Source organism: Lagenorhynchus albirostris, chromosome 11 (genome assembly GCF_949774975.1).
Source record: "Lagenorhynchus albirostris chromosome 11, mLagAlb1.1, whole genome shotgun sequence".
Lineage (NCBI taxonomy): Eukaryota > Metazoa > Chordata > Mammalia > Artiodactyla > Delphinidae > Lagenorhynchus > Lagenorhynchus albirostris.
Genome location: NC_083105.1, coordinates 50863666 through 50935754, shown reverse-complemented (window position 1 = coordinate 50935754; position 72089 = coordinate 50863666). Strand labels below are relative to the sequence as shown.

The 72089-nt window shown below is 40.1% G+C and overlaps 1 protein-coding gene across 1 annotated transcript; it reads left to right on the top strand.

Moving 5' to 3' along the window:
* Positions 1–50807: 50807 nt before the first annotated feature.
* Positions 50808–68174, top strand: HMGA2 (high mobility group AT-hook 2). Its single transcript, XM_060167034.1, has 4 exons — positions 50808–50918; positions 53523–53609; positions 63896–63946; positions 68112–68174. Exons 1-4 carry the CDS (start codon positions 50808–50810, stop codon positions 68172–68174), a joined length of 312 nt encoding a protein of 103 aa, XP_060023017.1.
* Positions 68175–72089: the final 3915 nt, after the last annotated feature.

The following is a 72089-nucleotide window of genomic DNA, read 5'->3' as shown; positions in this document are numbered from 1 at the left end:
GCCTAAGTTCCACCCAGGCCTAAACTCCACACCCATAGCCAAAGCTTTTTTTCTTTTTTTTCCTCTTTTAGATTGGTGTTCTGTTTTACCTTGTTGATTCATTTCTATTGATTCTTCTATATTTTCATTTCTCCTAATAAATCGTTTATTTTTCCAGTTTTATTTTATTCTTTATACTTCGTTATTGTTCTCTCCTTTTGGCTTGTTCCCCTCTACCACCCCTCCCACCCCCGCCCTTGTTTTTTCTTTTTTCTTCTCTTTTCTGTTATGGTTTTATTTTACCTTGCTGCAGTTGTTTCCATTATAGTTTTATTTTTCCTAATATATTTTTGACCTTTCTAATTTTATTTTTTTTTTATTCTTTGATATTATACTGCTCCTTTTTTTCTTTCTTTCTTTCTTTATTTTATTTTTTTTTCTTTTACTGCACCATGAAGCTTGCGGGATCTTGGTTCCCAGGCTGGAGGTCGGGCCCAAACTCCTGTGGTGGGAGCTCCAAGTCCAAACTGCTGGACTAACAGAGAACCTCAGACCCTAGGGAATATCAATTGGAGTGAGGCCTCCCAGAGGTCCTCATCTCAGCACCAAGACCCAGCTCTATCCAACTGCCTGCAAACTACAGTGCTGGACGTCTCAGGCCAAACAACCAGTAAGACAGGAATACAGCACTACCAATCAAAAAAAAAAAAAAAAAAGAAACAACAAAAAAATGTGTTACAGACAAAGGAGCAAGGTAAAAACCTACAAGACCAAATAAATGAAGATAAAATAGGCAACCCTCCTGAAAAAGAATTCAGAGTAATGATAGTAAAGATGATACAAAATCTTAGAAACAGAATGGAGGAAATACAAGAAACATTTAACAAGGATCTAGAAGAACTAAAGAGCAAACAAACAGTGATGAACAACACAATTACCAAAACTAAAAATACTCTAGAAGGAGTCAATAGCAGAATAACTGAGGCAGAAGAACAGATAAGTGACCTGGAACATAGAATGGTGGAAATAACTGCCAGGGAGCAGAAAAGAAAAGAGAATGAAAAGAATTGAGGACAGTCTCAGAGACCTCTGGGACAAAATTAAATACACCAACATTCGAATTATAGGGGTCCCAGAAGAAGAAGAGAAAAAGAAAGGGTCTGAGAAAATATATGAAGAGATTAGAGTCTAAAACTTCCCTAACATGGAAAAGGAAATACTCAATCAAGTCCAGGAAGCACAGAGAGTACCATACAGGATAAACCCAGAAACAAACACACAGAGACACATATTAATCAAACTATCAAAAATTAAATACAAGGGAAAAAATATTAAAAGCAGCAAGGGAAAAGCAAGAAATAACATACAAGGGATTCTACATAAGGTTAACAGCTGATTTTTCAGCAGAAACTCTGCAAGGCAGAAGGGAGTGGCAGGACATATTTAAAGTGATGAAAGGGAAAAACATACAACCAAGATTACTCTACCTAGAGAGGATCTCATTCAGATTTGATGGAGAAATTAAAACCTTTACAGATAAGCAAAAGTTAAGAGAATTCAGCACCACCAAACCAGCTTTACAACAAATGCTAAAGGAATTTCTCTAGGCACGAAACACAAGAGAAGAAAAAGAGCTACAAAAACAAAACAATTAAGAAAATGGTAATAGGAACATACATATCAATAATTACCTTAAATGTAAATGGATTAAATGCTCCAACCAAAAGACACAGACTGGATGAATGGATACAAAAACAAGACCCATACATATGCTGTCTACAAGAGACCCACTTCAGACCAAAGGACACGTACAGACTGAAAGTGAGGGGATGGAAAAAGATATTCCATGCAAATGGAAATCAAAAGAAAGCTGGAGTAGCAATTCTCATATCAGACAAAATAGACTTTAAATTAAACACTACTACAAGAAACAAAGAAGGACACTACATAATGATCAAGGGATCAATCCAAGAAGAAGATATAACAATTGTAAATATTTATGCACCCAACATAGGAGCACCTTAATACGTAAGGCAAGTGCTAAAAGCCATAAAATGGGAAATCTATAGTAACACAATAATAGTGGGTGACTTTTAACACCCCACTTTCACCAATAGATGGACTGACCAAAATGAAACTAAATAAGGAAACACAGCTTTAAATGACACATTAAGCAAGATGGACTTAATTGATATTTATAGGATATTCCATCCAAAAACAACAGAATACACTTTCTTCTCAAGTGCTCATGGAACATTCTCCAAGATAGACCATATCTTGGGTCACAAATCAAGCCTTGTTATATTTAAGAAAATTGAAATCGTATCAAGTATCTTTTTGGACCACAACGCTATGAGACTACATATCAATTACAGGAAAATAACTGTAAAACATGCAAACACATGGAGGCTAAACAATACGCTACTAAATAACCAAGTGATCACTGAGGAAATCAAAAAATACCTAGAAACAAATGACAATGAAAACACGACAACCCAAAACCTATCGGATGCAGCAAAAGCAGTTCTAAGAGGCAAGTTTATAGCAATACAATCCTACCTCAAGAAACAAGAAACATCTCAAATAAACAAACTAAACTTGCACCTAAAGCAATTAGAGAAAGAAGAACAAGAACAAAAAAAAAAGACCCAAAGTTAGCAGAAGGAAAGAAATCATAAAGTTCAGATCACAAATAAATGAAAAAGAAATGTAGGAAACAATAGCAAAGATCAATAAAACTAAAAGCTGGTTCTCTGAGAAGATAAACAAAATTGATAAACCATTATCCAGACTCATCAAGAAAAAAAGGAAGAAGACTCAAATCAACAGAATTAGAAATGATAAAGGAGAACTAACAACTGACACAGCAGAAATACAAAGGATCATGGGAGATTACTACAAGCAACTCTATGCCAATGAAATGGACAACCTGGAAGAAATGGACAAATTTGTAGAAAAGCACAACCTCCCAAAACTGAACCAAGAAGAAATAGGAAATATAAACAGACCAATCACAAGCTTTGAAATTGAAACTGTGATTTAAAATGTTCCAACAAACCAAAGCCCAGGACCAGATGATGGCTTCACAGGTGAATTCTATCAAACATTTAGAGAAGAGCTAACACCTATCCTTCTCAAACTCTCCCAAAATCTATCAGAAGGAGGAACACTCCCAAACTCATTCTACGAGGCCACCATCACCCTGATACAAAAACCAGACAAAGATGTCACAAAAAAATAAAACTACAGGCCAATATCTCTGATGAACATAGATGTAAAAATCCTCAACAAAATGCCTGCAAAGAGAATCCAACAGCACATTAAAAGGATCATACATCATGATAAAGTGGGGTTTATCCCAGGAATGCAAGTATTCAATATATGCAAATCAATCAATGTCATACACCATGCTAACAAACTGAAGGATGAAAACCATATGATAATCTCAAAAGATGTAGAAAAAGCTTTTGAAAAAATTCAAAACCCATTTATGATAAAACTCTCCAGAAAGTAGGCATAGAGGGAAACTACCTCAACATAATAAAGGCCATATATGACAAACGCACAGACAACATCATTCTCAATGGTAAAAAGCTGAAACCATTTCCTCTAAGATCAGAAACAAGACAAGGTTGCCCACTCTCACCGCTATTATTCAACATAGTTTTGGAAGTATTAGCCACAGCAATCAGAGAAGAAAAAAAATAAAAGGAATCCAAATCGGAAAAGAAGAAGTAGAACTGTCACTGTTTGCAGGTGAATACTATACATAGAGAATCCTAAAGATGTTACCAGAAAACTACTAGAGCTAATCAATGAATTTGGTAGAGTAGCAGGATACAAAATTAATGCACATAAATCTCTTGCATTCCTATACACTAACGATGATAAATCTGAACAAGAAATTAAGGGAACACTCCCATTTACCACTGCAACAAAAAGAATAAAATATCTAGGAATAAACCTACCCAAGGAGACAAAAGATCTGTATGCAGAAAACTATAAGACACTGATGAAAGAAATTAAAGATGATAGAAACAGATGGAGAGATATACCATGTTGTTTGATTGGAAGAATCAACATTGTGAAAATGACTATACTACCCAAAGCAATCTACAGATTCAATGCAATCCCTTTCAAACTACCAATGGCATTTTTCACAGAAGCAGAACAAAAAATTTCACAATTTGTATGGAAATGCAAAAGACTGCTAATAGCTAAAGCAATCTTGAGAACAAAAAAAGGAGCTGGAGGAATCAGGCTCCCTGAATTCAGACTATAAAGCTACAGTAATCAAGACAGTATGGTACTGGCACCGAAACAGAAATATAGATCAATGTAACACGATAGAAAGCCCAGAGATAAACACACACACATACGGTCACCTTATCTTTGATAAAGGAGGCAAAAGTACACAATGAGAAAAGACAGCCTCTTCAACAAGTGGTGCTGGGAAAATGGACAGCTACATGTAAGAGAATGAAATTAGAACACTCCCTAACACCATACACAAAAATAAACTCAAAATGGATTAAAGACCGAAATGTAAGGCCAGACACTATCAAACTCTTAGAGGAAAACATAGGAAGAACATTCTTTGACATAAATCACAGCAAGATCCTTTTCGACCCACCTCCTAGAGAAGTAGAAATAAAAACAAAAATAAACAAATGGGACTTAATGAAACTTAAAAGCTGTTGCACAGTAAAGGAAACCATAAACAAGAAGAAAAGACAACCCTCAGAATGGGAGAAAATATTTGCAAATGAAGCAACTGACAAAGGATTCATCTCCAAAATTTACAAGCAGCTCATGCAGCTCAATATCAAAAAAACAAACAACCCAATCCAAAGATGGGCAAAAGACCTAAAGAGACATTTCTCCAAAGAAGATTTATAGATTGCCAACAAGCACATGAAAGGATGCTCAACATCACTAATCATTAGAGAAATGCAAATCAAAACTACAATGAGATATCACCTCACGCTAGTCAGAATGGCCAGCATCAAAAAATCTGCAAACAATAAATGCTGGAGAGGGTGTGGAGAAAAGGGAACTCTCCTGCACTGTTGGTGGGAATGTAAATTGATATAGCCACTATGGAGAACCGTATGGAGGTTCCTTAAAAAACTACAAATAGAACTACCACATGACCCAGCAATCCCACTACTGGGCATATACCCAGAGAAAACCATAATTCAAAAAGTGTCATGTACCACAATGTTCATTGCAACTCTATTTACAATAGCCAGGACATGGAAGCAACCTAAGTTTTCATGGACAGATAAGTGGATAAAGAAGATGTGGCACATATATACAATGGAATGTTATTCAGCCATAAAAAGGAATGAAACTGAGTTATTTGTTGTGAGGTGGATGGACCTAGAGTCTGTCATACAGAGTCAAGTAAGTCAGAGAGAGAAAAACAGATACCGTATGCTAACACATATATATGGAATTAAAAAAAAAAAAGGTTCTGAAGAACCTAGGGGCAGGACAGGAATAAAGACGCAGACGTAGAGAATGGACTTGAGGACATGGGGAGGGGGAAGGGTAAGCTGGGATGAAGTGAGAGAGTGGCATGGACATATATACACTACCAAATGTAAAATAGATAGCTAGTTGGAAGCAGCCACATAGCACAGGGAGATCAGCTCAGTACTTTGTGACCACCTAGAGGGGTGGGATAGGGAGGGTGGGAAGGAGATGCAAGAGGGAGAAGATATGGGAACATATGTATATGTATAGCTGATTCACTTTTTTATAAAGCAGAAACTAACACACCATTGTAAAGCAATTATACTCCAATAAAGATGTTAAAAAAGAAAGTATTGGTTTCTTTGTACACTTGAAACTAATAAATTATTATAAATCAACTATACTTCAATTTAAAAAAAAAGAAATACTAGTTGTCATTTCCTATCTCTAATCTAATGTACGGGAAGTTTCTCTCAGAGAGTTTTATGGTAGTCCTTGGGTCTATCTAGCTTTTGGATAAGTCTATCCTCTCCTCTCTATAGAAATCATGCATCCTAAGTTAAAAAAGAAAAGCTACTCCTCATTTTCCCCTTCCAGATCCTTTACTGAATCCAAGCATGATCCAAAGGCCAAAACTCTCTCAAAGTCAACAGTCAACATGGCTGCCATAAAGTACCATGAAAATCTTTAGGGACTGTGATTGTTCTTCCAAGCTGCATCTGCTGACCTTGACAGAACCGGGTGGGAAGTGGTGGACCATACATCAACTCACTGTGTTCTCAAAGAGCAAGAGGTAGCCTATGCCACAACTGCTCTTTGGAAAACTTATTTCCAGACAGGCAATACCTTTTTACACTCTCCATAAACTATTATGATTACTTGTCTGTGCATGGACAACTTATAGATGCCTCTTTGACTTATTCTTTAAATGCCCAGCAGCTAGCCTAGGGTGGGGGGCAGTGGACTTTAAGTAATGTTTACTAAATTCATGAATGAATGATCCAGGACCAAATATCTGATTCAAAGGGCTCCTATCTAAAATGCATCAGGGAAAACACAGTGTCATTACTGTGATTATTTTCTGCAAGTCCATTTTATTTAAAATAATAATTCCCTCCCAGTATAACATAGGGAGAACTCTTTTTGTACAACAGTTCTGTGTGTCATAGACCTTTGTTTTTTTACCAGACTCCAAAGATATCTGATCACTTCTATTACAGTGAATGCCCTAATCACAAGGATGTCTCAGTTGAATTCGTGTCCTTAAAATAGTATTTTCCCTTTGGTTTGCATTATAACCTCAGGGAGATTTTAGTCTTATTCTAATGAAGTGGCTTTAGTTATAATATGTTTGTCATTCTCCCAAGAAGATACATTCAGACTCTTTTTGTAATGCAAATTCTCAACCCCTAATTTATATGTTGTCAAGTTTGGGTGTTAGTATCCTGTACTTGACTTCCTTAAAGCAGGGCACACCTGAATTAGCTTTGGGGATAAAAAGAATACAAAGAAAATTGTAAGCAAAACATCTGATATAGTTTTACTTGCAAAGTTCAGATTTTCTGAATGGGATCAAGATGGCATGGCTTGAAATGTGGCTGAAGGGAATAAGAGAAATATGGTAAATATCTACATATCTGAAAGTGGTAGTGGTGAAGATCTTATACCGTATTTCCTGGTATATTTCTCCTTAGATATGTCCACATATGTACACACGCATTGGAGAAAGCAAATGGAGAATTTCCCTGTCTCTTCCCTAGAATCATTACTGTCCCATACATTCTTCTGTTATGTGATAATGGCTACTCTTGCCAGCATTCCCTTTTTAAAGTAGATTTTGCTTAGACTTTACCAAACAAAAAAAAGGATTGAATTTAAAAAGCAATGAAAGTCTGCTTGCTACTGGGGGAGGGACTGTCCTCAAAGCTCACCCCTCTGGTCCTGCAAAGGCCTCTCACTCCGCAGTCCAGTTTTGCTGTCTTTTCACCCACATAGCAGACCTTTATCCAGCAACTTCTAGGGGCTGGGGGCACTGTGGTCAGTCTGAGTGGGATTGGGGATGGGCAATGCTGTCCCTGCCCTCACTGAGCTTATAGTCCAAGGAATGTTTGATTAAATTAACCAGTCATATCAGATAATACAGCCGATGATGGATCCAGGTCAGACACTCACCTGAATTAAAAGTGATACTTATAATTTGTCCTATATTTTATCCATATCTGTCTTTCTAGAGTTTTCTTCCTTGGAGCCACACCGAATAAGGCTTATCTCTCTTCTGCAAGAAGTTGAAGGTTTTTAAAAACAGCCACCTTCTCCCTCTGAGTGATCTCTCCTCCAGGCTAAGGAGACCCAGCTCCTTCAATGCCCTGACATGATTATGAATTCCCCAAGCCTTTGTACTAGTTAGGCTTTGCTACAAGTGACTGACAACCTAACCAATAATGGTTTAGACAAGATGTGAGTATGTTTTTATGTCTAAAATTTCAGGGAGGTGATATATGACTAGTATGACCCTGCACAACACCACAGACCCAGGCTCCTTCCAGCTTGTTCTTTTTTTGTACATAGCTTCCATCTCAAGATCTGAGTGATAGCACCCAACCTCTAAGCAGCAGGATACAGAAGGGGGCAGAAAGGCCCAAGTGCGCCTGTGTGCTATCCATTAGGAAAGGTGTTCAGAAATCGCCAATCCTGCTTATATCTCATTGATCCAAACTCAGTTGCATGCCTGCACATCTAAGGAAGAGAGATTGGGAAATGGAATATTTTCTAGAGAGCCATATGCCCTGCTAAACCTTGGAGGTACTGCTGCTTTAGAAAACGAGTTAATGGATACTGGGGACAACCAACTGTATTTAGCATACCATCCCGTTTTTCCCTTTTGTCACTCACGAAGTGCTGTGGCCAAAGCTAGCAGAGTCATCCATTTCTGCCTTCATTATCCAAGCATATCCTTTGATTTCCTCACTTCTGGATCAGACCAGCATCATATCCCCTCAGGGGCCTTAAGGAAAATAATTTTTGCCTCTTTTGGGGGGCTTGTGGTAGAAGGAAATTTAGGCACCAATTTTTATTGCTGTTGTTCTGTTGTTGTCTTGCTTTGTGTAGTCTTACCCAGGCACAGAATATTTATTAATGCAGTCTCAGATCATCTGGACCATTTTCATAATCACATTGTACTGCTGACCAGTATCAGGAATTGAGTTTCTCTGCTAGTAGCAGATATCCAACTAGCAGGATAACTAGTTAAGGGTTTATTCTTTCATATAAAGGGAGTCCAGAGGTAGTACACTTCAGACCTGGTATAGAGGTCCATAACAGCATCAGGGACCCAGTGCTACCTTGTTGTTTTTCTCTGACAGGCTTACTCGTGTCCATCATCAGTGATGATGGACACGAGCCACACAATGTGGCTGCTAGAGCCCCAGCCACTACATCTATTCTAGGCAGGAAGAAAGGGTAGGGCAAGAAGCAAAAGAGATATCCCTCCTACATGAGTCAGTACCCTTTAAATAGTTATATTAAAAATTATTTACAAAGAATCCCATTTATATTTCATTGTCCAAAACTTTTTTGGAGGGAAGCTGGAAAATATAGTCTTAGCTAGGCACTTTGTTGCTGCAAATAAAATTCAGGTTTTATTATTAAGGAAGGGAAAATAGAAATAGTTAGGCAACACACACACAGTCCCTGCCTACTGCACATTATTGCTACGTCATGTGTCTGTCCTCTGTCTCGTACCTACAGTTAAATACTTGTACCCAAGCAGAGGACCCTAAACCTTATCTTATTAGAAAGTGCTCGTTTCAGCCTATGAAAATCTTTTTAGATCCAATATACTCATTATTCTTCAGAGCTAAATCATCTATAAATGAAAGTTAAGTGAGCCAGCTGCTGAAATGCTCTTTCTGACTTTATACCAGTTGGTGAAATGATGAAGAGATGGTAATAATCTATCTCCAAATATTTTTCTCTGATGCCTCAGCTTCAAAGATTTTCATCTCTTATTCCATAACTCTGAGATCTTTTTGAACGATTTTGCTTTTTCTTTTTGCAGAGACTTTTTATTGCTAGGAAGATGCAATTTTTACTTCAAAGAAAACTTTTTTAGTTTATAGTTTATCTTCCCCTTTTTTTCATTTTACCAAGTGTAAATGGCAATGCTATTAAAGTGTTACTGGCATCCACCTCAATACTGCTATGTTCTTAACACCCCCCGCCCCCCGCCTTTTCAGAAAACCTTTAAACTAAAGCAAGAATTTTTTTTTGCAGCATAAACTTTGCCTGGTCAATTATCAAGTCTCTGCTCCTTTCTGAGAGCTTTGGAATAATCTCTCTCAATGAGTATCTTTTTTTTTTCAATTCGAAATTTTAGTTCAGTATATAATCCTCTGGGTAGGGAGTTGTTTCATTTTTTTCTTTTTAATTGAGGGTTAATAATGTCATTGATCTTGTTCCATATTTTGAGGTTTTTTTTAAGATATAGAAATAATGACATTGCAACAATAACCACAAAAACGAATGGATTATTTTGAACCTTAAAAATAGCCCTAAATAGTGGGAGAAACACTGCAATCACTAATTCCAGACCCTCTCTCTGGAGTCCTTATTTACAAAATATTCTTTCAGCTCCTTTTCTCTCACAATAGGAATTGATGGCCCTTTGCAACATTTTAAAATCTGTGTACTCTCTGTTGAGGGTAAAGGGGCCCAGCCTTCTCCCTGAGGGGAGGGGAAATTCTTTGCATTCCTTCCTGATGAATCACACACACACACACACACACACACACACACACACACACACACACAAGGCATAGTTTCTCAGTGGCTCTATGGTGGGATACCCTATTACAGGCTGAGATCTCCAGTCTTGAACTCTGCCACTTATTCACTGTGTGCACTTGGGCCTTAGTTTCCTTGCCTCTTCAATGGGGATGGTGATACCTACTGTGCAGGGTTTTTAGGGTTAATAAGATAACATAGGAAGCATCTAAAGTACAGGAGATCCTCATTAAAGATGAGCTAAGTAGGATGAGCTACATCTTTTTATTCTTTCCATGTCCCATTGTCAATGCACCATGTCGAATATCATAGTTTACAACACACCGCTTTGTAACTATTATAACGCAAGAAATATTGAGCTGACCTGGTGTACCTGCATGCAGTGGTGCATGCATTGGCAAGCAGGGGCGGGAGCAGGACAAAGCGTTCACTGAATGAGTTTCTTGTGTCAAACACTGTCCAGGTGTTAGCACTTTTATTTCTCACAACCGTCTATGAATAGTATTGCCCTCATCTTGAGGAACAAGAGGCTCCAGGGAGTTAAGTCACAAAGCTAGTTAGGACAGAGTTGACAGTAAATGTCCTCTTTGTGTGTCAGAGGCTTATGCCCTATGGTAGGCAGAATTCTGAGATGGCCCCCAAGATTCCTACTCCTCTGATGTCCACATTCTGTATAATCCCATCCTCTTGAGTGTGGGTGGGACTGTGAATATGAGGGTAGAGTCAGTCCTGTGATTACATTATGGTGTTTAAGACTACTCCATCTTGGCAGAAATCAGGGAGATTCTCCTGCTGGCTTTGAAGAAATAGGCTGTCATGTTATGGCTAAGACCTGAGGGCAATCTCTAGGGCACTCTCAGCTGGCTACCCCTGGCCAACACCTACCAAGAAAAGGGACCTCAGTCCTACAACCTCAAGTTACTGAGTTTTGCCAACAATCTGAAGCTGGGAAGAGGATTCAGATGACAGCCACAGCATGGTCAACATCTTGACTTCAACCTTGTGAGACACTAAGCAGAGAATCCGGACTTGCCATGTCAGGACTTCTGACCAACAGAAACTGAGTTAACCAATGGGTGTTGTTTTAAGCCTCTAAGTTTGTGGGCATTTATTACACAGCAACAGGAAACCAATACATACTCTTTCTACTAGGCTCTGCTGGACCCACAGTAAGGAAATGGGAGTTTCGGATTCTATCTTCACCTTCACTGGCTAGCAGCCCAGAGAGCTAGGTCAATTTATTTATTTATTTTATTAAATAAATTTATCTTATTTATTTATTTTTGGCTACATTGCATCTTTGTTGCTGCACTCAGGCTTTCTCTAGTTGCAGAGAGCGGGGGCTACTCTTCGCTGCGGTGCACGGCCTTCTCATTGCGGTAGCTTCTCTCGTTGTGAAGCACGGGCTCTAGGCGTGCGGGCTTCAGTAGTTGTGGCTCACGGGCTCTAGAGTGCAGGCTCGGTAGTTGTGGCACACGGGCTTAGTCGCTCTGCAGCATGTGGGATCTTCCCGGACTAGGACTCGAACCCGTGTCCCCTGCATTGGATTCTAAAGCACTGCACCACCAGGGAAGCCCGTCAATTGATTTTTAAAGAGGAGCCAGTAATACTTGTCTTGCCTCCTTGATATGTCTTGCCTTCAGTCCTCTGAAATGGTGGACTTTAATGTTCTTGGTGGGATATAAAGGGCTACCCAAAGTGATATTTGAAATGTTTAACAACCAGTCCAGTGCAGAGGGCAACCAATCAGAGAGGATGCTGGCCAGAAGCAAAAGGCTCACACTGGTGCATGCTGGGAAACATACCTCATAGGGCAGGTGGAAAAGGTATTTCCAGGTTCAGATATTGATGTGTGGGAGGGAGGTTGAGCACATAAAGGAGACACCTCCATTCAGCAATTCTCCTGTTCTGTATGTCTCATAGTTTTGCTTTCACATTATTTTCTGTAAAGTCTCTCATATTTTCAACAACCATCATGTCAACATATTCCTCCTAGAATAGACTCCACTATTAGAGAATGAGCATCCCTTACCCTCGCCCCACTCCTGAGAAACGATGGGGTCGTTAGCTCTTCCCTGAGTCTGCTTGAGCAGACGGAAAGATTATTTAATGTTCAAATATATACTATTGAACAAGAAATGAGAGGCTGCTTCTTTTACAGTGTCATTCATTTATTCAATTTGACTGGGTAGATGAAAATTCTGACCTCCAAGTTCCACCTTTTCCCTGTAGATACTTTGCTTTTTTCCTGCAGGTATTTTTGTCTTATTTCCTACGCTCAAGCTTCCCAAGTATCTCAGTTGCTTTAGTGGCTTAATTGTGCAGTGGCATATTTAAAAGTCATTATTTTCATCATCTATTAAATACAGCCCAGAACAGTTTAAAAAATTGGGTGAGGCATTTTTGCAAAAGCATTTATGATGTGGGCTGCCAAGGAATGTGCAGCTGCAGGAGCTTCTTTCTCTAATCTCAGCCTTTTACTTGAAAAAGTATTAAGGGTGGATACCTGCGAAGAGGAACCAATTTGATCTCCCAAGAGCTAAAAGCACTGGAGAGAGACACACACTTTGTTTGAACACGCTGAATCTATTGATCCTGGGAAGTGTTAACACTTACAAAGTAACCGTTTTATATTGAAATGAGCTGCCTTAACTTGGACTGCACCTGCTATCTTACTAGTTCTTAACAGCTTTAGAGTATATCCCGAGCAGTGGGGTATTGGCAAATGTTTAACAACAAGATGGGGAGTGGGGGAAGGCGCACCTGATTTGCTACATTTGCCAATTTCCTTGGTGCGAACACTCCCACCATAGCTGATTTCAACCTGCCAAAGTGAGACTGCTAAACGCAGCACTGGGAAGAAACGTGCAGTGGCACCTCATCGTATAATAGATTTATCAAACAGATGCAATAGACAAAAAAAAAAAAAAAAAAATCTCAAGAGCAGAGATAATAGTAAAATGAAGCGAAGTTATTAGGAAATGATGATCTTTAAGTATTTGTTACTTTTAAAAAATATATAGTTTATTTAATTGTAAGTTTATATCATTCACATTTTAATAATGGCCATGGTTAATAACCAGCTCCAGCATACCACTGAGCCAGAGTGAAGAGGATTGACTATGTAACTGGATGATAAAATTGGCATCATTCTGCTTCAGTGTTGGTAGAAGCACCAAACTCCAAGAAAAAAGGATCCAAGGATCCCCTGTTAACATACGAGGTGCTAGACCACCCCTGTGGGATTTGCAAAGGGGCTGACCCCAAGTTGGCTCTGCCAGCATCACACCTTCTAGGTGGGTGGAAGAAGTGGGAGAGAATTTCTTTGGAAAAGTTGTGTGTGTCAGAACAAACAACAGGGACTTCCTGGGGATGTCTCAGAGAACTTATAAACGCCCTTGGAGTTTGGAAACATAAGGACTGATGTCTGACACCCACTAAGAATGGTAAGTGTAAAAGCTGTGGTGGTGGACACACCACTGTGTCTGGTTGCAGAGTAAGGAGGGCTGCAATGGGACAAACTTCACTTCAGGTGATGGTGGGAAAAAGTGAGTGTTTCCTGGAGCTCAGACTGGACCATGTAAAAGGGAGTCAGCCTCAAGTTGCCTTAGAAGGGGTCCTCCCCAAATAGCTAAGTGGCTACCTGGAGGGATGATGTGGCCCTAACAGAGGAGTAGGTGCCCAAATGTCCTCCAAGGGGCAGTGTTAATCAGACTGCTGACTATGGCATGGTGGTGGCAGTCAGAGGTCCCAGTCAAGGATCACTGTGGAGCCAGCAACAACCAGGCCTGAGAGGAAAGAATCAGTTTTGAGCACCTGCCTTGCCTGGGCCACCAATGCCATGTCTCAGCTCTTCCTTTCATCTTCTCTAGCCTTTGATCCAACCCTACCAGGGTCAGAAACAGCAGCTAGAGGGAAGATGAGAGGAGAAAGAAAGCAAGGAAGGGGGATAAAAACAGCGATGTCCATGTCCAAATAAATCTACACAAAAAGCTTTAACTTGGATAAAGATGATTTTTACAGTGCACTGGACTATAGTCATCTAATTATAGACGGGATTGTTTTAAATGCCAAAATGAAGGCACTATTCATTTATTATCCAAGAGCAATAGAAAAAGCTAGACAATATTTTACCTGGTGGAGGGAGGGAAGAAATCCAGAAATTAAATATCAAGAGTGGTGGAAGAACAAAGCTAGAGGTTTAGTGTCCCCTTACAACCTAGTAATGTGACATCAGTCTGTCAACCAATTACAATGTATCTTTTTGAAGATTTTATTTACTATGTTAAGATCTTAGATACTATAACCAACTGCTGTTTAAAAGGATGATAAGTTAAGTCACATTTGTCAGTATGGAGCCTTTTTTGAGAACAAACGACAATAAAAACTTAGAGTCACTTTTGGAATTAAATATTGAAGTACTCCACAAAGATGAGTGCCAAACTTGTCATCCTCAATTCTAATTGTAAATCTTAGTCCCAAGCGGATAATAGGAAAAGATAAACTGAATTACAAAAGTTAGAGTGAATGTAATTTTCCATAGACTGTCTAAACACTACAGAACAAAGAGTTAAAAAGTGAAAATAAAAATACATAATTATTTTCAATTACAGAACACTAAGTAACTAATTCCTTCTGAATTCCCTAAATTACAGTTTGTTTGGAACTATACAGAATTACAGAATACACAGCCATAAAATTCTTGCTGAAAGGAATTCAACATTTACTTACTCAGTTTCATGAATGTAAATGTCATTTTAGGGTAAAAGAGTTATTTTGGGGGTATGGGCTGGGGGCAAATGTTAAAACTCCCAGGTTCCATGAAACAGTCTTATGTCTGTTCCACTCACTAGTAGAAATTATATTTGCAACAATGACTAAGCCCAGAAAATTCTGTGAGGTTACTGGTCACAGAGGCCACACATGGTCTTCCCAGGAGAGGTATGTTACCAGGTGAAAGCCTTCACTCAGACCATGTGGTCTAAAGAAGGAAGCAGGTTGGTAGTAACAACTGTGTAGTGACAGAAGCCAAAAGTGGAAGGAGAAAAAGTGATATAACAACACTGTGAGGTCCCTTTCAATTTGCAAATTGATGGGCATGCAAACTGAAATGCCCACATGGGCTAGGAACATTAAAAGAAAGACAAGCAGGCAGTTATGAGAAAAGACAACAGTACAAATGCTGCAAAAGAATTGCAACTGACACTCTGCTTCAGTGGCAGGGGCAGTAGGAAGTAGGGAGGAGTGTGGGGAACTGAAGACCGTGTGGCAGGGGACACTTGGTGACGGAGCCACAGGACAAAGTGGATCCAGAAGCCGAGAATCCAAGATTTGTAATGCCCTGATTTTTTCAATGTTACCAACTGATTTTAAGAGTTGAGGGACTTTCCTGGTGTCTCTGTGGTTAAGAATCCGTCTGCCAATGCAGGGGACATGGGTTCGAACCCCGGTCCAGGAAGATCCCACATGCTGCGGAGCAACTAAGCCCGTGCGCCACAACTACTGAGTCTGCCCTCTGGAGCCCACGAGCCACAACTACTGAGCCCGTGCGCCTAGAGCCTGAGCTCTGCAGCAAGAGAAGCCACCACAATGAGAAGCCCACGCACCACAACGAAGAGTAGACCCCGCTTGCCGCAACTAGAGAAAGACCGCGCACAGTAACGAAGACCCAACGCAGCCAAATAAATAAATTAATCAAAAAAAAAAAGTTGAAGATACCATGTTGACCGAATAAAAAAATGGCTGCTCTATGATCCGTGGTATGTGATCAAAATATTTTTTAGATAACAATAATGCTAATCATAACAATTTGGTATTGTTCAGATTCTGTTATAGTGCTTACTAGTGCCTAGAACTGTGCTTCACATGTTTTAATCTTTTTCATTCAAATTAACATATAGCACCACACTAACAACAAAAGTGTCGAATGTAAATTTCATGGCTTTGTTTTGTGTGTGTTTCAAGAGCAAAAATAGTTGACACATAAATAATTCTGAACATCCGTCCTCAGTCCCTGTTCATTATATCCTCAACCATTTGAGGAGGCACCTGGAATGGAGAATAGGTCAAACAGGGCCTTGTCTACCCTGATAAGATGAATATGGAGAACTGGTGAACACTTATGGAAATACTGTGGAAATCAGACCTATTTATTAGCTGTCAGAACCCTGTGCCTTTCATCACCTTCTGCCAAACACTGCATTAGTTGTAGGAAGTACATAGAGATATAAGAAAGATACAATCTGTAATTTCTGAGAATCTTTTTCAATGCAGTATTGCCGTCTTGGTGTTTGAAGCAAAAACTCTAAGGAACCAAGTTCACTCTTACAGAAAAGATCTATGGAGACTATTTCACTGAAATATCAAAAATCTTTATCCAGTGGGAATTAAAATGTCCCACTAAGTCACCTTTTCCCTAAATTTTGCCCATTTAAAACTCTTTTTCCATAAAAACAAAAAGTGATTATTCTTTGAAAAAGATATAGCAAATGCTGAATATTATAATATGGCCTCATTTTTCTGGGTTCTCTGAGATATTATTTAAAACAGGCACATAAAGTTACCGGAGGCAAGTTAGGTTGAGAAAAGAAAAAGTTGAAGAGGTGAAGAGGAGAAAGGGGAGGACAGAGACTGAATGTATGTATTTTACTATTTTCTGTAAAGTCAGCCTTAGATTTCCTATTTTAGGAACTGAGGTCCTTATGGGTCAAAAAATTAATAAACACACACCCAGAGACATACAATGAAAATAGTTTTCTTTTTTTAAATAAAGGGCTTTTGTTTCCCAGCAAACAACTCTATAACTCTTTAATTGAATGCGTTTTCTAAGAGTACCCATAGAGATAGCATACAGAGGCAAAATTCCATTTTAAAAGTTTTTGTGGATTTTTCAAATCAGTTAGTCATAATGGAATTGGGTTTAATGGCTATAATGGAATCATCACTAGAAATAATTGTTTTCAATTTAGAGACCTTGGAGATGAATTAGACTTGATGTCCAGTTGCTGAAGTGAGCTAGCTGGGAAGTATATTGATCTCAGTAGGAAATATACAAAGAATTCAAACATTCTTGCCCTCCCTAATTTCTGTCATTTCCCTGGGATACAATATTGCTTTTGATTTAATATTTTGGCTGGGGGGAGGGGCAGTTTCAGAGACTTCTACTTGGCCTTTCTCTGGACTCTTTGATAGCTCTGACCACAGGGGCCAATGCAGAAATCAGCCAGCTACCAAGTATATATCTATTCCAGTTACATTTGGGGACCAGGAAATGACCACTGGATGGGTCCATGGTCCCAGTGGGCTCACCGGTGGCCAGGACTCCATTTCTTACCTGGCCTCCATGTGACCACATGCTAAAAGGGAGCTAAGGGCAATGCTTTGGTCCCTGGGTATCAGTGTCCCTTCTCCGTAGTAACTGGCCACAGATTTCTTTAGGGAAGGACGGGGGAGTCATTAGTGTGTTCACTTGCTGTGGTGGTGTAGGGTTTTTCTTCCTGGGGACCGAGCCTCTTCTTTAGCCACTGGGTTCCAGATTTGAAAACTGGCTCAGGTTCAGACACATTTTATTGGGATGACTGCCCTTAGCTTCCTGATTATCTATCCTGGATTTCTTTTGACTTTATGGATTGAGTTGTACCCTCCTTGGCTGCCCATCTATTTTTCCATCAGAGATACTGTATTCTAACAGTATCCATAATACACTCAGCACAGACCCCTCTGTCTGCCTCTATGACTTTGCCTCTCATTACAATAATTGTGTCTACTTGGGGGGCCTATCACACCCATGGCTACCAGAGATGGCCTCTCCTACCATCAGTTCTGGCCTACAGGGGGCAGCCACCACTGAAGTTCTTAGGGGTGCTGGTGCCCCTCTCACCATCATATCCCTCTTGCTTGGCAAATGATGCTCTTCCCTTGTTCCTGTAGAACAAAGGCCTCTGGTGGTTTCCTGGTGTTACATAGCACACCCGCTGCAGCACGCCCATTTCCCCGAGCTTTTAAACTCCTTCTCCCCCATCACAGCAATTCTGGTACGGCTATCTCACTTAATGTGCTTCAGTGCATTTTCCAGGAGGCATCCAGGAGCCATCTCGCGGGGGCCTTGCCAGGGTGTTAATCTCTATCCTGGGTAAACACTCCCTTTATTCAACCTTCCATTCCACTACCCTTCAACAAGCACTCACAACATCCAGGCACGTGCACCTCTATCGGCCCCAGCCCGTTCACCTGCTCTTTGGGGGTCTAGTCCCCTTCCTCCCTCATCAGGTCCAATACGCCCTTGGCAGGGTTATGTTGTGACTGAATTCTACCTACTGACCTCGTAGCAAGCCAGGGGAAGGGCTACCCTTAAATAAGAAGAGTGGGCCCCTTGTGCAGGCTCAGTGGGTTCGGGGGAATCTGGGAATTCATGATTCTCAAGCAAATCAATCCAGATGTCCTGTCCATGTGCCAAGGTCACTCCCCTCCTTCCCCCTCTATCCAGGGCCCTGACCTTGGCATAACAGATCTGCCTTGTTTGGGAGCTTAACCTCCTTTTGAGCTCTGCTACTGTCATGATTAAGTACTCTGGTCCTCAGCTTTCTCTGCCCTCCCTCCAAAAGATGAGAGCCACTTTATGCTGCCAAGGAAGCTGCCTCTGGCTTTCATTCTCAGCTTTTAAATGTCAGTCACTCTTGGTGTTTTGTCCTAATTGTTTTTTTCGAGAGTGTCAGTTGAGTTTGGGTATAGCCAACCAATTCCACCACCCTCATTGTTACCCTTTCTCACACATTTCTCAAACTCCTACCACACCACACCAATTAGTCACCAGTTTACCATCCTAGTTCACCACTGGCAAAGGTGTTAACAATTGCAGTGCTGCCTCGTACCAGAGGTTCCCTGGGTACCACCTACCCCGGTGATGGAATTCGAATTGCCAGCCAAGCACTCCAAAATTCCATCCCAGCCTCTGCTCTCCCGACAGTTCCTGGTACGAACTGGCAATGGTTGGGTTCTCCAGGAAGCAAACTCTGAGACGGAGATTAGAATTCGAGCGTTTTACCATGGAGCCTCTTGGGATCACCTCGCAGAAGAGGAGAGATGAAAGCAGGACTGAGCAGGGAGAGAAGTCAAGCAACCAAGTCTGCAGCTGACTCTACAGGGCTCTCTAAAGCTAGGATGACCTTTCCATGTTGTCCTGAGTCGACAGGAGAGGCCAGCCTTTATATCCCAACACTGATCAGTCATTGCATGCAGGCATCCCGGAAAAGGGCCTTGACCTTGGGTGAGGCAGCTCTCTTCAGCCCATGCAATCCCCAAAGGGGGCTGACCGTTGAGGGCTCTCTGCTGGAAGCACTCCCAGCATCTGGGAGAGTTAAGCCCTTCATCCCTGAAAGGGGTTCTGGGTGGTACGTCAAAGTGTCCACCACACCCCATATTCGAGACTATCTTAGACAGATATTCCTGGCTCAACGGATCACTCTTTGCAAAGGTGGATATTCACATGAAACATTTGCAGATAGGAGCCAAATAACACTGTGGTTCTGAAGTTTACTTCCCAGGTAATCGCCATTCACCTTTTAGCTTCCTTTCCCAGAACCCTCTATCACCTGCGGTGCTCTCGATTCACACCAGCATTCTCTAAACCCCCAATTAGGGGCAAGACTCTGTGCCTTTAGGCACACTAGGTCCTAAGGCTGAAACTGCCTTTCTTCCTTCTCCAACTGGTTACTCTTTAAGACCTAGCTCAAATGTCACCTCCACGGTGACACTTTCCTCTAGTCCCCTAGACCAGAGCTATTGGCAATCTTCTTTTCTACAAGAAAAGAAGCGATAGTATAGTACTTAGCGGGCCGTATTCATAATGCAAAGAGCTAAACTTGAGAGCCAGACTCCCCCTCAATTTGAATCCTAGCTCTGACATTTAGTAGCTGTGTAACCTTGAGCAAGTTATTTAACCTCTCCCTGTCTCCGTTTTCTCATCTGTAAAAGAGGACTCTGCCTGATAGGGTTATTGTGGAGTTTAACGAAGTATAGGCACAAAGCACTTAGAACCGTACAAGGCACATAACTCAGGCTCTATGTCTCTGCTGTTACCTCACTGTAACTATTCTAGATTGTGGGCTCATCGGGGCCCAGGACCATTTCTTATTTGCCCTTTAGTAGACAACTCTTAGACAGCGCCTGGCACACAGAAGACAGCAATAAACACTGGTTGACTACAGGTGACTATTTATCTAAGGCCTAGAAATCTGTATCACGCACCAGGAAGATAATGAATTGTCATCACTAAAAGCTGACAATATCATACATCACAAACTCAAAGAAATACATTTACCTTGTGATGGCAGTGTTAAACCAGTGTCTCCCAAAGGGTCTTTAATGAAACACCAGTCCTGCAAAATAATCCACAAAAATGAATTCAGTGGGCAAATAAGCTTGGGAAATGGTACACACACAATAGGATTCACATCAGAATAATAAAGGCTCTGAGAAGTTCTGTAGGGATGTGGAGTGTTAATAGACAGGCACAAGTTCTTTGATATTTCTCCCTTTAAGAATTAGAGTTTATCTCCCCTCCTGTTGCATAAAGGTTGAACTTAGTGACCAAATTCTAATGAATAGATTATGGCAGAAGTGACAATGTGTTGCTCCCTGTCATGAGGTGAGATCATAAAAGGTTGTGGAGTCTTCTCCTTGTTTTCTCGCTTGGATCACTCACTCTGGGAGAAGCCAGTTGCTGTGTGTCAAAGAAAAGCCCAGGCAGCAAAGAAGGAATGCCTCCCTCCAACAGCTTCATGAGTGAGCCTTATTGGAAGTGAACCCTTCAGTCCCAGTCAAGCCTTCAGATGACTGCAGCCCTGGGCTGCATCTTGACTGCAACCTATGAGATACTCTGACCCAGAACCACCCAGTGAAGTTGCTAAATTTGGGGGAAGTTTGTTATGTAGCAATAGATAATTAAAGCACAATGAAGCATGTTTAACTGTATATAATCCAGTGTTTGACCCTGGACCCTCTTCCATGCAGTACTCATCAACACTGCAGCCCACACACTTGTTAGAATGTTAAAAATCACTTTACAATTACATACTATCAAGTTTCTCTGAAGCTTGTTTTAAATCTTTTAGAAATAAACTTTTTTGTCTTTTTAAATTGTTCTACAATTGATACTTAAAAAAAAAAAACCCACTGTCATACTATTCTCTCTAGGTTTTTCAAAGATCAGAGTTAACATCTTTGCTTTGCTAAAATGCCACCTTCTCCTTGTAAGAATAGTTTACTTTACTTGCATTAACCATAAATTCATGTGTGGCTTTAAAAATACATTGCAAATTTTATTACTGAAGCACATTTTAATGTGCCTTATTTAAATTATTTTCAATCAGATTCAAATCAAGTATTAAATATTTTATCTAAAATAAAAGAATTTGAGCACTTCCTAGAAGTGATTCTTTCTCAAAAGAAAAAAATCTTTCCAGTTTAATGATATTACTATATCAGCTTTTTAGATGCTCACTTAAAAAGAAATTAATACCTCTAAATAAATAATAACATCAATGGTGCAGGCTTTGTTTTAGTATGTTCAGATCTACGCCTCATAAATATTCAAAGGACCCTGAGGTTAATCAGTATTGTCCTTGGGTGGTTTATCAGTTTTAGGTTGTCTATAATAGGCTTGCTTTCAAGTTCAGTGCAGTCAGTGCGGCAACTGCTTAATTATAGCTTTTTAGACATTTCAATTTCCTCTACTTACTTTGCGTGAAGAGAAGCTCTTTGAAGCTCAAAGACTTAGCCACCTCCCTCCTTTATAAAGCAGTTTTGAGAGAGCACAGATTTTCACCAGTTAAGGGAAAGCAGACATTTTCTGCCATTGCATTATGAGAAGAGATGGATAGAGAGGCTGAGTGGGGAGACTGGGCATCTTTCTCTGTTCCTGAACTACATCTCCTCAATTTGTCTTCATCATTGGCTTTGAAGTGAATATCTAGACCACCAGACGTATCAATGTTCAAATGTAAGAACCAAACACATCCCAAAGCCAAACGTAAAGAATTTTTAGTTTTACTACTTAATCTCTGATCTTGTGTTTTACATTAACTTAATCTCTGATCTTCCCAAATAGTTTGAATAATTGAGAGGACCTAAATGACAGTTAAAGGGTACAATTTCTTCATAGTTGGTTAACTTTATTGAGCTACTTTTCTTCAGTTCCACAGTGAAACTAATGACAGTATAATATAATATGTATTTCTATTATTTATGGTTGTGGGCTTTAGAATTTTATGGATTATCAGGGAAGAGGGATAAATTAGGAATTTGGGATTAACAGATACACACTACTATATATAAAATAGATGAACAACAAGGACCTACTGTATAGCACAGGGAACATATTCAATATCTTGTAATAACCTATAATGGAAATGAATCTGAAAAAGAATATATATATATGTATATATATATATATGTGACTGAATCACTTTGCTGTACACCTGAAACACTGTAATCAACCATACTTCAATTTTTAAAAAATAGATAAATAAATAAATAAGAACTGTACGGATTCTAAGACAGCACTACTAATAGACAGCAATGAGTTAAGCACAGTGTTAGACCATTTACATATATCATCTGTCTTTATCCCCAGCACAGTCCTAGGAGATGAGACATATTTTTAGCTCTGTTTTACAAGAAGGAAACTGAGGCTCAGAGAAGTAGCTTGTATCAGAGCTTATAGTTGAAAATAGATTTGTCTTGACGTCAGAATCACAAATAACTATAGGAGCTATTATAACTTTGTTACAGTAATTTTTGTCCCTTAAATTATAAAAACATCTGTTTATAGGACATCTTTTAATTCAATTGTTACCTATAACCACAGACTCCAATATAAAGACAGAAGGTGCAGCTGGCATTAAAGATTGTATCTGCTTTCCCATTATACCTTTAAGCACATCAGGTATATCAGTTCTACGATCAACTGTGATAACTAGAGAAACAACAAATGCCCCAGAGGAAGCATTTTCTAGTGATTATATCATAGATACATAATAATATCTTTATAAGCTAAGCAGGAAAACATTCTCAGAAGCATATTGTTCAGGTCAGTGATTTTAAAAGAATTCCATAGGATGAATAGCCCCTCTGTCAGAATAAAAGTTGTGGAGCAAATTCCATTATAATTCTCTTTTCTCAGTCACTTGGAACTTTCTCAAAAAGTCTCTTTCCAAGTGAAGCTGTCCCTGGTGGCTGCCTCCCAAATGTGATTTTTTTCTTTAAGTTAAAGGAAAGTTTGTTTCTCCATCCAAGAAGGAAATAGTTATTCAACCACTTTTTTCAAAGGCTTTTAAGTATAAATACCTCAAAACTCCCACTTTTAAATATTTAAGATTTCATGTAAAATTAGGTAGCACTCGATTATTCTTTTTGTTACGTCACATGAGAAATCAGGAAAACAATTCATCTAGAATTGTACAAAGTTCAGTAAATTGTTCCTATATTCAAATCTGGAGTAAAAGCAGGACTGGTTTTATAGAGCTACAGTTGGATTGAACTTCACTAAACATTTGACTGAAGTTTCATTCACAGTGGTTTATCTATATAACCAGTCATGGAGTCAAGATAAAGCATCACAGCTTCCTCTGTTCACATGCCATTAAGGCCTGTGACATAGCTGGCAAATCTATCCCTGTAGTATCAATATTTGCCTCTGTGCCTTTGGTAATATGCCTCTATTGAGAGTTTTTTTTTTTTTTTTTTAAGGTGATCTCAGCAGCTGCTTAGGAACTCAGATGTCAAGGTCTCCTCTGGGCCTTCAGATTGACCAAGTAAACATCTCTACCCCACCTCCCTAACCAGAGAACGCAGACGCTAGGTCTCTGCATGCAAATGAATTCCCAAGTATCGTTTCAGAAAACTTTGTAAGGTAAGCACACACATGCAGCTATTTCAAAAAGCATTTCACTTGCAAAATCTGTTGAACTGGACATTGTCAGGTATTATTCAGAACAAAGTTTAAAAAATCACTTTGTAGCATGTAAAATATAAGAAGTGTAAACCAGCCAGCAAATTCATAAACAATCCAAACTCAGCAATCTCCTGATCACCTGAGCTGTTTGCTTGTGCCTGCTACCAGAACTCTAAAACTAAACCGTGCTGCCATTGTTGTAGCACTTTATAAGCAATACAGATCAAATGGGATTGTAAACTGTATATTGCTTTAGATAAACTGGTTTGGCTGCAAATTACCAAAAAAAAAAAAAAAGTTGATTGAACAAGCTAGAAATATTTCTCTTGTGTTTAAAAAGTCTAAAGGCAATTGATCTTGGTTGGAATGGCATTCCCCAGTGGCAGGAACCACCTCCTTCCAGGTGGCTGCCTGGCTGTGTGAAGCTTCCATTCCAAGATCACTTCATGTTCAAAGATGGCAGCTAACGCTTCGGACATTGTATTTCCATTTCAGTCTGTGGGAAGAAAGCATGAAGAAGGGGCATGCATTGGCTCCTTTCTCCCAGCACTTGGACTAGAACTTACTCACATGGTCACACCTGGCTACAAGGGAAGTTAAGGAATGTAGCCTTTATTCTGGAAAGACATATGTCTAGCTAAGACTCAGGACTTCTCTTTTTGAGAAGAAGGAAAGAATGGTTATTTGAGGTAAAACTGTGATTAATGGATAAAATAAAATAATAAAGTTATAGTGATTACAGAAAATGAGGAGGAGTGGTAGGCTGAGATATTCGAATTGAATTAAGCAGGAACACAAAAATCTATGATTGTGGGCTACTTTCTTTTATCCGTTACTTTCACAAGGTCTTCTAAAGGTCTTGGAAGTCGAACATCTTGAAAGTTAAGATCTAGCTGAAAGATCTGCACATTCCAAAGCAAAGTGGATATTTGTCGATTAATGAGAAATTCAGATTGTGTAGTTAGCAATCTCAAGGTTGAAAAAATTCCACATTAAATCAAGAGTTGTCCTGGTTGCTACTCTATGGTATGTTTATGCTTAAATATTTATGATCTCTCAGAAAGATCTTATTCCTAAGAAAATATGTGTCATGTCATCCTAGCTATTTAGCACTTGGCTTTAGTGTACATTGTTCAAATATTTTAACAACCTAAAATTCTCACTTTCCCTACATTTTTCTATTTAAACAAGAGAAAAGGTATTTTGTTCAATTAAATATAAAAAATAGAGTACATACTATTTAAGAATGCAAGTGATTTCCTTAGAAAATACATAATGAGTAATTTGAATGGTCTTTAGATGGCTGTGGTTAAGAGTGCAGATTCTTCCATTTACTAAAGATGTGATGTCGGGTGATCTAACTTCTCTGAGTTTCAGGTTGTTTGTTTGAAATTTGGAAGAACCTATTTCAAAGGCTTTTCATGAGGATTAATGAGCTTATGTATGTATATTTGGCATACACTAAGAAGTCAATAAAATTTAAGGATGTATTACAGACCAGTATTGTCTGTTTCAATCCAACTACTTATAATTTTATGCTCACGCTCAGCTTTTCCTTTCAAAAATTTCCAAGAAGTTGTCAGATTAAGAGGTTTCAAACTAGGCTTATGTTTTAAAATTTGTTTAATATTTATGAAATATTATATAATTATATATAAAAGCACACATTACTATGCTCTAGTAACAAAGTAAACAGGTGGAGGTTAGAGATATATAATTATGGGGAGTGAGCGCTATCATTCCCAGAGCAACTAAAATATAAAAAGTCAAAATCAATATGCCTTTTTCTTTTAACGTTCATTTAATTTTTTAGAATTACATGTTTATAATTTTCTCTTTGCTGAAAAGGATGTTCTCTTCAAAGATACTTTAGTAGTTAGTGCATTGAAATATATCTATGTCTACATCGATATTTACATCCACGTATTTTAAAGATTTTGCCACTTGCATGGAAATTATGTCTTTTAATAACCCATCTGTGGTCCAAGACCTACAAAAGAGCCTTGTTCAAGATATAATGAACACAGGTACCAAGACTGCCTTAGCTTCCAGTTCCTAAGCCCAAGTTGTAACCGCATTTGCTATAATGGAGCAATATATTATCTTGGAATGAACTGTGGAAGCACTTTTCTTTGTTGCACTAACATAAAATTTTAGAGAATAAATATATCACAGCGAAGAAAAGGAAAATGTGAAACATTGCATCATTTGTTTGCATTTTATATAAACATCAATATTGCTTTTTCCAAAGAAAATATGGAAGAATATTAATTCTGAAAAAAATAAGTATTGTTAGGGAGCCAAGCACATGAGATATTTGTCTTACAGTTTTATTAAATAAAAAGCTCCACTAATAAAGAATATTGTGTTACCTTTGGTTTCTATTCTGCAATTTTTTACATAGGCAAAACCTCCTCTGCTTTCCTGGAAACATGTTTCAATTAAGCACGATGAGCATATTTCAATTAAGGTTTATATTTCGTATGTAATTTCACAGATGTTAATGCCTACAACCATAAATACACTCAAGAGTCACATGGCTGTAAAAGAGGGTTCCATTCTCTGTTTCTGATAGTGCATATATGTAACCCCAAATGTGTACATAGCTAGCACTTACAATTGACAAGTATTTCTTGTTGAAGTCATGTCAACATAATGCCAAACCACTAAATGTTCTTGTCAAATTGTTGCCAGCTTTCCAGTCCAAAAATCTAAGCACTGCCTCATCTTAAAAGTCCCTTTACATAAGAATTAACATTAAAAATCCCACTCCTGGGCATATATCCGGAGAAAACTCTTAATTCGAAAAGATACATGCACCCCAATGTTCACAGCAGCACTATTTACAATAGCCAAGACACGGAAGCAACCTAAATGTCCATCAGCAGATGAATGGATAAATGGATAAAGATGTGGTACATATATACATATATACATGTGGTACATATATACAATGGAATACTACTCAGCCATAAAAAAGAATAAAATAATGCTATTTGCAGCAACATGGATGGACCTAGAGATTATCACACTAAGTGAAGTCAGAGAAAGACAAATATCATATGATATCACTTATATGTAGAATCTAAAATATGATACAAGTGAACTTACTTACAAAACAGAAACAGACTCACAGACACAGAAAACAAACTATGGTTACCAAAGGGGATAGCATGGGGAGGGATAAACAAGGACCTACTGTATAGCACAGGGAACTATATTCACTATCTTGTAATAACCTATAATGAAAAAGAAGATATATATGTATAACTGAATGACTTTGCTGTATACCAGAAACTAACACAACATTGTAAATCAACTGTATTTCAGTTAAAAAAAAGAATTAACATTACAGCATCAATTTTAACCATTTTCTGGCTAATGGTTGTAGGTTGAAATGCTCCTAGAGATAAATGCAGAGAGAGGTAAAGTCAGCTCTTAATGATCCACTCTGTTGGAGGGATGCAGAGGCATAGGTCATCCCAAATGACAGACATTGGGAAAACCACTTCAGCAGCAGGCATTGTTGTGGTCATATTTGAATATGGGCTCTAAGAATCAAATTCCAAGTTAAGGTCCTATTAATACTACTTGCCCCAGGAACTTGAAGTAGTTGCCCAATGTCCCCAGGTTTCAGGCTGATGCTCACTCAATCATCTTCTTAAGTATTTGCTTTTCAAAGGACCTATTGGGACTTCACTGCATACAAAGTCAACAGCTGAGATGTTGACAAATATATTGGGAGGAAGATGTGGGTTTTCACTTGAAAGTAGCAAATGTGTTCCACTGGGTAATTGAATAGAAATGTCAACAACACAGGAGTCTGCAAAGACTGAGCCGTCCACAGTCATAAGAGTGTGCTGGCTGGCCTGTCCACAGAAAGGCTAATCTATTAGAGCTACTGGCTTATTTTCTTTTCACTCTGAGGCAGGGGTATAGCATGATCATAACATTAGAAGCATGAAAAAGTTATGGTCTAGCAAAAGCTTTCTGGTGATTGAATGAAACCTACCATTTGATTTTAGTTTAGGATTAAAACAATGAAGTTGACAGGTTTCTTTTTTTCCAAACTGACCATTTGACTTTTGTGTATTAAAACTGCTAAACTGGTTTCATCACTACTACTCTTGACCTTCCTCTGAATGGTGTCTCTTTAGTGAAGCCACCCACATGATTTTTCTCGTGCAGTCTTTTTTTTTTTAGTAAAACTTTTGGAAGCAACACAACAACCTTGTTTTCTTTTATTTGGTTTCCAAATGATTGTAAACATGACATCAGTGTTTAAGGAGAACACCCTTTACAAAACTCAACGGAAATCCTTGTAGACAAAAAGATTGTGGCAAAAGAAGTATGTTTTCTCTTTTGTTCAGTAACAAGCTCAAAGTTTCTTTCTCACTGGCTTAAATGTTGATTTGGTTTGCAGTCACTTTACAGATTTTAATCTTTGATATTTTTGTTTTAAGGTACCAGTGTGTAGTGGGTTGTATGTCCCCAAAAAGATATGTTCCAGTCCTAACCCCTGGAACCTGTAAATATGACTTGATCTGGAAATAGTGTCACTGCTCATGTAATTAATTTAAGGATCTCATGATGAGATCATCCTACATTCAGTGTAGGCTCTAAATACAATGACGGCTGTCTTTATAAGAGAAAGGAGAGGGAGATTTGAGACACAGATACACAGAGGGGAAGATGGAGGCAAAGACTGACATGATGAGTCTGAAAGCCAAGGATTGCTAGTAGTCACCGGAAACTAGGAGAGAGGGATAGAACAGATTCTCCCAGAGTCTCCAGAAGAAACCTTCCCTGCCAATTTCTTGATTTCATACTTCTGGTCTCCAGAGCTGTGAGATAACAAATTTCTGTTGTTTAAAGTCCCCCAGTTTGTGCTCATTTGTTATGGCCGCCCCAGGAAACTAACACACAGTGTATGCCTATACAGATCTTGGTACAGGTCTTTCTTTCCAGATGCTGTCAGAATATGTTAACAATTACAGCCACAGGAGGCAGAACAACTGATGCTTCACCACCAGCTGCTTTATCACAGAGGTGAGTACCCATACAACCATTTGTTGGCATCAGTTGGTGGAAACACGTAGCCAGATAAAAAGCCAATGGTAATGAGGTGGATGGACCTAGAGTCTGTCATACAGAGTGAAGTAAGTCAGAAAGAGAAAGACAAATACCGTATGCTAACACATATATATGGAATTTAAGAAAAAAAAATGTCATGATGAACCTAAGGGTAAGACAGGAATAAAGACACAGACCTACTGGAGAATGGACTTGAGGATATGGGGAGGGGGAAGGGTAAGCTGTGACAAGGCGAGAGAGAGGCATGGATATATATACACTACCAAACGTAAGGTAGATAGCTAGTGGGAAGCGGCCGCATAGCACAGGGAGATCAGCTCAGTGCTTTGTGACCACCTAGAGGGGTGGGATAGGGAGGGTGGGAGGGAAGGAGACGCAAGAGGGAAGAGATATGGGAACATATGTATATGTATAACTGATTCACTTTGTTATAAAGCAGAAACTAACACACCATTGTAAAGCAATTATACTCCAATAAAGATGTAAAAAAAAAAAAAGAAAAGCCAATGGTTTCCCTGAAAATATCATTGTTGAGGACTAACGGCATGATTTCTCCTATGCCTTCGAAGTACAGATTTCCTTGACCAGGTAAGGCCAACACTAACTACTACAGTTACCAACGTGACTTATGACAAACACTTGTTCTCTGTGACAATGTAAGTCAGATGACAACATCTACCATGTCCTGAAGGCAGCACGTTGTTTGCCGAGCATAATATAATTCTTCTTTCAATTGTTCTTAACTTGCACGCTATGAAATGACTTACCGCCCCTGGAAAAGAAGAATAAAGTTGAAAGGAAGGAAAGAGAGAAAGGAAGAAAGAAAGAAGGGAGAAGAGGGAGGGAGGGGGAGAAGAAGGGAAGAATGCACAGAAAAAAGAAGAAAATCCGAGGGAGAGAAGGAGGGAAAAGGAAGAGTCCTACTGATATGTGGAATGTGGAAGATACCTCATTAAGCATTAAAATCACATTGCTTTGAATATGTTGTTAAACCAAACCTCTGCTGTCTTCTTAGTTGACTGCCAAATGAATTGGCACAGTTGGCCAATGCAAGATACAGGAGCCCCAAAGACAGCATTGGGAGGGAGGCCAGCAGCCCAGCCTCTTAAGAGAAGCAGCAAGTCATCACAGACTTTAACTCAGACTCAGTCCTGGGTAGCAAGGCAGGTGGGCCCCTTCCATCAGCACATTAGGCTGAGATTTAGTGCCATCACAAAGCACTTCAACGTGCTGTTGCAATTCACGCAGTCTATATTTCTCGTTGCATAGAAGTGGTGAACCAGTGCCAGCTACCACACTGCAAGCTTCTGGCTAATCAGAAATTGTCCTTGTAGTGGTATTTACACTAACATATTTTTCTTTTATTTTTGGATGAGGTCTTTAGTAAAACAGAGGAACTTCCTCTGCCTTTTTCCTCTTCTCCCTCTACGCCGCCCGCCCCCTTCCCTCTTAATCTCATGAGTGGGGGAGGGGAACCACAGGACAGGATATCTGGCTTTAGGCCACTATGTCCTGCAATTGAACAGTCAGCAGATGAGTCGAATGATGGTATTTAAGAACAAACAAAAGGAAAATATAAATCCTTTAGGCAGCAGATATGTGTAATTTACTCTAGTTTTCTGTTTCAACTTTTGCAAGAATGCAAGATCTTAGACAATAGCAAGTCAGAAATAGACCAGCACTAAATCTCCCTCAATTAGGGTCATAACAAAAACACTATTTATAAACATATGGTGCAACTTGATAGGATGAAAAGAATCGTGGATCCAATTTGCCATCTTCATCTACAACGTCCCAGGAGTAGTGAAAACCCTCTTCCTTGTAGAGTGAGCCATCTGAAACATTTTCAGCAAAATGTTCGGAATCCCTGGGTTCCCCAGAATGACTAGATTTGCGGCTATTAACTTGGGCTTCAGTCTCCCTCTCTTCATTCTCCAACAGCCCCAATATTTATGCCTGCAAAAATGTCATTTAATGGCGCATGAGCGTTGGTGAAAACTGTAGGTATCTAAGGAAAATTAAATATCTGACATAACACCGTCAGTTATAGTGCCTCTGGTTTGTAAGCATTTGTATTCCATTCTGAGCAAATCTGCAAGATTAAAACCCCCCAAACCCAGATTTGATCCTTTGAGTCCCCATAAATAACCTTTGGCTTTTGTCAACAGTGAAATGCTTAGGTATGGCCCAGCCTACTCTCTGCCCTCACCTGCCACTGCTCCTTTCCTTACAGCCTTCTAGATGGAATAATTCAAGTCACACATAGGCACCCGGCTTTCCTACTTTCCTCTTTGACTAACTGTTCCTTGTTTGGCCTGGGCTTCTTCTCTCTCCCTGCCCCATATTTAGTCTCTTTACATTATATTTTAGAGTTACTTGTACATTGGGTCTGCTCCTAATCAACTGTAAGCTCTTTAGGGGAAGGGGCTTACTCACTTTTGTTCCCTTCTCTCCCCCTTAGCGGCACCTAGCACACTGCTTTGCACATAGCAGACACGCCACAGTTATTTTTTGACTGCATACACAAGCAAATAAATGATGAGTAGATTAAAAGTCAGAAGATGAACATTAAATAATTGAAATAATGATTTGGGAAAGCAAAAGCAGGGGAAAGTAAATTTGAATCGTAAGTAGTTAGTACTTCGTGAGAAAAATACTTGTCCTGTGAATCATTCTACATCTTTATCCTGCGTTAAAATTTAAACTGGAGTGTTCCCACTTAAAATGTCTGTGTACATTACATGTTCCAAGGGAAGTCAAATTCATAATCAAGACTGTATTGTATTCATAAAAGGATATTTTATTATATCAGTATTAATGTCATTTTATGCTGTCTCTTGGAGAAATGTACATTTTAAGGCTAAGACTATACCACAAAAGAAATTCTATCCTACGAGACTTCCCTGGTGGTCCAGTGGGTAAGACTCTGCTCTCCCAATGCAGGGGGCCCAGGTTCAATCCCTGGTCGGGGAACTAGATCCCGCACGTATGCCACAACTAAGAGTCCACATGCCATAGCTAAAGATCTGGCAGGCTGCCACAAAGATCCCATGTGCCACAACTAAGACCCGGCACAGCCAAAAATAAATAAATAAATTTAAAAAAAAATAAAGAAATTCTACCCTAAAGTTCTGATGCCAAGCCACTAAAAATTCAGTTGTCTATACTGTGAAGCAATCCAAACACCTCAATGAATTTTTTTTCCTTCTACTACATGGTTGCTCATCTGAACAAAGAGGAATGCTTACACATTATAAACACTTGATGGAAAGATTTATTGGAAAAGGGAAGTATAGAAGAAAGTGTAAAATAGTATAGAGTCCTTGGTAAATAACTGAATCAAAAGGAAGAGTGATCTGCCTTTCTACTAGATGTCTTTTCAGGGAGTATGGGAGCCCTTGCATGCTTTCCCAAATAATGTGATAAAACATGATGTTAACTTTTGATTTTTATTTGCTTATTAACAACAAAGGCTTTGGGTATCATGACTCTCAGTACCGAAAAGGAAGAGAGAGAAATTGAGTACAAGACAAAAAGAGATCCAGCTTAAAAAGGCACTGAAAGCACTTTCATCACCTCCCAGAGTTTCTCTCCCTGATTCTAAACTCTGCATCCACAAACCACTTCAAGTTTCAGGAAGGGAGAGAAGGTGAGAAAGATGAAATGATGGGGGAGAGGACAGGAAAATGGGAAGAAAGTGGGATGAGGATGAAGTGGGGATATTCAAGAGTGGTTAGAATCACACAGAAACGGGGAATGAAATAAAAGCTGCTGGGATCACCAGAGACGAACAAGATAAACGGAAGATTTGTGTATCATGTATGACAGACTATGCCTACTACTTCTGCAGCCATAATCTAGTGGATGCCACGTACAGCACAGTTCTAAGCATTTTACATATATTAAATCATTTAACCTCATGACAGACCTACAGGGTGAAAAGCACAGAAAGCCTGACCTAAACTATCGCAAACAAAACAGGGAATATATTGGGTCGTACAAATGAACGGTCCTTCAGGCAAGGCTTTATCCAGGGCTCAAAAAATGTGTCCCTCTCTCCATTTCTTTGCTCTACTGCCACTACATTGACCCCAACCCCTGGCAGGCTGCTCCTTCCTAATACCCCAAAAGCTGCCTACAGCTGTAAGTTTAGGTGCATATTTCTTGCTCAGTCCTGGGTGAGGGCAATACAGTTCGAACAAAAGTCCCATAATTTGTTGCCCTGATTCGCCAGATTTGGTCTCGTGATTATCCCGTGAACCAAACCCAGTTCTGAGGAATGTGCTGATTGTTTTAAGCCAAGTATAGATTAACCCTGAAAGCTGGGTGCGCCCAATTCCACCCAAACTAGATTGATGAGAAATTCATGGAACCATTAGAAAGGGGGCAAGAAAGGAATATTCATAAAGATAGACTCCAAAGATGGTAAAAATGGACATGAAAATAAATAAGTAGCTATTCAAAAAAGCAAAGACTCAGAATCTAAAATATTTTTATGATTCAATTTTTGTTAAAAGTATACATGGGGATTCCCTGGTGGCGCAGTGGTTGGGAGTCCGCCTGCCGATGCAAGGGACACAGGTTCGTGCCCTGGTCCGGGAAGATCCCACATGCTGCGGAACAGCTGGGCCCGTGAGCCATGGCTGCTGAGCCGGCGCGTCCGGAGCCTGTGCTCCGCAACAGGAGAGGCCACAACAGTGAGAGGCCCACGTACCGCAAAAAAAAAAGTATACATGTATTTAAAAAAAAGTATACATGTATTTTAACATATGTATATATGCATGTGCTTGTATCTATCTATACTGAATTGCAAGCAAGAGAAACCATCACAGGCTAATTTAGGCAGAAAGGGGGAATCTTTAAAAAGGGTTTTGACTGGTTCAGAGTCTCCAGGAAGTTGGTTGTCTCGGGTCAGACTGCTGAGAAGTGGACCCTGGAAGATTCGTATGCTGGTGATTTATTCAGTGATGCCAGGAGATGCCCACTGGGAGTTGGGGAAGCAGGATAGGGAAGGGGGGAAAGCCCAGCAAAGGTGCAGTCTCAAGCAAAGGTCCCCAGAGTAGCTATAGCCTGATCCCACAGAGAAACTCTGTAGTGGAAGTTACACCTCAGTATGGCCCCAACCCAAGGCCTAGGGCTGGGCTTTCCAACTGTGCACCTCTAAGTCACTGGATAAGGGCTGTTCCAGGAAGGCAAATTCCCAGGACTTCTGGCTTTCCACGCATTCTGGCAAAAGCTAATTCCAGGAGCTGCAGGACAGCCCTTGAGAAAAAGATGTAGGTGCTGCTTTTTGGAAGTGAAAGAGCCTCAAGATGCTGGGGAGGAGAAGCACACAAAACAGTAAAAAGGGATCCAGTGAGATCTGGGCAAAGCACAAACACAATGCACTCCTTTGGCAGAACCAGCTTTGAGCTACGCAGCCAGTTACAATGCTGCAGACCACACCGTGCAGCTGCCCTGGGAAATCTTGAGTGCTGCTGGTGCCCTGCCATTAACCCACTGCTGCTTCCAACTGCTGACTGCAGCCACTGCCCCCGTCCTCATCAGCATGGATTCCTTGTGGTTCCTGCTCTGTTCCTAACTTCTAAAGTCTAGGGGGCTAAGTGATGGAGGCTAGAATGTGTGTTTATACCTCTGCTGCAAGAGACACCAGAAAAGGGAATAGCTGGCATTTTTACCTTCTATATTGAGAGGCAAGATGTGCCCCACTAAGTATTAAGTGGGAGTTCCCAAAGCACAGGAAGAGGATGCTCACCTTGTGTGGCCAAAAAGAGTAAGAGGTGTTCTCTACACATAGACTCACAAAAGCATAAAACATTTAGAATTAACAAGACACTATTAACAGACATTACCTCTAGAGAATGAAATTAGAACATTTTATATCTTTCTGCAGTATTTGAGAATTTTATAAGGGGCTTGTTTTTTTTTTTTTAATTTTAAAGAAGTGGTTCGCTTCTTAAAAGATCTGTCCCTTTATTAAGAACGGCTGGGCTTCCCTGGTGGCGCAGTGGTTGAGAGCCCGCCTGCCAATGCAGGGGACAGGGGTTCGAGCCCTGGTCCGGGAGGATCCCACATGCCACGGAGCAACTAAACCCGTGCGCCACAACTACTGAGCCTGCGATCTAGAGCCCGTGAGCCGCAACTACTGAGTTACATTTACTGAAGCCCGCATGCCTGGAGCCTGTGCTCCGCAGCGGGAGAGGCCACTGCAGTGAGAGGCTCACGCAACGCAAAGAAGAGTAGCCCCCACTCGCTGTAGCTAGAGAAAGCCCACGAGCAGCAACGAAGACCCAACTCAGCCAAAAGTAAATAAATAAAATAAATAAATTTATATAAAAAAAAGAATGGCTTTTAGGAGGCCAGAATGTTTTAATTAAATTATGTACTTTCTCCTTTCAGATTTGGTGGCAACCAATCATTTTTTTTTCATTCATTTATTGAAGATTTACTGAATCTTATGCAAGGCCATGGGACATAAAGGTAAAAGACACAGCATCTGCTCTCAATGAGGGAACGAACGGCTGTGACAAGGAGTGGGAATGACATGTCTTTGAATATTTGGGCTTTATTCTGTTTTATTTTCTCAAATATCAGCCAGACATTAGCTTCAGATAATGTGTCTCAACTACGCAGCTTTAACTAGCTTTTTTTTTTAAATTTTTAAAATTTATTTTTGGCTGCATTGGGTCTTTGTTGCTGCATGCGGGCTTTCTCTAGTTGCGGTGAGCAGGGGCTACTCTTCCTTGTGGTGCACGGGCTTCTCATTGTGGTGGCTTCTCTTGTTGCAGAGCACGGGCTGTAGGCTCATGGGCTTCAGTAGTTGCGGCGCGTGGGCTCACTAGTTGCGGTTCGCGGGCTCTAGGCGCGCAGGCTTCAGTAGTTGCGGCGCGTGGGCTCAGTTGCTCTGCGGCATGTGGCATCTTCCCGGACCAGGGCTCAAACCCACGTTCCCTGCATTGGCAGGTGGATTCTTAACCACGGAGCCACCAGGGAGGTCTTTAGCTAGCTTTACTTATTTTTTTCCCTATAAAATGGAATTGGGGACTGTAAGTTGTATGTTTTCATGATGATTTCCAATCTAAATGCTGTTGGTATATTTGAAAGGTGTTGCTATGGAAGTATTTACACTCTCGAACTTCATTTTTTAAAGATTTCATAAGAATTAGGTAACATCACCTTACATTTTGTGTTGGATTGCAAAAGACTTATTGCTATCCAGATGTATTCCTTTAGCTGATGGTAATATAAGCATTCTCAAAGCTCCTATTTCTAAGCCTGGCATTTAACACAGAACCATAGGTAATAAAGATGTATAAAATCTAGCATCTGAATTATTCTGTCTTCCTGACATCTCGTTTTGATTTATGAAACGTTTATGATATGGTCAAGCCAGTGGTAGCTTGAAGGGAGGTGCTTTATGCTACCACTCACTCTCAGCTCCCCAAAGCCAGCTTAGGCAGGCAGCTTGCCATATGAATGCAGCAGCAGTACCCAGCCCCTTCCTGTAATCAGCTTACCTCCCCTAAGTCTCTCCTCTCTAGAAACTCTGAAACTCCGTTGCTTTCAAAAGTCATCCTGGTTGACAATGGTCCAGTTGGTTGACATAAAATAATACACTACTCTTATAGGTTGCTAAAACTATATGATTTGGAATTAATTTGTTATAAAAACCACATTTGAAATCCATCCTTACAGTCTGAAATATTACATGTCAATTCAGTTGACTAAAGCAATGGTTTCCAATCTGTACTCTGTGGAACCCTAGGGTTCCATGAAGGTGCCTTAAGGCAATGAAAGCCAGAGGCTGAGAGTGAGGCCGAGGGGTTAGAGCTTCAGACCTCTGCTTCCCTGCCCAAGATCAATGCATTTTCTCTCTTAATTTTCTACATATTCCGCTTCCATGTAAAGGTTTATTTGGAAAAAAGGTTTCTACTAATTTTTTTTTAAGCGACTTTAAATTTAAGATGTGCATTCTCTTCCACTCAAAAATGTAACTTTTAAAAACTACCCTGCAGGGCTTCCCTGGTGGTGCAGTTGTTGAGAGTCCGCCTGCCGATGCAAGGGTCACGGGTTCGTGCCCCGGTCTGGGAAGATCCCACATGCCGCAGAGAGGCTGGGCCTGTGAGCCATGGCCGCTGGGCCTGCGTGTCCAGAGCCTGTGCTCCGCAACGGGAGAGACCACAACAGTGAGAGGCCCGCGTACCGCAAAAAAAAAAAAAAAAAAAAACTACCCTGCAGAAAAAATCGCACACATGCTCAAAGATGTATATATCAAGAACTCTGTTACCATTGCTTTGTAATAGCCGTACATTGGGAACAATCTAACATTTTTCAATAGGGGAATAGATAATCAAGCTATGATATAACCATACTATAGAAAAACACTGTACAGCTGATAAAAATGAATGGAAAGATCTTCAAGACATGTTAAGTTTTTTAAAAGCAAGTTTCAGTACAATGTGCTTAGTATGGTCCAATTTATGTAAAAATAAGGCTGTATACTTGCCTATATATTTAAGCAAATGCTTAGAACAAAGGACTAGAAGGTTATAGTATGTCAATTTTTTCCAGTGATTATCTCTGGGAGGAGAATATGTAGCGTTGGTAGGCTGGTAAAGAAAGATTGTCACACTTTCATATTTTCCTCCAAATTTTTCTGAATTGTTTGAATGTTCTACACTTAGATTTTATTCCAGTATAGCTTGTGAACATTATTAAAGGAAATATTTTTTACAGAGCTTGAAACCAACTGGGTGAGATCATCATGGTGCTAATGAAACCACGAATATCTATCTGCCTTTTTCCTACATAGGCAAGTTAGCACCACATACAGAATATCTCCATTTGGCAAAGACTGCACCTACTAACCCCAGACCAGCTTTCACAACCACATATGCCATTGTCACAGTCAGATCAGGTGAGAGAGTGTGACTGGTTTATTACCCTCCGCTTACAGCATGTATCTTATTGACAGGTTTGTGGCTTTGTCCTTTGTTCTTTGTTTTAAACCATACCGTACCATTTATCCATTTACAGTACACAACTCTAGTATACTCACAGAGTTGTGGCACCATCACCACAATCGATTTTAGAATATCTTTATAACCCCCAAAAGACACCCCTTACCCATTAGCAATCATTCCTTATCCCCCTCCCCATCCTCTGTAAACCACAGGTCTATTTTCTGTCTCTGTAGATTACCTATTCTGGAAGTTTCATATAAATGAAATCATAAAACATGTGACCGTTAGAATCTGGCTTCTTTCAGTTAACATAATGTTGTCAAGGGTCATCCATGCTGTAGCATGTGTCAGTATGTCATTCCTTTTTATTGCTGAGTAATATTCCCTTATGTGAATATACCACATTTTGTTTATTCAGTCACCAATGATGAAGATTTGTGTTGTTCCCACTTTTTGGTTATTGTGAATAATGCTGCTCTCCACCTTCATGCATAAGTTTTTTATGGACCTATGCTTTCATTTCCCTTGGTAATACATCTAGGAGTGGAATTGCTGTGTCATATGATAATTCTACTTTTAACATTTTGAGGAACAACCAGACTTTTCCAAAGAGGGTGTACCTATTTACATTCCCACTAGCATATCCTTGCCCAAACTCGTTTTACCTGTCTTTTTGATCAGGGTCTTCCTAGTAAGGGAGAAGTAGTTCCCATATGTTCTCGTGTATTTGAGAATGACCACATGTATTCATTAGGTTTCTGCTACAATAGCATTTCATAATAAAAACAACCTCAAACTTCAGTGGTTTTAACCACAGGCATCTATTTCTCCCTCATGAGTTCACACGTTGCCTGTGGCTCTATTGGGCTTGGCTGGGCATTGGTTCTGATCCATTTCGTGAGTCCTTATCGTGGGACCAGGGAGTGCTCTTCTCATGAGGGAGCTGAGAATCTCAAACAGCAAAACAGAAATACCTCATGGCCTAAAACTGGGACATGTCACCTCTGCTCTCAAACCACCATTGAAAAAATTCATGTCACCAAACCCAGCTTCAGTGCAGCTGATAAGTAAACTTGGTTTCCAATGGCAAAGGGTATGAATGTATAATTTTATTAAGTATAGAGGTAAAATGTTGGGAACAATAATCCAATCTACCTTACCACTCAACTCTCTATCTCCAGTTCTCTCCCCTTTCTTCTTTTCTAACATGGCTTAGCCATTATGTGTTATATGTTGCTGTCACTCAAAATTTAGTATGTTTCAAATCTCAGAAACCCTTTTCATTCCCCCAAAGAACTCCTCCTCCCAACCTCTCCATCTAGGCAACAACACCCAAATTTGGAATTACTGGAAGCTCAAATAATTAAGAATTAGAGTGCCCTCGTCTCATCAGGCTTTCTTCTCTTTTATATCAAACGCTGCTAGCTTCTACCCAATATTTCATTTTCTCTTCTTTCTTAAAAAAAAAGAACTGATTTTATTCAGAGTAGCAATGTGCCTCTTTCACAGCCTCCCTCATTTTGTAGCTGAGGTTGATCCTGGGACGAAAATCTGCTGTGGATTTCTGGAAACCTTTGGTTTCGTTGTCATTTTCTCCTTATTGCTGTTGTCTAGGACATGGATGTGAGACTAGAGGCAGAGTGGCAAAATTTTAGCCATGAGGGTGACCATAGATGAAAGCCACATGCTAAGAATCGGGGTGCAGAATGGAAGAAGGAACATGGAACACTGATAGCCATCACAGAGTTCCGCCTCGCCTGGTCTGCCCACTTCTGGAATGTTTGTTATGTCATTCTCTTGTTGATCAAGCATCAGTGTCTCTACATGGACTACCAAATAATTTAGAAATTTTTAAAGTGGTAAGATTTCCAAAATTCTCTCTCAACTTCTAATCTTTCATGTCATGCTTATTCCTTGTTCTTTCGACCAACCACCCACCCAATTTCCATTTTTTGTCCTTCTCAGGCTTGCTTGTGCCCCACCTACCTGGAGGTCCATGCTGGTGGCTTATGTCATCCAAGTTCCCTTGCTTGTTGGCTTCTTGTTGAGTTTGGCCACGGGAAGCACTGACATAAGAAAGCAGAGCAGAAGGAGAAAGAGGTCAGGGTATTTCTTCCCGTCTATTCGCTGCTTTGGTGCCGCTTCTCTGGCAGGGGTCACGGGCCTCTGCGACCTCAGCTCCCACCAGATAGCCCTTCCCCCAGGGCTCCTATGTTCAGTAGGGTCTTAATGTTTTTTCCTTTGCTTGCTTTGCTTAACCCTTCAGTCCTAGGGTGGTAATGGCTCCCCAATATTGCTAGTGTCTGGGGGCCTCAACATTCCTTGTTCGTTCCTATAACTCTGCCCAATCTCTATATGTGGTCCTTCCAGTCCAGTGCCTTCCCAAGAACCATCTGCAGTGAATTGTTTCCAGCTGGCCTCTGACTAATGCAGTAAAACCTCTCTTGGTATAAGTGCTTCAGTTTGCATTTCAGCAATATTTTCCATAATCTTCCCTTTGCTTGAAATCCCTTTCCTCCCATCTCTATCTAGCTGTCCTTCCAGGCCCTCTCCAACACCACTGCTCCCATGTAGCCTCCCTTAATTCCCATACCATGGAAATCTCTTCTTTCCTTGAACTCACTCAGCACATACTTGAAAGTGATTATCTTTTTTTCTGCTTTAAATTATAGTGATTTTTGTACATGTAACTCTGGCCAGTTTGTAAATTCTTTGAAGTCTGAACCTACACCTAGGTCTGATTGTTTTTGTTTTTCTCTCTCTCCTTAATGTTCCTCCTTGAACTCTGCCTCCCTCCCCCCAAAGCACCTGAAACAAAGCTTGGTACCAAATGGGTGTTCTATCATTCATTTTTATTACTATTTATTACTACTTATTACTATTATAATAGATACTAGTTACTAATTTATTACAATGTACACTTTACAAAAAATTATGGACATGAAGGCACAGACTATAATTTCCCTTAGGTGGTAATGTGGTTGTTACATTTAAAATGCACAATAATCATTCACCTATGATACATATATGACAGGGAATTTTATTTTTATTTAAAAGTTTTCTGATGATAAATCTGGTTTGCTCCCAATACTTTTCTTGGGTATCAAAGACAAAAATCATGTATGGGCAAATATTCATTGGTAATTGAGGTTTTTTAACATTATGAGTTGGAATTGGAGTTACAGAGTTATCTTCTAATCCAGTCTTTTAAAGCTGTGTCCTGGGAAGTGCTAGAGAATCTTTCCAGGAGTGGGGTTATACTGAGAAGGCTTCAGTAGGCTTTCACTTGAAGAAGGATTCTGGTCTTCAAAAGGAGAGAAAACAATTTCTCTAATCTCACCTCCTACTCCAAATATTCCCACAATGTACTTTGTTTAGTCGCTAAGTCTCTGCGTATAAACATCTCCATAACTCGGAGTTCACTGACTGTGCATTAAGATAATACAGTGTGGATTCAAACAACCCTAAATTTGGAAAGATCTAGCTTATATTTGGCTGAAATCTGATGACCCATCCTTCTTCTGCTTGAAGCAATAAAGAATATATCTAAAGTTACTTCCTCAAAATGGCAGTACTTTACAAGGGTGATCATCTTACCACAAGTCTTTCTTTAGGCTAAAAAACCCATTTCCTTCAAATGGTCTTTGTATGACTTATTTGGAATACCTACCTGGATCACATGTTATTAGTCAAAATCGCTCTTAAAACACAATGCCTAGAACTAAATATAATTTTCCTGATGTACACTGACAAGGGCAAAACATAGTGATATTATTATCTTCTCTATTCTGAGTATTTAAAAGCCAGTTTTAGGAACTCTCGGTTTCTGAACTGGCATGTAAGGAGCTTATAAGTTGCTATTCTGTCCTAACAAGTAAAAAGCTGAACAAACTAAGAAAAAATTATTCTTAGATGCATAAGAGCAGTAAGATCACATGGCAATCACTACCTCAAAAACTGGAGACAGGTGAATATAGAGAATGACAACTTCCCAGAGCAGAAACCTCTGCAGAACCAGTACTGGGGTAAGAAAATCTGAAATGTAGTTGATGAAGTGCTGAAACAATAAGACAAGAAAAGGAAATTAAAGTATACAGATTGGGAAGGAAAAAAATAAAACTGTTTTTGTTCATAGATGATGTGATTATGCAGAAAATCCAAAACAACTGACCAAAAAACTCCAGGAACTAATAAGTGACTAGGGCAAGGTTGTAAAAACAAGGTTAATATATAAAAGTCATCTCTTTGGGGCTTCCCTGGTGGCGCAGTGGTTGAGAGTCTGCCTGCCAATGCAGGGGACACGGGTTCGAGCCCTGGTCTGGGAAGATCCCACATGCCACGGAGCAGCTAGGCCCGTGAGCCACAACTACTGAGCCTGCGCGTCTGGAGCCTGTGCTCCGCAACAAGAGAGGCCACGATAGTGAGAGGCCCGCGCACCGCAATGAAGAGTGGACCCTGCTCGCTGCAACTAGAGAAAGCCCTTGCACAGAAACGAAGACCCAACACCATCAAAAATAAAAAAATAAATAAATTTAAAAAAAAAAGTCATCTCTTTGTTATATACCAGCAGTGAACAAGTGGAATTTGAAGTTAAAGCCATTTTACCGTTCATATTAGCACCCCCCAAAATGAAATACTTTGGTATAAATCTAATGAAATATGTACAAAATCTACATAAGGAAAGCTACAAAACTCTTATGAAAGATATGAAAGAACTAAATAAATGGAGAGATATTCCATGTTCATGATTAGGAAGACTCAATATAGTCAAGATGTTAGTTCTTTGTAACTTGATCTATAGATTCAGCACAATCCCTATCAAAATCTCAGCAAGTTATTTTGTGGACTTCAACAAGCTGATCCTGAAGTTTATATGGAGAGTCAAAAGATGTAGAGTAGGGCTTCCCTGGTGGCGCAGTGGTTGAGAGTCCGCCTGCCGATGCAGGGGACACGGGTTCGTGCCCCAGTCCGGGAAGATCCCACATGCCGTGGAGCGGCTGGGCCCGTGAGCCATGGCTGCTGAGCCTGCGCGTCCAGAGCCTGTGCTCCGCAACGGGAGAGGCCACAACAGTGAGAGGCCCGCGTAACGCAAAAAAAAAAAAAAAAAAAAAAAAAAGATGTAGAGTAGCCAGCTCAGTATTGAAGGAGGACTCAAAGTCAGAGGACCGACACTATTCTACTTCAAGATTACTGTGAAGTTACAGTTATCAAGACAGTATGGTGTTCACAAAACAAAAGACAAGTAGATCAATGGAACAGAATAGGGAGCACAGAAATAGATCCACACAAATATAGTCAACTGATCTTTGACAAAGAAGCAAAGAAAATAAAATGGATCTAAAAAACAAAACAAAACAAAACAAACAAGAACAGACTTACAGAGAACAGATGGGTGGTTGCCAGAAGAGAGGAGGTGGGGGATGCAAAATAGCTGAAGGGGTTTAAGAAGTACAAACCTTCACTTATAAAATAAATAAGCCATCAGGATGTAATATACAGCATACGGAATATGGTCAGTAATATTATAATAACTTTGTATGGGGACAGATGTTTACTAGAGTTATCGTGGTGATCATTTCATAATGTATGCAAGTGTCAAATGACTGTGTAGTATGCCTGAAACTGATATAATATTGTACGTCAGCTATATTTCAATTAAAAAAAAGAAGTACAACGGAGCAAAGACCGTTCTTTCCAATAAATGGTGTTGGAACAACTGGACATCCAAATGGAGAAACCTCTCAGTTGAGTCAGTCCCCTTTAAAGAGCTTTCCCAGAAGTACTTCTGAAGACTTCTGCTTATATTTCATTGAGCACCACAATCTAGAAGGGAGGCTGGGAAATGTAGTTTCATGGTTGGGCATGTTGCCATACTCAACACTGTAAGTGTTCTTTTACAAATTAGAAGGGCAGAATGAACATTAGGTGGGAAACTAGCAATATCTGTTTCTTAGTCTGATGTGTAAGCCAAGGAATTGTTTTTAAATCACTGTTTCCACCCTATACTGGTATGGCTGATTTTTCCTCCTTTTGAGACTAATTCCCCTCATGAATACTTCATATTCATCATCTCAAATTATAGTATGGGTTGTTGAGACCTTTTTCAATCTTAAATTTGGGCATCAATAGAGTTAGCTATCCCTTCTACCTTTAGGATATCTGAAAATCTGTAAATTATGCCAGGATGCTGATAGAAAAGACTACCTTGGAAGTTGATGTCAGCACAAAGGAATACACAACATCCAAGCCATATTTCTTCATCTTTTCACAAGGATGTCATGAAGATTTTTATCAAGTGCTTACTTAATTCCAGGTATTCTATTTTAATATATATATACAGTAGAATACAGTGAAGCCATTAGAAGTGGTCTTGTAGAACATTCATTGACATGGAAAAAAATTCTTGATATATTATTTACATAAAAAATAGGTTATGAAACAGAATGTGCAACATGAACCTATAGTAGTTCATTTAAAGTCTAGAAGGATTCAAATGTTACAGGGTTATCTATGAGTTGTGGGATAACTGGCAATTTGTTTTCTTTGCTTTTCTGTCACCTCCATTTTCTAATATAATAAATATAACTGATCCAAAAAAGAAATAGATCCTTCTAGAAGCATTGTAGAAAATGGATTTTTTAAATGTAAGACTGACCGTCAGTAGACCAGAAAAAAAGACATTGGAGTTGTCCAAATGAGAAATGGAGAAAGTTCTAGCTAGGGTAGAGACAGTGGAAGTACAGAGTAGACAGATTGAAGGAACATTTAGAAGGCAGAACTGGAGGGACTTGGTGATCGTTTAATGTGCAAAGAGGAGGGTTTAAAGTGAGTCCCAGCTAACAGTGATTTCTAGCTAAGAAAATCACTCATTTAAAGTTATTAATTGGTAAATAAAAAAGAAATTAGCTTTAGGGGAAAAATCATGGGCCAGTTTCTATGGTTATATAACAAACCACCTCAAAATTTAGTGGTTTAAGAATAAAAACATTTATTTGATACTAATAAAATGCAATTGGGGCAGTGCTCAGCAGGGGTCTCTCCTCTCTGAACAGCTTCACATTAGTTTGGGGTGGCTTAGAGGCAGGGGTTGGGGGGGGCCTAGAATTATCTGAATGTGTGACCTCTCCCCATGTCTCTCCAGTATGGTGGCTTCAGGAATTTCAAGGTACTGAGAAGAGACAGAGATAGAGGTAGAGACAGAGATGGAGTGGGGGTGGAGAGAGGGAAAGAGGAAAGGATGGAAAGCAACACAGATGATGTGTTTCCATGCTGGACATTACTTCACTGTCAGCCCAAAAAGATACAGCAGGTGGGTGGCTTGGTAGGTGTAGTGCAAACACTTAGGACATACAGAGAAACTGTATGAGTAATTGTGTTTTTGAAGCAATCCATGGAATGGAGGAAGGGAAGTTTACCTGACCTGATCCCTCTTGTATCAGTTTTCTATTGCTGCACAATAGATTACCACAAACTTAATGACTTAACAGACCATTAAAATACCCACATACTAGCTCACAGTTTTGTAGGTCAGAAGGCAGGTATAGCTGGGTTATCTGCTTGGGGGCATCACAAGGATGGAATCAAGGTGTTGGCCTGGCTGAGTTCTCAGTGGAGGCTCTGGGGAAGGTTCACTTCCAAGCTCATTCTTGTTGGCAGAATTCAGCTCCTGGTGGTTTTACAAAGGAGGTCCCTGTTTCCTGGCTGGCTGTTAGCCTGAGGCTGCCTTCAGCTCTTAGAGGCTCCCCACATCCCTTGCCATGTGTCCTCTCCATCTTTGAACAGACAATGGACAGTCAAATCATTCTTGAGCTCCAAATCTCTAACTTCCTCCCCTAAAGTCAACTAGAGAACATGCTCTGCTTTAAAAGCACACATATGATGAGGTCATGCTCATCAGGATAATTTCCTTATCTTAAGGTCAACTGTACCATCTAATAGAATCTAATCTTTGGAGTAAAATCCATCAAATTATATTCCCAGGGATTATGCACAGCACGTACACCAGGAGGGCAACCATTCCTATATCTGACTTTAAAGCTGCTGGGTTGTATACCTAGACCAAGATTGTTTGGGGCTGACAGTACAATGTCAACAGATGAGACATGGAAATGAAACTATGCCACTTCTGTTCCACTTCCATGACTTTTGTCAAAAAGAATGTTCTGTGAAGCCTAGCGCTTTTAGGTATTCAATAACTGTTTGTTGAAGACACTATGTATTAGACGGAAGAGGATCAATGTTTGTAAGGGTAAATGAAAGGCTTAATGTAACAGGTAAATAGATTTTAAATGAGCACCTAGCTGTCTCCAAAGAGATTCTCTCCAGTTCTGAATGAATTACAATCCTGAGTCCTGAGAGAATAATAGGTGAGATTACTGCAAAACCAATTCAACATATGTTTGTAGAGTGAATGAGGGGACAAATTTATTTTGTTTGGTGACCCTTTGTCTATGGGACTAGAAGGCCCGTCCAAAACCACCATCCCGCCCTCCCCTACCAAAATGTTAACTTGGCCCTGTATATTTTTTCTTGGTGATTCCGTAGGGAAACTCCTAGAGATTATCATTCCTGCATTTCGTTAAATACTAAGCATCTTTTAAAAAACAAAATCACTAAAACTGTGAGTTTGAGCAGTACAAATGAGTTCATGTTAAAATACTGGAAGTATTTTTCAGAAATATGTGTTTGCCTTGTGCTATACTAAGCTTCTATATGCTGAACATATATATGTGTGTGTGTGTGTGTGTGTGTATGCTATTTCTGTTCAATAAACATTAGTTATATTTTTTCTGTGACCCTATATAGATTCACTTCCAAAGTATCTGGTTTTAATAAATCTCTGTTTAATTATCCATGATTAATTCAATCAGTTATAATTGAGAAATTCCTTTAATCATTCTTTAACTCATGAATATATTAAAGGTTAAATATGATAAAGTACAATGTGGGAACCCCAATATTTTCATCACAGATGCATTTTCTTTTAATCAAAATAATTTTGAAGTTATTTTAATATATGTAATGCTTTTCTCATCCTGTGGTACATTTGTAAAATAGTAACTTATTAAGAGTAACAGTTGGGCTTCCCTGGTGGCGCAGTGGTTGAGAGTCTGCCTGCCGGTGTAAGGGACACGGGTTCGTGCCCCGGTCCGCGAAGATCCCACATGCCGCGGAGCGGCTGGGCCTCCGTGAGCCATGGCCGCTGAGCCTGCGCGTCCGGAGCCTGTGCTCCGCAATGGGAGAGGCCACAACAGTGAGAGGCCCGTGTACCGCAAAACAAAACAAACAAAAAAAAAAGAGTAACAGTCACAGCAGTAAATTAGTAAGTACCGAAAATCTATTATGAACTGAACACTACCTACACACAACTGGTGCAGAAAAGAGGTGTTAGAAATACTACCTGCTTCCATGGAATTTACATGCAGTTTACATACAAACAGGACACAGAGAGCAAGATATTATACATTTTTTAAAGTCTATTAGAACTGGAAGAACTCAAAGATGATAGTGATCTTTCAGTTGAGAAATGAGGACAGAAAACATACAGTAACTAGAAAACAAATAAATATAGCTTCCAGGAATGAAAATATATAAAACTGATATAGACAAAACCTGCTGCAATATTTGTTTCCTATCCTTCTGGTTATAAATTCAAAAAGGGTCGAAGAGTCTGATAGCAAAGTGACAGTAGTCTGAAAACAAGTGGCTCTCACCCCCATTTTTTTCTGTGCTGTTCTTCCAGTCAAGGATTAATGCAAAAATAAAATTCTGAAAACCCTTCCTTGCCGGCCTCTGCATATTTTAGAAAAATCCGAGGATATAAGGTACTCCAATTTCTAATTGGCTGGCTGAAATCTTCGGTGATTTCTCCTACATTCACCCTCAGAATTTTATCTCTAGTCCTTGCAAAAACAAGCAAACAAAAACAAACGAGAAGCCCGTTTTGTATGTGTATGTAAAATGTGCACACCACTGTGCGAATGTGATCACATTAAAGCATGTGCAAACTTGGCAGTTAGGAAACATCCCTGCAATCGTTAGTACGTGAAATTTCAATCTCTTTGATGAAGATACCATCTTTCAGCCAAGTCCTGGCAGAAAACCTTTGGTTCCTGTGAGACCCCTCCCTCCCCAGTCAGCGCAGGGCTCCATCCGGAGGGATGGGGGCTTTCCTTCTCCATCACTGTTAGGATTACCCAGACCCAGGAGAAACCCTGGGTTTCTGCAGGGCACTCGACGCGCAGCTAAGTGTCCCAGCTCTGCAAAGGGCAACTGGAAATGGATTTAAAATGGCAACGCGGACCAATCAGCGCTGCCGCGCCTGAGGCGGACGTTTACACGCGCCTCCTCCCTCCACAGGCACAGAGGAACCTGGCGGTGCCGAACGCCTTACTTAGGACTGTAAAGTAGGCGGTTTTTATTCCACGGTGGTCTGTATTTGGGGGAAGGAAAAAAATTCTTCCTCGGGTGAAAGTTTTTATTTTGGAATTGGTCCAAAATAATTTTGGGTGTGATGTGTGAAAATCTCAACCTAATTTTTTCAGAGCTTTTTGTTATTCAAGGATGAAAAGAGGTACATTTTAAAATGTACTCCACCTTTTTAAAACGGACTGTGGTCATTATGGTGTTCACATAACTCAGAAACAGTCCAGGCTATAAAATTAGGACTTGGCAGAAAGGGAGTTCCTAGGGAGAAGGTTAAATCGAGGTAAATTGAAGGGAGAGTTGGACAGTTGGCTCAACTGTGGAGTTAGGAAGCTATGGGGTCCCCGCGTTGGGCAACCCCTCTACCCTGCGAGCGTTGGAACCCGGGTGCATAGCGCCAGCCAAAGGGAGACTTCGCGTCGCCTCCAGTTTTTCCCGGAGAAAAAAAGCTCAGGAAAGAGGCTTGGCGCGCTCCGTGTGCCTGTGTGCATATTGTTTGCACGTGTGCCTGTGTCTGTGAAAGTGCATGTGTTTCTGCGTGCATGTGTGCATGTAAGTGCGCGCGTGTTTGTTTACATGTGTGTTTATGCCTGCATGTGCTGTGGGAGTGTGCACGTGTGTCTAAGTGCACGTATGTGTGTGGATCTGCGAGCATGTCTGTGTATGAGTGTGTGTGTGTATGTGTGTGTGTGCGCGCGTGTGTGTGTGCGCGCGCGCGCGCGCGCGACGGGTCGTGCGATCTGCGAGGAAGGCATTCCAACGCAGAACAGGGCGGCGGGGGCCTGCTTCTACTCCTCTTCAGTCGATCCCCACTCCTAGGAAACGAGAACTCTGCCGCGCGTGCAGCCAGACGCTTCCTGCAGAGTGTTGGCTCCGCATCGTGGAGGTGCAGGTAAAGGCCAAGCCCGTAAACGCGGCTCCGGGGGCAGCCACATTTCCGCGCCTTCCTAGGACAGCCGGCCAGGGGCGACCTCGGGCGGCGGGTGGGGCGAGGCCGGCGGCGAGCCGGCCCGGCATCCCCGGCCTGTCCCTTTAACCCCGCCGCCGGGCGAGAGCACGTGAGCGGGGCTCCGGGTGGCACCCGGGCGCCGCCGCCGCGGAGGCAGCTGTATTTCGAACGCTGCCTCTGGCCCACGGCCAGGCGCCTTGGCTCGGCGGTCCGCCTGGCCTCCCTCCTCCTCCTACTTTTCCTAGGGCGCAGCCCCCTCCCCTTTATCCGCCCACGATTAGAGGTGGGCACTCCCCCCCATCCCGCCGCCCCCTCCCCAAGCGCGCGCACACACACACACACACACATACACGCACACGCACACACACACACATACATACACACTCTCATCCCGCTTGAATCCTGGGGCAGGAACTCAGAAAACTTCCAGCCCGGGCAGCGCGCGCTTGGTGCAGGACGCAAGAGCAATCAGCCCGTCCCCCTCCGACTCCCCGGTGCCGCTGCCGCCCGCTCCCGCCACCCGAGGAGGCGCGGTGCCACCCACCGCTCCGTCCCCTGCCCGCGCTCAGTGCCCGACCCGATCCCGGCAGAATCTCCCCATCCTCCCTCTGCTTTCCGACTGCCCAAGGCGCTATTTGTTTTCTCTCTCTTTCTCTTTCTTGCTCTGCGAGCGCGGAGCGAGGGGGAAGAGGAGGAGGAATTCTTTCCCCGCCTAACGTTTCAAGGGACACAATTCACTCCAAGTCTCTTCCCTTTCCAAGCCGCTTCCGAAGTGCTCCCGGTGACCGCAACTTCTGATCCCAAACTGAGAGGGTAGCCTCCCAACTTGAAACCCTCTTTTCCTTCTCCTTCGCTCTCCGCCTCCTCTCGCTACCTCCACCGTCACCTCCACCTCCGGCACCCACCCACCCTGCCGCCGCCACCAGCAGCGCCTCCTTCTCTCCTCCTCCTCCCCTCTTCTCTCTTGTTGGCAGCCGCTGGACGTCCGGTGTTGATGGTGGCAGCGGCGGCAGCCTAAGCAGCAGCAGCCCTCGCCGCACGCCAGCTCTCGCCCAACCCGCCTCGTTCTCCAGCCCTACCTCGCAGTCTCCCGAAAGGTGCTGGGCAGATTCCGGGCGTCAGAGGCGAAGCGGCTGCAGCGGCGGTAGGAGCGGCGGCGGCAGCGGTAGCGGCGGCGGGAGGCAGGATGAGCGCACGCGGTGAAGGCGCCGGGCAGCCGTCCACTTCAGCCCAGGGACAACCTGCCGCCCCGGCGCCTCAGAAGAGAGGACGCGGCCGACCCAGGAAGCAGCAGCAAGTCAGTACGCGGGCGGGGTGCGGGCAGCAGCCCACCTCCGCTCCCTCCGCGAGGGCCCCGCGCCCCGCGGCCACCCGAGCGCGGGAGTCCAGCCGCCGCGGCCGCCGCACGCCGCCGCGGGGGCGAGCTACGGAGTCCCGGCGCGAGTGCGCGGCAGAGCCCCGGGCGCCCGCGCCCCTCTGGGCCGGGAGGTGGGAGCCACGGCGGGCGGGCGGCCGGGTGCGGGCTGGAGGCGGGGTCGGGCGAAGCGCGTCTTCGGACTTTCGCTATTGTGCCCGGCCCGAGTGGCGCGGTGTCTCCTGGTGACGGGAAGCGGCCGGGTCCGACAAGCCGGGGCTCGCCAGGCACTTTCCGAGCCGCTTTGCAGTGGCCCGGGGGTTAAGGGTACTCTGGCGGGTCAGGGTTGGAGGGGCTGAAGCTTCGGGGGCCGGAGGCTCTTTCTCCCGCCAACTGGGGCTGCTCGCTGGCCGGGGACTGGCGCGCCGCAGCCGCCCCCTTGGCGCCCTCCCCAAGTTCTCGGTGGCCTGAGACTCGCGCCCTCCCGACAAAGAACTCGTGGGCCCGCCCGGTTCTCCTAGGGCTCTTTAAATGCGGCCGCTGCTGAGGTGTCCCAGGAAAGGGGCTGGCTACAGGAGACCCTGGGTCCCCACGGGATAGGATTAAGTAGTTCAGCCAAGGGCGCGGTGGCAAGCAGTGTCCGAGAGGGTGCACGGTAGCTAGGGTCACTTCCTCGCCAGGCGCCCAGTCCCCCTTTTGCCTTGGGTGCCGCGCCTCAGAGCTGCAGACCTGAAACGTCCTTCTCCAGAGCGAGTGACTGGGGGTTGGGAGGGGACGATCGAGGGGCGCCCGGGACCCCGCGGAGTGGAGGGTTTTGTCTGCGGATGCAACCAATTAAGCGTGTAGCCTGCGCTTGCGGAGCTGCGCGCAGCGCCCGGGGTGGAGGGGTTTTGTTCGCAGCAATTTCCAAGCCTCCGCGGGCAAGGATGGAGCGGGACTTGTCTATTGAGAACATTTAAACTCCGCTTCCGTGGGGTTTAAAGCTACTTCTTCGTTCTTTAGCCTTAAAGCGCTTCCTTCATGGCAAATAGGCCTATTAGAAAATAATCCTAGAGTCCCAAAGCTGCCTGAGAGCAAGGTGGGGAAGGCGAACAATGTTTGCTTGCCAGTGCGTTTTAGAAAAACTGCTGTACCTTTTTGAAATCATCAAAGGAAACAAGCCAATCTAGAGGCCCCTGAGTTTTCCCGCTCTGCCCGGGCGACACTTTACATCGCGTTAGGATCCTGTTTTACACCTCCCAGGAAGTCACTGCCCTTCCCCCCGCTCTTGTTTCCCACACGCCACCCGGCTCACTCTAACTACTAATTGCCCCCCACCTCCAAAAAATAATCCAAAAGAAATTGCAGTGGGGTCTGGAGGTGATTGGAGGTTTTACCTTTGAGTTAAGGCAGAGTTCACAAAGAAAGAAAAATGTGTCTCCTATGTGTTTGCTCCGGATGTGCCCACTGGAGCTAGTGGTCCCACAGAAGCTTGCAGGAAACCTTCCTCAGAATCTCTAAATAGGATGCGAATTTTCATTGAAGACTTTTATGCATTTTAAGCTAATTCTCATTTAATAACCGAATCTGAATGAGATGTAAATTGATGATTCACTGGATAAATATTTAGAATCTGGAATATTAATCATCGCATTCTCTTAACCACTTGAGTATTTACTACTTGGCATAGAAGCCGTTTAAAGTTTTGCTAAACCTATTGATAGTTTCAATTTCTCCTTCCCAGACACTCCCATTCCTCCTTACTACCCACCCCCCATCCCTTTTATTAGTTTTCTTCGGTACACCCCCATAAGGGTTTTCTCAAAAGAAAGTTTTGGAGAAAATATTTATTTTTATCAAAAGACATTTAAATCTAGACTGGAGACCATTCCTACATCTCCAATTGGCAGTGAAGAATTGAAGCAATTACCTAGATAATTCAAGCAAAGCCTCCCACGACAGATTTACCATAATTATTTGGAAATTTCAGGAGGAATGGAGTTATTTTAAGTTGAAGAACTTGGATAATTGCTCCAGTATTTCACTCAGTGTGTTGATTGAGTTATAACTGACCTACAATATAGATATACAGAATGATCAAAAGCCACCTTTTTCAATATGGGAGATTGTTGAAATATTTCTGATGTTAGCTTCATATTTCTGTTGTTTAAAATGCTGGTATAGTGGAGAGTAGTATTTGTGTAAAATGCTTATTATTTCTATGCGTTGCCAAATACACAGCCTTGCATATTTTACACCTTAAAATGTATAACTTTCTTTCTAGAACAAGCAACCTTTGAACAGTCAGCCTTTGTTACCTTTTTCGGGTTGAAATAGAATCTAGCTTTCATATGCGAAATAGAATTTCCTCTATGAATTCTTGGATTACAAGTATAGTTATTTCCCCTTTCTGTAAACTCTGTACCATCATCATCCGTTTATGCTTGAACTGAATGTGTTCCAACAGTTCTGTTGAGCAGCACAGGCAGAAAATACAACTATAGAGTCAGGGTCAATTTCTTTCAGCCATTCTTGCCACAGCAGCATTTTTTTTCCCCCCGAAACTAGGAGCCAACCGGTGAGCCCTCTCCTAAGAGACCAAGGGGAAGACCCAAAGGCAGCAAAAACAAGAGTCCCTCCAAAGCAGCTCAAAAGGTGAGATTTCTTACGTCCTCCCAATTTTCTCAACGCCCAGAGGAACCTCCCTGTAATTTTCCCATTCTAGATCCGCACCTAAGGATTTCTCCCAAGTGGGTAACCCAAGACTCATTTCCTACCTTTAATATTGGTGAGATTTTCAAGCAGATACTTAGTATAAAAAGTTCATGAAGATGCTTACAGTGCTGTTTTTAAACAATCACCAAATAATAAGAAACTTAAAACGGAGATGGGAGGGGGAGGTGGGGGAGTGGAGAATGAACAATTAAGATTTGCACCAGTTGTGAAATAGTTAAAAACAAATCAAAGCTATAGATTTTGTCTGGTGGTGAAGTTTTTGCAATTTCCTTAAAAAATAATAAAGATTAATTTACTTTGTGCTTATTTACATGATTATTGGAAAACCAAATCCCACTATTAAAGTTAAGTACTTTGCCAAATAGATGATAATTAGAAGTAAATCCAATTATGGGATTCTGGAAAAAAATTTTCACTAATTTTACTGCTTTAAATGTGCTGATAAAGTACCTTGTTTGTTTACAATAAACCTACAATATAATATATCATAATCTCTCAAAAGGCTTTCCACCTCAGGTGATAGAGAAATGTTCTGAATAGGACAATGAGAAATTTTTTAAACAAGTATTTGACTCATTTATTGTATATTTTGGGGCAGGATAGAACCCAACCAAGTGTAATTTCCAGTGTTTTTCTTTATAAATTTTAAATTGCAGTTTAAAAACTTCATGTTTGGTGGTATTTGAGCTAACAAAGAAGAAATATCTCAGGATCAATGCGTAGACAGAGAAGGGAAGGTGAAGATAAAATTCACATTTTTTAAGCTTTACAAATAAATCGGAAAAAAAGTTTCTGTATTTTATTTGTGGGTTTGTATGCTCGTTAAAAACAAAGGTTCAAAATTCAGAAGTAAGTTTTGATAAATCTTTACAGTCGATTTGAGTACACCATGTACAGTATTTGTTGAAAATGACTGTATGCTCATCTCTTGAGGATTAATGTTTTGTGTGGTTTTCTCTGTGAGTGTGAGCACCTACCATATTATATTTGATAGTTTTCAGTGTTGTAGACTTCCATAGCAACCAGTGATACATATAAAGTTATTTAGGGAGCAACTATGAGTTCTTCTCTGTTTTGTTTTAACAGTCTTGAACAGAGTTGAAAGAGCAGATTTCTGATATATTTAAATAGAACTGCTTCTCAGAGTGAAGATTTAATTGTACTCATATTTAATCACTAAACATTGAAGTAGCTCTAAATTATCTTGTCATTTAAAAGTGCCTGTGTAATCTGATATTACTAATATGAATACTTACTATTTGTTTTTTTACCTGCTTTATTCAATTTTAAAAAAGGGCCAATTTAACATAGGGGTTTTTTTTGTTGCATTAAGTTAATTTTATCTTACTTTTACTCTAATGGAATGGCAAAGAAATATCTTGGTAGCTAGCTGACAAACATTTAAACTATGATGTAATTGCTCTGAAAAATGCATCATAACATCTCCCAGGAAGAAATCTGTAAATCTCATCATAAATAAATTATTTAAAATTCAATACAAAAAAAGGGAAAATGAATTACCTCTCATATTTTACTGTATTACTCTTTTTTTGGAACGAGTAAAAAGGTGCTTCCATCACCTTCTCTTCAGTTTGAAAAGTTTGCCACTGACTAGCAAAATCTTTATTGACAAAAGGAAAGCTGAGACTTGTGCCTAATTTACCACCTAAAGCAAAATAACAAAAAGTTGGTTTCTTCCCAAGTAAGGTTTGACTTATTTTTAGTTACTTTGGTGATAGGCATTTATAAATGACCCTTAGGCTATTCATCTTTCTGATAATTCTTCATGTGTATGCACATAGTATTACAACTTCCAAAACAGAAGTAGGCTTTCTTTTTCCGAAAGAAATTTTTCTCTGAAATCTTTCATTCTTCCAGACAAAATTATTTCACACAATTCTGTTATAAAAGTCCCCTTTCTAATAAAAATGGATACGTATTTTTGCTCAGAACCTGACTGTTACATTTCTTCAGTTTTATAAATTACGCTTCATCTGGAGAAGATAACACTTTGCAAAATAATGAATGACACTGATGAATTGTTCATGGCATGTGTAAACTTAAGGTATTTTCACTTTCGAATTGGTATTTATTGAGTTTGCTACTACCCTATGTAAACATGATTATCAAACATATATTTGTTTATTAAACATATGTTGTATTCTAACAAAACATATTTTTGTTAGGACTTTGAAAAGTTATCTTTTTTAGAAAAAGTTACATTGTTCATAACATGCTAGACTGACCAGAGTAGAGATGAGAAGTCTTCTATGATTAATAAATTGGGAATTCTCCTGCAAACTGAGACTCACCAAAATGGAAACTATATAACAAAACCTGGTAAGTATATAAGAGAACAGAACTCTAAAATTAGAGGAGATACAGTGTACACTGGGATACTGATGATGTTGTATGTTTAAAATTTCTTGCTGCTTGGAGTTTCTTTACTTACAAAGTTTGTGTTTGGACCCAGTAACTGGCCTTGGGGCATTTGAAAACAAAACTGCTTGTTGGAAAATTAGCAGTGTGACACTTGACAATGCATGAGGAAAGTTGCAAGACCAAGTGGAGGACTACTAAATTAGCAATCACTTTAATTTCAGGTCATATTCAATATAAACTTGATTTGTGTAATATATAAAACAAACATTTATAAAAACATAATTTGTTATGCCTGGAACTTTTGGAAGAGAAGATAATTATTCTTCACTTTGCTTCTATTCCGTTATGACAAATTCCCATGGATAACCATTATGTAGAAATTCTAGTTATTCCTAAGAACACCAATCTGAATGCTCAAAGTTCATCCCTGAACCAGTTTCATATTGTTATCTTAATAAAAGAAATCAGAAGTTAATGTTTTCCTGAATAAATAATTTATTCGTGTGAGTATGTGTGTGTCTGTGTGTGTGTCTTGACCCTTTTATTTATGTCTTAGTTTGAGGTATACCTGTGACCAGTTGGCTCTTAATTTCCTTTTTGTTTTATTTTGTTTTCCTCTCCTGTTTGTGCTGGATGGAAATACTTTGTATTTTCACATTTCTCATGTTTGGAGAGAAGAAAGATACCATCTCCTTTATGTTTAGTTTAGGGTTTTTGTTATGCCTGTTTAATGAGAGAACACTGGAGGGGTTTCTTTCACTAATTCTCCAGTTTTTAAGGTCACAAGTCAAATTCTTCTGTAAGTCAGGCCAATTGTCATTCAGGTACTTTTAGGGAAAAAAAAAATTCTGAGATTGAATTAATTTTAATAGGTTGAATTGCGTATAAAAAAGATCTCAGGTGTGAGATAGCCCTACTTCATGATATCACAGATTTGCTTGAACTTCCTTTTGACTTTAGGTTGTAGTGAAGAGAAATAAAGAGCAAAGTACAAAATGAAAATACCATCTAGGTAAAGTATACTTCAAATAATGTGTTCAGGCAGACACCTAATTTATATTTTCCACTTGCCTAAACAAAGAAGACTTGATACGAATTGGATACTATAGAGGAAGATTTGTGCTCCTTTTCTAATCATGTTCCTAGGAGGTTGGTTGATTTTTCACAAATGATTACTAACACCAAGCACAGATATTTTAGGATGAGAGAATGGGTTTTCCTCATCATTTCAGTTAAATATTAGCGCATAGATGCGGAGCAAGGACATGATTTTTTACGGGATATAGTAGGTCGAGCTGAAGAGGGGAACCAAAGGCATCGTTATAGGTAAGTCAGGGAAAGATGGTATAGGCAGTTGTCATACAATTCCAGCCTATGGCGTCTATGTTACTAGTACGAGTTATTTTGAGTTCCTCTGTGTTTTTATGGGCAAGTAACTTCCACTGGGACTCAGGGCTCTATCTAAGCATACAGATAAATCCAGTCAGGTGGAATTATGTAAAGCCCAACTGTTGTCTCCATTATCTTGGTATTTTAGGCTGTCTTACCTAAACAGTTGACTCATTTTTTTTTTTCACTTAACTTTGCCAGAGAGGACCGAGCCTTAATGTATCAGTAAATTCTCTCTCACAATGCCTTTGAGTCATCATAGATTATGATCCAAATATGGAAGATTCAAATACATTTGAGTTATTTTCTGAAATCACTTTACTTCAAGGAACCCAGAGATCTCATTCTTTGCCAGTTATTCTTCTGAACTTTTTCATCAAAAGCCCCTCATTACTTTGACTGACTTCCAGCTCTGGTTCATTTTTATCTCAAGGTCTCAACAGATCATTTTGCTCAAGAGAACATAACAGATTGGTATTCTGTTGCATTTCGGTTCTTTTTTGAGACTAGATGGATGCTGAAGAGCATTTTATGTCAGTTAAATCATTCAGACCCATCTTATCTCGTTAGCTGACTTTCTGCAGTTTCCAGAGCTTGCTCTGGAACCATATAGCTTGGCACAAGGGTGGAACAATGAATTTTATATCCTAGATGCTGAGATTTTTAGCTCTGAATTTTTATAGTGCCAACCAGGAGAAAAAGGTGAATGGAGAACTGATTCCATTTTAGGCTGCTGCTTTATTATTCTATATTGCTTTAATCCACTGAACAACGCTGAATGGCATCTTCTAAATGATTTAGCAAGGAGTAGTCACAGCCATTTTTTTCTCCAGGATAATGTAGGGAGTAGTTTGCTCGGAAGGTCGCCCTTATGAACTCTCATATCATTGCTATTGATTTTTCTGATTACAAAGGAGGGAGAGGAACAGTTAAAGAGGAGAATCCTAAACTTTGAAAATAACTTTTCCTGTTATTTTGGCCTTGGCTTTAATTTCATGTTTGTATAGGTGAAGACAGGCATGTGTAAATAATGACATGGGAGTTGACAACAAGGACTTCCTTGGGGAAAATGAGCATGAACTACAATGGATGATAGAATTCACTTTTATTTCTTTTTTGGAAAATATGTAGCGATGGCAAACTTGTAATGTCTTTTAAAGACTAAAAATAGTTGCATGTACAGTTTGGAAACCCATAGAACTAGATGAGCAAAAAGGTGAAGTGACAATTACTTAACATTTAATGTGACTGATTAGTCCAGTTGATTTTGATGCCAGTGCACATTGATTTACACTCTTTATATTTTTGAAAGAGCTACTAAAAGAAATAAAATGTGACTCTACACTGTTTTTCGATGGCTCCCTATGCTCTAAAGTCAGCAGGTCTTAGTCATATATATATATACATGGAAAGATACATGAAAACAAAGCCAGGTACTACTAAGCCCAAATCTTTTTCTAGCTCTTTTGTGTGTGTGTGTATACAGATGCACTGATTGATTTGGAGTGGGGCATTCTGGTTTTTATGCATTATCACAGTATGATGTGAGCATTTAGAATAGCAAAAAATTAATAGCTATCTAAATTTGACCCAGAAGTCAGAACTGGCTAATGCGCTTGGTTCCCAATCTCAGCTCTTGTCTATGTCTTTATAGGAAACTTGGAAATATTTTACTTTTAACTACTCATTTGATTTCCACCCTAGAAGTTTTTTAAAAAATTTCCCCATGGCTACTTCATTTTGTACGGGACTGTCTCCCAGAAGAACAGACCCTTTATTGCCTTGAAATCAGATGGGGTCTCAGTTCCACCACTTAAGAACATGGGCAGATTGCTTAATCGCCCATATAAACAGGGGTAGTAATAGCTGCCCTACTTAAATAAGATAATGCTCAGAAAATCACTCAGTACTTTGACTGGAAACTTACAAAATTGGGAGGTACTCCTTTTAAGGGTAACATTTTAAAATATGGAGGGAGTTAAGAAATTACATTTGACTACCTACTAAATGCTGTAGCTTTTGTCAGGCTTACCTTCCATATACATTAGCTCCTTTAATCCTTTGATGTAGGCATTATGGTCTTCATTTCACAAATGAGAAAACTGTGATTCAGAGATGTAAACTGTGACATGTCTAATGTTCAGCTCCAGTAAATGTGAGTACCTGGGCTTGAGTTCAAATCTAATTCTAAAGCTTATGATCTTTCCACTGTTATGTGGTGTCAAATATCTCATAAAGTATTTGCTACAAGGTAGATTATGTTTTCTCCAGTAACCAGAAATGTAGGTTGTAAGTTAGGTTTTGAGAAATCTTCGGAGGGGAGTTCACTACAAGCTTATAAAGGGATTGGCAATATGTGCTTACTGCAACCCATTCCTGGCCCCCAAATAAACCAGAAGGCTATGACGTTGGAGATCATGGCACACCCAGAAGTTGTTTTATTTGTTAAATGAAGGGGCTGGATGAAATGTCTTCTAAAGCCCTACCAAGCTGTAGAATTCTAAAGGTGAGAGGGAAACAACAGGGAAACACACAGGTGATATAAACACCAGTGTTTCTTTCTTTCCTTCCTTCATGCAATAATTATGCAGTGAGCACATCTTATGCACCAGACACTAATGCTAAGCACTGTTTCCAAGATCAAGAGTTCTATTTGCTAGATGAATTTCCTTTTTTAATTAATTTTTTAGTGCTCATACATTTAAGAGCCTGGAGTACCAAAACTTCTTAGAGAAAGATATAATTACATTTCCCATTTAATAGTCTCCCCAATCCTCATGAACTTGCTTCTAAAGCATCTTATAAAATTAAATACACAGTTCTGAACTTACACTTTTTTTAAAAGGCAAAAATAAGAATGAAGACAAGCCAGGAGGGAATAATACTTTTAACATATGATCGTTGCAGACGTTAGTATAACAGGGCTGATAATAGTCTGAAATTCAGTTCTTACAAATGCAGAATTCCCACCCTCTCTCCCTACTCCCCCGCCCTGAGATAAGCAGTAAGTACTCAGAATAAGTTATTGTCTGAATTATACATGGGTTTGTAGTGTGGAACCAAATTCCACTCTGGCTAAGGAAAACCAAATATACACTTACACAGTATTGCATATGTTAACATATTAAAAACAAAACAAGCCCCCGAAATGTTTTGTTTTCTATTGAAAAATAATATTCCGAAGAGCATTAAACACAGGGAAAAAAGTTAAAGCCAGTGTTTTCCAATATGTAAAATTCCTGGATCTATGCTGGTTTACGAAGGAAAATCCTAACTGGTTTTGCAGCTTTTGTGAAGTTTGATCAGAATGATTCAATAATGTGGGTTTTAAGGAACAATGAAAACCTCCCAGATCGACGACACACAGCACAGCTAATGTGTTTCTTCTAGATGTCGTCTCAGAAGAGGGTTTCAGTTTACATGTAATACTGGCCCCAAGACCAAGGAGCAAGTTTGCTTTTAACAAGTCCAAGTGATAATCGTGATATTTTGCCCTTTAGTTAATGGTGCGAATTTTATTTTTGAATAGACTTTTTGTAAATGGGATGCTCGTTTTTAAGTCCTCTTGTTTGCAGGGCTTTCTCTCTCTTATGAGAGATTTGCTTTCTCTAACTTTAAAATGCAGTGAAACCCTCTTAGAAAACAACCCTCTTCTTAACAGACTTTAGATACACCCGGATCACATCATGGCCCCGGTACATAACCACCATACAGAAAAGCCTGGTGTAGCACTGTTAGCTTTTAAGATCAGCAGTCTCCTACTCTCAACCCCACCTACCATCCCCATGCCCATTAGAAAGGATTTCTATCTTCCATGTTTGTATTATTTACTACTGAGTAAACTGTGCAAGCTTACAGTTGCTCCGAAAGGGTAAATCAGACACTACTTCTGTATTAGGGAATTTTGTACTCATATAACTCGTGATGTACTAGCCAGAGGGTCTCTTAAAAGCTTCATTCTTAAGGTGATCTATGGGTGTAATGGAATATTTGCATTGATTGAACCTTCTATGAGATTGGACTAACTTAAAGGAAAACTTTCCCTTTAAGAGTTCCATCTGGTTAGGAGTGAAAGAACATTTATCGAGCACCTCATTTACGGCAGCCACTTCACTCCTCACTCCTCACCGGAGGTGTTATCTCCATTTCACACCTGAAACCAAATTAAGGTTTTCAGGGACCTGCCCAAAGTCATAAAGCTAACATGGCAGAGCAGGGATTTGAATCTAAGCTTTCCAAAGTGGAATCTGTGTTCCTTTTGAGATCTCCCTCTCTCCCTGAGACAACACTCAGAAAGAGGGTGTGATTCACTGGGCCCTCCTGGCTTTCACTTAATTTAACTCATGCCCTTATGACCGAAGGTAAGACAGGACCACTAACCCTTGACAAGGAATGATTCCTTTGTGGAGCCACTCAAAGTAGTAACCCCTACTACTATGATTCAGAGTGCCCAAATCTGACTCTTAGGTGGAGCTGAGTCAGTGACAATTTTCGTTAACTAAAATATCTCCTCATAGCAGCAAATGCATGTAACCTAAAGGGAGGTAGCGTTGTCAGGACAGTGAGAGCCCTGGCTTTAGAGTCCAACAGAACTGGGTTCCAATCCCAGGCTTGCCATTTACCAGCTTTGTGTGTGACCTGAGTTATTCAGCTAGCCTTTCTAAGACTTAATTGCCCGTTTGCAAACTAAGAGAAATAATAACAGCTACCTTACATGGAGGGCTGTTGTAAAGATTAAAATAACACATGCGAATGACTTAGCCCAGTGCCTAGGGTATTTTAAATGCTCAATAAATGTGAACTAACATTATAATCATACAAAGTTTGGGTTAATTCATGGAACCTGTTAGATAGGTCAGGAAGATATTTGGTGAGAAATCTTGTGACTTAAAAATCTTATTTTGTCTATGTACCTGTGTATCTTTGTATCTCTCTGTGTATCTATCAATCTATCACCTATCTCCATCTATTTTTACCAGATTGAAGGGAGAAAGGAGAGTCATTTGGCAGTGTAGACAGTTATAATAGGTAATTTTAGTATCGTTGTACCAAGTACTTGCTGCTAACCCAGGTAACAAAAGTAAACTGCAAAATGAGTTATCCTGGCTCAGGTTACCTGTGTTTTTGTGTTTATATAGCCTTGAGATGATTCTCATACACAGAAGAGGATGTACTAAGTTTTCTTTACTCTGAAAATGGAAATTATAAACATGTATTTTTTTTTTTTTGGCTGTGTTGGGTCTTTGTTGCTGTGCGCAGGCTTTCTCTAGTTGCAGTGAGAGGGGGCTACTCTTCATTGCAGTGTGTGGTCTTCTCATTGCAGTGGCTTCTCTTGTTGTAGAGCACAGGCTCTAGGTGCGTGGGCTTCAGTAGCTGTGGCACACGGGCTCAGTAGTTGTGGCACACGGGCTTAGTTGCTCCGCGGCATGTGGGATCTTCCCAGACCAGGGATCAAACCCGTGTCCCCTGCATTGGCAGGCGGATTCTCAACCACTGCGCCACCAGGGAAGTCCCTATAAACGTGTATTTTTATAGAAAGTGCATGTGATATGTGTGTGTTGGTGTATTTGGGGATTGGAGTAGGCGTGATAAACACAGGGAAATTATAATATTAAAATTTTACTCAAAAGGGAAAAAAACAACTGTGATACCAGAAAAATCTTCTGTGAAGTAAAGCAATGAACAAACTGTTAAGATAGTTAGAAATATATTCATGTCAGGTTTGTGTTGAGTGTGGAATTGTTAATTGTTAATAATATACATTGTTTATTAATTATTATTTTTAGCATCCCTTGTTTCCATCTCAGAGAAAAACATTGATGATTTCTGCTAGCTTTTTTTTTTCTCTCTCTGCTTTGGGTGAACTGATTGACAGGTGTTTGTTTGGGGCAAGGAATAGGAAATTAACTATGTAGAAGTGTGCTAATATTTGTTTTTTTGAGTTAGAAGCCTATATATTTTCACTCACATTTAGATTTGCTTTTGCCTAACAATGTGGGTAGAAGTGGTTTGTAAATTGTACAGTAATATATCAATGTTAATTTTGGTAATTTTAGTTGTGATATGGAAAGAAAAATCATCATTTAAGAAACATTAATTTTCTAAAAGTCTACTTTACATAATTATGGATATGTGGGAATAATTTTTTTTAATTACAGGTAGAAATAAGGGCAAAATGGCTTTTAAAAAGCATTTTCATGCATTTCAGAGATTACTCCAGGGGAGTCTCTTGGGGTGAGGGCTGCGTAGATCTCTCTTTGCATCATGCAATGAAAAATGGAGAAGATGAACCTTCAAGGAGAAAGAGATTCTTAAAGCAATCTTAATACCTTATCTGCAAACCAGAACATTCTTCCTTGAAATGTGTCCCTTGGTGCAGCACTTATAAGAAATGTCAGGTAGGAAACGATATAACTTCCTTTTTCATTTTGCAGAAAGCAGAAGCCACTGGAGAAAAACGGCCAAGAGGCAGACCTAGGAAATGGGTGAGTAGTAAGATAAAATTTCTGTTCTTTTTTAGTACTGAAAAATTTCTGTTTTTTTTTAATAAATGACTTTTATTTGATCGATTCCATGAATTTCTAACTTCTGATATGATGCATCTTTGAAAGGGTTAAGGCAAGAAGCATATTATCACCACCTCTTACCCTCAGGCTCCAGGAGTTTCCTCAAAACACTTTTCTTTCCTGGGAGTGTCTCCTTTTTCTATCTCTTATCAACATGAAAAGAGTCTCCACTCTTCCTTCAAATGGGGTAACAATGAGATGACTTGTTCCCTGGGTTGAGTAACTAAGGTTAAAGGGTATTATGAAACATTGGAAGTTGATTACAAATGGTGATAAAATTCAGATGAAATGTGTATGAGATAACTTTTTAACTCTTTCTTTTCATTTCTTTTTGTTGTTGTTGCCGGGATGGTTTGGCCTTGGAAATATCTCATTTTCTAGGTGGTTTGTGTTTTCCTTTTCCCATTGCCTTTGTTAGGAAACCAGGTTTCACGCACCGGTTTTTCTTGCTTCCCTTAGTAGTGATTCTTACATACTGACGGTGGCTTCCATGCAGGTGTACCTGACCCCATAGGCACACAGATCCTGTATCTTTCTGAGGCCAGAAATTCACTGACCACTGAAGAGCTTTGTTAATTTTACCACTTGAACCTGGTTCTTTATGCTGCTACATTACCATGTTCTTCTGGTCTGTCTTTCCCACTGACCGAGGAAAAAAGTCTTAAAAACGAATAAAACCATTTCTCAAGAAAGATGAGGGCATCCTCTCTACCCTGGGTCATCTATGATGGCATCTTTGGCCTTGCTTTTCTCTCTTCCATGGTTCCATCTTCATGCTTCATCTTTTTCTGAAGTCCCTTTGCTGCTCTGCTGGATTGTATTTTCCTGTTAGTTTCCATTCTTCTCTCCTCCAGAGTTCTGCATCCCTTTCTATTTATACTTTGGTATTGCCTTTCATTCAATTTATTCATCTTGTATTTTTTTCCCTCTGCTCAACATGTGTTGGGATGAGATTTCTTAGCACAAGGAAATGGGGATGATCTTTAGATTAAAAACATCTCAGTGTTACAGTGTGACCTTAAAGTAAGAGCATTTTATTCAACCTTCTGGTCAATAAATGAATTCTCTCCAAACTTACCCACCAGGTGGTGATCATCTAGACTGCTTGATTACCTTTAATGTTAGGAAACTCACGTCCTCTTAAGGCTGCCTCTTCTTTCCTGGAAAGCTCTGAACATTAGAAAACACTTCCATCTGACTCCCTGTAACTTCTGTTCACTGTTCCTAGGCCTCCCTCCTGGGAATATACAGAGTAATTGTTATTACTTTTACTTGTGATAGCTCTTCAGATATTTGAAGGCAATTAACATATACCATTTGTTCTCTTTTCTGATTTGAATATCTCTAAGCCTTTCAGCTTTTTCCCACGAAGGAACATTCTTCTTCTTCTCCTCTGAGTATGCTTGTTTTTTTTTTGTCTTTTGTAATATGTCACCCAGAACTAAGTATCATATTCCAGGTGTGGGCTCCATAACCAATGGGTTTATTACCTCTCTTGTTAGACATATGGTTCCAGTTACCTATTACTGTTTCATCAACCACCCCAAAACTTAATAATGTAAAAAAACAAAACAACAAAAAAGCTCGGATTCTTTAGGTCAGGAATATGGACAGGGCACAACGGAAAGGCTTGTTTCTGCTTCAGGATGTCTAGGGCCTCAGCTGGGAGGACTCAAGCAGCTGGGCGTTACCTCTCATGCTTGGGGTAGAATTTGGAGGCGTCTTTACTCACAGGTGCTTTTGCAGAATTGGCTGGAAGTCTGGGTGCTTCTGGGGGTGTCCTCTGGAGCACCCACACACATGGCCTTTCTAACTTGGTGGTCTCAGGGTGGGAAGTCAGCCTTCTGACATACACTCAGGGCTCCCAGAGAGGGTGTTTTCCCAAATGAGGAGAAAACTGCAAGCAAGGCCTTTTTTGACCTAGTGTCAGAAGTCAAAAAGTCCTATTCCATTATACTCTAGTGAGCACAGTGTTGACTAAATTGGTATTGGCATACATATCAAATATAGGTCTGCCATTTTCTAAGCATCAGAACTAAAAGGACATCGTATGCCATTGAACTCATCAATAAGAAAAACCTATATAAACTTTCTTATAGGCAACAGAATAGGAAATAGGTAAGTTCTTTGAAGTCATGAGATTAATGTTGCTAAAATGAAATGAAACGCATTGTAAGCAAATACAGTGAGATTTAACCAGCACTCAGCTTCCATCAATTGTCCCCCAACCCAGCTTTATTGAGATGTAATTGACATATAACCTTGTGTAAGTTTAAGGAATACAGCGTGTTGATTTGACTTATGTATTGCAAAATGATTACCACAGTGGCATTAGTTAATACCTCCATCATCTCACATAATTACCATTTCTTTTTTTGTGGTGAGAACATCTAAGATCTATTCTCTTAGCAACTTTCAGGTAAATAATACTGCATTGTAAACTATAATCACCATGCTAGATCCCCAGAGCTTACCTTATGACTGGGAGTTTGCACCCTTTGACCAATATTTCCTCATTCCCTCCGCCCACCCCAACTCCCCCCAAGCCCCTGGCAACCACCATTCTACTGTCTGTTTCTATACATTTAGTATTTATAGATTCCACATATTAAGTGAGAGAGAGTATTTGTCTTTGTCTGACTTATTTCACTTAGCATAATGTCCTCAAATTTCATCATGCAAATGGCAGGACTTCCTTTTTTCTCTGGCTGAGTAATATTCCATGGTATATGTCCACCACATTCCCTTCAGGCACTTATCCGTAGATGGACTCTTAAGTTCCATATCTTGCCTCTTAACTGGTCTTCCTACCTTTCACCTTTTCTACCTTTGGCTCTCCTATGTTTGCCAGTTAACCTGCATAGGGTACAGTCACATCACTGCTCTTCCTAGAAACTTTCTACGGATCCACAGCTGGCCACTGAATTGATTACAACCTTCCCTAGCTCTTCGAAGTCCCCACAGTTTATACCCACCTCCCTTTATGCCTTTATTTTCCACCACTCATCCTCACACAGCCGATGTTTCAGCCAAGCTGGAATAAAATATGTAGTAGTTAAAGGATCTCTATGTGTTTAATTTTCTCAATGGATTCTTGCTCATTTGGGGGATATCTGGATTCCAGGCACCTGATCTTCATGCTGAATAAGAAGCCCACGTGAAGCACCCACCACATATCCCTTGCCTTTCTGGGAATAATTGGGCCATCTTCATTGACCCTCATGATTTCTAGTTTTTACTGGCTGTGAGAATGGAAAATATTGTGTAGCTAATTGTTATAAGACCCCGATTTGTTCCCCAAAGAAGAGTTGTTCTACTTAGAAAAGGAAATAGAAGGAAATTGTGTATTTTTTTTCTAGACAGCGTGTTTCCTTTTTGCTTATATATATTCTGTTGGGTAGAGTGTGCGGCCAGTCACAGCAAGGCATTCAGTTCAAGGGCATTCTTTACTGGAAAGCTTGTACTAAAGAAATAAATTATTGCATTTTCCATAGGAAATGAGCCTTGTACTTTACAGTAAGTTCAATTCTTTCCAACAGTGTCATTCACTGATTTCCTTATATTAGAGATATATTTTTGAACTGACAGGATTTACTAGGTACAGGGCCTACAAGCCAAACTGGTCCCCTTTTATTCTTCTGGGTTGTTTTGTTTTATAAAGTTCTTTTGCTTTTAAAAAGAAGTCTTGTACATTTTATGGTGTCATGTAATAGGGCTGGAAGAAGATATCTACCTTGTAACCCTCTCATCTGATGTGACTGGGATCAGTACTTGGTAGGTTACTCCGAAGTTGATTAACCAAAAGTATGTGGACATAGGAAAGAAGTTTGTGCCAGCCTTGCTTCTGCAGGGGATGGAGTGTTGACTAATCCAGTGAGGACGTTAACTAGATTGTGGTTAAGAACACTTCTCTTATTTACTTTATTCCCCTTTGTTTTTTTGTTTTTTTTCTGAGTTTGAATCAGATTTCAGATCTATTATTTTGATGAGTTGCTTTGGACTTTCACATTTTTTTGGTCTGGACGAGGTGAGAGGTAAAGGAAGGAGAGAGAAGAGGGACGTAACCTTTCTACTGGTCTTAGAGTCGGGAGCTCAGGATCTGGATTCAGGTGGCTTGGGTTCAAATTCTGGCCCATCACTGGACTAACTAGAATCTTCAGCAAATTTTACATGACCTTTTTAAAAGCACTTTTAAAAAGTATTTTAACTGAGGTATAGTTGATGTACAATATTATATAAGTTTTAGGTGTATAACATAATGATTCACAATTTTTAAAGGTTATATGCCATTTATAGTTATTATAAGATATTGGTTATATTCCCTATGTTGTACTATCTATCCTTGTAGCTTATTTATTTTATTCATAGCAGGTTGTACCTCTTAATCCCCTACCCCTATCTTGCCCCTCCCCGCTTCCCTCTTCCCACTGGTAACCACTATTTTGTTCTCTATATCTGTGAGTCTATTTCTTTTTTGTTATATTCACTAGTTTTATTTTTTAGATTCCACATATAAGTGATATCGTACAGTATTTGTCTGTCTTTATTTCACTTAGCACAATACCCTCTAAAACTTCATTCATTTTTATGGCTGAGTGATGTTCCATTGTGTATATATAGGGGTGTGTGTGTGTGTGTGTGTGTGTGTGTGTGTGTGTATACACCACGTCTTCTTAATCCATTCATCTGTTGATGGGCACCTAGGTTGCTTCTATATCTTGGCTGTAATAAATAATGCTGCTCTGAACATCAGGGTGCATGTATCTTTCTGAATTAGTGTTTTCATTTTTTTTTGGATAAATACCCAGGAGTGGAAATGCTGGGTCATACAGTAGTAATGTTTTCAGTTTTAAAGGTCCAATTTCCTCCTCTTTAAGAAGGTGGTAAGAGTGGTACATTTCTAATAGCATCGTGTGAGGATTAAATAAGGCAGTGATGCAAAGGGCTTAATAGAAGGCCTGGCACATAGTAAGTGCTCAAGAAATGTTTAACATTATTATTAATTCCACGGTACACTTTCATGTAGATATCACTGACAGCCTAAACCCTAATAGCTTATAGCTACCTGTAGCTACACATGGAGTGAGGTGACAGTTGTGCATCAAACTCACCGAGTACCCTTGGCGGTATCATTATATCTTCACTATATCTATGCTGAATATCATCAAGTTTAAGACTTGCTTATAAATAATACGAAGGTACATTTTAAATCTATTTGTAGTTAAGGAAAATTATTTATTTATTTATGGCTGCACTGCGCAGATCGAACCTGTGCCCCCTCCAGTGGAAGCGTGGAGTCTTAACCACTGGAGCTTCAGGGAAGTTCCCAAGGAAGAAAATTTAAATTGCAACTTATAAGCTTTCTAACTGTAGAGGTTCATGCCATGTGTTGTTCATCAATTTGGAAAGTAGTATTTCTGCTGTGTGCCTCAACAGGCACATGCAGAGATGTTCTGGCCTCTTAGAACCTATATAGATTTCAGTTAGTCAGTCCTTCTGCCAGTTGAAACTAGGCATTTCATATTTATTTGCATTTCTCGATTTTGGCTTTAGAATGGAGCCCATCACGTAACTGATTCAGCGATGGAAAATATTTGGAAAAAGTTTTAGAGAGTAGAGCTAAGGCTCAAGAAAATACAGTGCAGTAATAACAATGTTAACCTTGTGTATGAAATGCTCCATCCAGATGTTGCTTAGTGAAGCAGCCAGTGCTTCTGGAGGAAAAGAAGGAAGGACAGAATAATAAAGAATAAATCAGTGGGAACCAGAGATGTTTTTAGGTGTTTTGTTTTCAGAATATCTTTATGAGAAAGGAAATTAACAACAGAAGGGAAATACTCCCCAATATAAATTAATGGTTTGTAAAGAAAAAAAAAAAAGAAATCATTCTGGAGATAGAAATTGACCTGGAAATTGATCCAAGGACTAGATGCTGAAGCTTAACTTCAATGGGTCACTAGAAAGTTACTAACAAACCCCAGCTGTTTTCTCGGGTTGCTGATTCTCTTCATTTGGTAATGGGGTGTGTGCGGTCTGTTGATTTAAAAATATGCATTTCTATTCCATATCTTTTGGGGGACAGTTCCTTTATTAAAGAACTTGTGATACACAGGAAAGTGATGTAATTTCATTTGTTAGTCAAACATTCTAGATAGGCAACAAGAGCTTTTTGTTTTTCTAAGTTTGTAGAAATCTAGAAACTTACATGATGATTTTAAAATCAAGTACGAACTAAATTGGAATAAAACCTGTTACAACTAGACTGGTTGAAACTCTTTGGATTTCTTCTAAAGATCTCAAGCATTAATGTATTGAGGAACCTGGAAATCTAATGTTGAAGTTAAAACATTAGGTTTTCATTTCCATTACTTTTCCCCTCCAGATGTTTGTTACTTTCTTTTTTTAACTTTTAGCCATTTGTAATTTAACACTTGCTTTGTTTAAACTGAAAATATTTCTTTGATGTTTAGAGAGGAATATCCAATAATGCATATTGCAGATAATTGTAACTTTTTACTGGAGTCAGAGGGAAAGAAATGACTTTGATAGAATATCAGAAACTGTCTACTAATGGAGTGTGTGAAGACAAAACCATTTTCACTTAGAAACTTGGAAAAATAACATGCTTTAAAAACCGGGAGATGCTTCCTCTAAAGCACATGAGCTTTTGACATATGCTTAATAATTAAGATATAAATCTTCTGATGCTTATAATGTGTTCAATATCGGTAAGCTATATTTTCTGAAACTATCTCCTTTACAATATTTTGTGATAAAAACGGAGTTTTTTGCAAACCCTAATAGAACTCTGTGGGGAAAAGTGACTTAAGTTGATTTTCTTTTTTTAATAGCTCACTGCAAAATTCCCTAAAATGCTTATATAAAATTGCAAAATTAAATATGAAAACACTAATAAATATATCATACTCAGAAGGCAAGAACTGGATTTGATCATTAACATTTTGATTTAGTCTCTTTTTTTCGCTTGTTTCAGTATTGAAGTCCTGTTCTTAATTATTCAGTTAATGATGTCTTTAACAAAGAGACTGATAACCAGCTCTACTTGGTCATCCAGTTCAGTTTGGTATTACCAGCTTCTACCAGATCCTGACCATTCAGGATTATTCAGACATCGACCTTGGGGTCCACTGCTCAAGTGATGCTACCACAATACCAAAATAGCCAGGTGGTCTTATTAAACTATAATCAAGGAAGAATATGTTTTTCTCCCACTTGTGGATGAGTGGCAGATTATAGACAGGAGGCAGATCAAATAAATGTCCTGTTTCTCGACCCAAATAATCAAATCAGTAAAATCCTGGCCAAGACAGTTATCTCAGTTTCACTCTAATTAAATGACAAGTACTATGAAATTCAGTGACCATTTTATATGACAGTAAATGTATTTAAGACTTTATCCATACTACCATACACATATTTACCTATGTTCCCCCAAATCTGAGTATTTATGGATGGCAGTAAATATTTCTAAAACACTGGAAACCCTCATATCATATATAAATAAAACTAATATGCCATATATATATATGTTTTTAACTAGGTAAGATAGGTAAAACTATTACTCCATATTTCAAGACAACATTTTTGTTCTGTTTTTAAGAGTGGAATCTGTTTTTATTTTAAGATTATTTTTTTTAACCAAGGAATTCTTGATTCTAAACTCTTCCATATTTGACACAGATATTTCACTATTTTTTGGCAAAATTTCAATCCAGCGGGATTTAATCAAGCCTACCGTTTCTTCTCTGGACCGAGATAAAGACTGTTTTGATGAGCTGTGTACCTTTGGGCAGGTCGCTCAGTGTGCCCACACTTTTTCTCCTGATAGGAACATTCTATCTATAACTAATGGCTGTCAAGCATTTCCAGTTGTAAAATACAAAAACCTTTATTGCTACCACCAGCTCTATTGTCCAGGGACTGATTGTTGAGTTTGTAAAGGATCCAGCCTCCTGTCTCCTTTTTTGTGTTGTTTTCCCTGCTCCCCCCTGCTGCCTGCCCTTTGGCCATTTCACTGCTCATTAGCGCCTCTGCCAGATGG

Excerpts from the sequence above, each read along its gene's own strand:
- HMGA2 (XM_060167034.1), top strand. The coding sequence starts at position 50,808 with ATGAGCGCACGCGGTGAAGGCGCCGGGCAGCCGTCCACTTCAGCCCAG. Across the intron at positions 50,919-53,522 it reads GACCCAGGAAGCAGCAGCAA|GAGCCAACCGGTGAGCCCTC; the intron begins GTCAGTACGCGG and ends CCCCGAAACTAG. Across the intron at positions 53,610-63,895 it reads CCTCCAAAGCAGCTCAAAAG|AAAGCAGAAGCCACTGGAGA; the intron begins GTGAGATTTCTT and ends TTCATTTTGCAG.